Source organism: Tachypleus tridentatus, chromosome 7 (genome assembly GCF_004210375.1).
Source record: "Tachypleus tridentatus isolate NWPU-2018 chromosome 7, ASM421037v1, whole genome shotgun sequence".
NCBI classification, from domain to species: Eukaryota; Metazoa; Arthropoda; class Merostomata; order Xiphosura; family Limulidae; genus Tachypleus; species Tachypleus tridentatus.
This window is the reverse complement of record NC_134831.1, coordinates 183,200,011-183,272,099: the sequence shown is the minus strand read 5'-3', so window position 1 is coordinate 183,272,099 and position 72,089 is coordinate 183,200,011. Positions and strand designations below refer to the sequence as shown.

Here is a 72,089-nt window from a genome sequence, read left to right as displayed (position 1 = left end):
AACCTAACTCTATACAAGGTTAGTCAATTTCACTGACCTGAAAAATACCAAAAAACAAATTAAAATAAATTTAAATTACTTTTCTTCTCTTTAGAATGACTTTAAATTGTAATAAATTACGTTTACTTATCCCAAATAGCTCTAAACCCTTAAACAATATAAATATCTATGTTTCTACTTAAATTCTATTGTTTTATTGTCCTTTCAACCATGCCTCACTCATGTTCCCACCACCTAAATTGTAACTCATATGACAAACATGTAAGTTCACATTACCTTATCAAATTACATAAATCATTGGCTACTTGCAAGTTGCTTGCGAGTATACTTAGTAAAAATTTATTATTCTTTATTTTACCTAATCTGACCTAATAAAGTTCCAAATTTTTATATTTAAGTTACTTTTATAATAACAAATAAAGAATACAAGTGAAAAACAAGGAATATTGTACTTACTTGGATCTTTACTTTGCTGTAGACTGTTGAAGAAACTTAACCCTAACTTCTAGTACTACTGCAGTAAATTAATTTATTTAAATAACGTACCAATAAACAAATAATAAAAACACACATGAAGCAGGCACTGTTCTATAACTATTACAATTTTCTGGCTTTCTAACTATGTGGAAAGAACCCTTAAAAATTCAGCCAAGCTCTTCAATATAATTTCAATAGGAACAAAGTTTAAACTGGAAGTAAAATATACAATTCTCTGTACAGAAAATAATGTAAAATAATACATCATTTGACAGATTACAACCTTGACTTTCTATTGGTTATAAATAATATATTATTAAATGTTAGAGAAAACCATTGGCAATTTGTGAAAGAGAGAATGTGACAGGTGGGTGTGGGAAGTGGGGTCCAAATTTCTAGTTTATGGCTCTACAATCAAATAAGATTGATGGTTATAAAAATTGTGCTTTAACTGAGCAATGACAACATTATTATGAGAAATTTACATTAAATTTTATATTTCTCAAATAGATGGTAGATAAGTTAGAGAAAAAAGGATACCAAGTGAATAAATGTCAATTCTTAAACTTGGGGAAACAGAGAAATTTTTAAAATAGTCTTAAAAAATTAAAGCTTAAAACTAGTACAATATCAAAAATTGGATTATTAGCTACATTATGACACCAATTTTATTTGTATGTCATGATAATAAAGTACTTTATTATATTTTGGATGTAACTCAGTAAAATCTTCTGACAAGTACACGTGAGGATGGTTGTAAAAAGAGGGTTCAGTTCACAACCTTTTCATTATCCAGACTAACATCCTGACAAAATAAACTTTAACAGCTTTTATAAACCAAAACATTTTTTATGATATGTTTCTCTAAATAGTTTTGTGAAGTTCTTTTTTTCACTCCAAACTCTTAAGTTTTTCCACTACAGATGTAAGACTAATAAACCTGACTATATACATAAATGACTTTGTAGTGCAATTTCTTTGTTTTTTTTATAAGTATGTTTGTAATGTTAAATAGAAAAAGGTGGTTGTGTGTGTTTTATGTCCTTACCATGGCTTATCTGATTCACAGGTAAAATTCATTCCTCTTTAAAATGTAATAAATGTTTCCAGTACCCTACCTGGTCCTCTATGTATTCCTTCTACTGGACTGAGGTCAGTGACCCTGAGGTTCAAATTTGGAGGGTTTTGATTTCTTACAGCAAGTGGTCCAGCTGTCTCTTTACTGTGAAACACAAAAGATATCTCGTATCTATGATGAACCTATATATAAAAAAACCAACAGAATATCAATCTATTATATAAAAATAAATCTGGTAAAAATATTCATCACATACTCTATTACTGACATTTTCTATTATTTTCACAATATTTTATAACAATGTCTTGTGGTCTTGTGCAAACAGAATAAAGTAGTGTTAGATTAAAAATGAAAAACCAATTTAGAAATGTCACAAAACAGCTGTATGTATTTTAATAACTCAAACTGTATCATATCTTACAAAAAAATGTGAAAGTTACTTAGGTGAGTCACATAACTATAAACCTATTTACACCCCAGTAATTCAAACTTTTTATCTCACAACAAATGGAGATTTTTAATAACACATGTGGTTTATCATAAACACCTTTTGATTAATCACTTGCAAGTTATCAAACAGAAGTTTCTTTTATCAGTGGCCATCAAAATAATCACAGCAGATAGATGAAATAAGAAAAGTTCTATAAACAGGCTGTTTTATATGTTATTGTCACATAGAGAAATTTGTTGATATAAACATAGGGCAGCAAGATGCAAACATGCTACTGAGCAACTGTGGAAAAAAAAACCTGAAAAAATATAAACAAAAATGTGCATACACAAGAGGTGAACACCATCATTTTTGTAATCTATATCCCATATCACACATCATGTATGACCAGTCATGGAATAAATACTTCCAAAAGGTTTAATTAAACTAATAACTAATAGTTTAATAACCAATAATTTATGTTCCTATTTTTGTGCTCTAAAAAAATATTTCAAATGGGTGATCTTTATATACCCCCCCCATTATGCTCTTTATGAACAGAAATAGGCACGTTAGAAAGAGTACAGAACAATGTGAATCTTATCAAACCCAATCTATGTTTTCTTTGCTTTTCCAAAGCCCATGTTTAGATATCCTCAGTCTGTATTTCTATTTATGTAACTTATTAAGACTATCTGTACAATATATAAATTTGAACAACTATCCAGGAGGAAGGCAGCCAATAATAGGTAACACCATAACAACTACTCCTAAATAATTGACTGTCACTCTCTTAACACATTCACAGCTTAAAGTACAGGGAAAATTTGGTGGTACTGCACTAACTTAATCTTAACTCTACATCTACAGCTACACTACTATATGTTATGGTGATGCACAGGTCTGACTCTAACTCACCAACTTTGAAACCTAGAACTGCAATCCAGGGTCAAACACCACCTGGGTGCTCTGCATTGTACAGTATCACCCAGAATTAGGCTAACCATCTCTGAAATATACATCTCTACTGTAGTGTAAACTCCAATACTGATTTTTTTTTGTCTGTGATTTATTCATTTGTCTTGGATGATCTAATGATCTGGATTTTAAGTTTTTAATCCTTCTTTATTGTATAATCAGCAACAACATAATTCATAAAAATTAGAAATCAATTTCAAACTAATTTTTTTCTGTTTAAAACAGTATTATAACATTCTGTGTGAAAAATACATAAATGCAGATGTTTCCTTTTTCATTACAAACAAGACAAACATCTATTTGACTTGAGAAAATTACATCAAGTCTTAATAAAGTTTGCAAAGAACAACTGTGAATAGATCTACTTGCCTGTAAAAAACCCAGATGAACATTAATATGTGTATCATTCAATGGATGAACAATAATATCTGCATCATGGCCAAAAGTATCTGAATCCTCGTTGAAATGGACACGATGATGATCTATGGTGAGAAATTTACAAAGTTTCAAACTATTCTTAAAAAGTTAATTGACTATCTCAACAATCACAAATACACAAACATACCTATATTTCATTTAATCAACATGATCATAGCTTAGAGCTTTCTTTAAAAGCAAGTTAAATATAAAGTTTAACTTCTAAACAATCTTCATAATGGAGATAAGTTACTTACTACCAACTAAATCAAACTAAGTGGTCAGTTAGCCTGCAAGATTCAATGCCAGTAAATACATCCATTTCAGCTTTTATAGCATGTGAATCTTGCCAGACTGGGCTGAAAAGAGCACAGAATGTACAGTGCAAGTAGCAAGAGTGCTGTGTAACCAATGTCATAAAATAAAACATCTTCCTAGGTTCTTTTTTTTAACATAAAACAGAAATATGTATATAATAATATTAAGATTTTAACAAAAAATATAAGTAGTGGTTTTAAATGTCTCTATTACAAAATAAAAAATGTAAAACTTACCCCCTTCATTACAAGCTTCAATTTCCATGGTACCTGTGTTGGATGTAAAATCTTTATCTTAAATTTGCTTGAAGGTATTTTTTTTTATTTAAAGAATTATAACTTAACAAACATTTTGTTTTTTTTTGAAGTATTTGCATTAATAAGTTTTAAACAGTATTTTAATAGCCAAATCTGTGCTTTTATCTTTCAAACTATGACAAACACTAAATCATCCAATAGAAGAAATAATTAAAGCATTATTTTATTTATCGCACATGCCTTATTCAATGGACGTTAAAACGTTGCGTACCAATGACAAACAACGAAAGGAAAATTCTTAAACCGTTTGTAAATAATTATGCACTATGATAGATCTCCTTCATTGATTTGGTTACACTTTTTTGATAAACAGAACTAAAAGATAAAACATAATTCATTTCATTTCTCCAATACAGAATGTAGTTATGTAACCAATCAATTCTCTAGAACCACCACACTATAAACTGCAGATAAACTTTTCTTCTTTCCAGGAATAGCTTAATCCTCGGGTTTAGATGTTACATACAATAACCAAAAATAAAAGCGGTAATGAGTGTGGGTAGTGAAATACACTTTTGTTACGTTCTCACTTATAAGAAATTAGAATCCACTGTTTCACAAGTTGGATAGCCTCGCTGTTAAGTGTTAAAGACTTAAAATGTTAAATTATTAAAATTATTTCAATTAACAATATTTCCGACGTAAACCCCATCTCTGTGGCACTAGGTTCAGCAAGAATAGGAAATTTAATTAGTCTTAGATCCGAATTCTAAACTAGCAACACCTTATCTATAATAAAAATACAATAATAAAAAATGATGAGACATATTGAACATTTTAAACCATTACTGTTTAAATTACAGAAAGCGTAAAATTTACTTTACTTTTTACGCGCGAAAGTGACTCTTGCAAAAAATATGCTCCAGTGCTTTTCTTGATCAGCACGTCCCCTATATGAGAAAATTGAGGTGATATTTTTCTTTTGTTATTCAGCTTGTAAGGGAAAATTTATTATAAATTGGAAATAAAATACCTACACGATAACATTATGAAACGTACATATTCAAATGTCTTGGATTAATTGATAAGTTGCATAATATTTGATAAATGAATGACATTTACTTATTTTAAGCATAAGACAATGGATTTGGGTTTTTGTAATTTGGACCGCATATTTGTTATGAATGGTAATCAATTTAGTAGCATGATTAATAAAATGACTCCTCTTTTACTGTAAGATAAGTGATTCTTAAAGCCATCGAAGTAGTCTTTTGTTGCATGTAAAATTAACGGAATGTTTCTAGTGTTTATAGATGTATTTGCTGGAGTACCTGTCCTCTGAACGTAAATCATGTAAATTCAAGATTAATGAAAAGTTGCTTCCTTTATTTGTAATTGTGAAAAAAATACACGCAAAAATATTCATAAAAACTGCAAAACATAAAATGTAAGACTGCCAATTTACATTACTAGAGGAAAGACTGCTAATCAACACAACATACCGCCAGTTGTACCGTTTATTGTTGTACATATATATAAGTATGTATACAACATATGTATGTTTTGTGTGAAAATTGTATATCATTGATGACGGAACACATGAATTCCGAAGATTATCCATTTCGTTTTATCATACCGTGGTGCTTTTGTTGTTAATTAAACTAATAAATGTTTGAGTTTAAAACTGGTGATACATTTAGGTTTGTTTTTGAATCTTCCACAAAGCTAAGCAAGGGCTACCTGCACCAGCCGTCTCTATTTTAGCAGTGTAAGACAAGAACGAAGTCATCATCGCCCACCGCCAAATCTTAGGGTACTCTTTTACCAACAAACAGTGGAATTTATCATAACATTATAACGCGTGTGTTTTCTTATAGCAAAGCCACATCGGCTATCTTCTGAGCCCACGGAGGGGAATCGAACCCCTGAGTTTAGCGTTGTAAACCCGTAGACGTACCGCTGGACTATCGAGGGGCACATTAAAACGCTCCCCATGGCTGAAAGGGCTGTTTGGTTTGACGGGAATTCTGACCCGCGACCCTCATATGACGAGTAGTGTTCTAACCACCTGGCCATGCTGAGCCACAATGTATCCAGTTAAGATTTGTAACAAACATGTATGGTTGTAGAGAATAGCGTGTTACACTGCATAATATGTAATTCTGTCTTGGTCTTTTCAATCAGTTTTGTTTGTATAATTGGAGTGGATTAGATTTTGGGTAGTAAGTCTGTATGACTGCTCTATTCAGTTTTTGATTCTATACTAAATTTACAGTCATACACTGGACCTGTTTTGATCCTTAAGATGAATGAAAGTCCTCTTTAATAAGTGTCTTTATTTATGGTATTTAGTTTATACTAAATCTTCCTATATCCTTGTGATGGATAAATTTCAAGGTAACTAGGGTATATCTTTTGCAGTTCTTCTAATGGACATGTTTTCTACTCAGTTCACCACAGTTTTTGTAATGGATGAAAAGTGTGGTTTCTAATACTTAAGTCTCCAAGACTCTTGTAATAGATAAAACACACATTTCTTGTTTCTTTTGGTAGAAAATTTTTAGAATTTTATTATTTAAGTAAAAGGAAAATTACAATGAATTATGTCCTGAAAGGATAAAGCAGGATTAAAAACAAATAATCCACAGGTAACAGAAAACTTTATTATGTCACAAGATGAATTACATAGTTTAACACATGGGTAAAATTTAATCACAACTTTCTATTTTTTCAACATAATATATCACCCAAATACTCTTAAAGACAAAGAAAATTTTGCACATAGATCTCAAGCATCATGGGTAACTTTCACTTAACATTTCCAGAAATTCTTATAATTTTACAACTTAATTGATGTGAGAATGAACTTGGATAAGAGGGAACAAATGGGGAAAAATATTACTTGTAATATTGATAATTAAAAAAAAACAAACTACTATAGCACATATCTATGTGAGATAATATTAAACTCTAATTCAGGAATGAAAACAATTAGAAATGTTCTATCCAGCCCAAACTGAAATTCTACTATATCAAATGGGCATGGATGACGTCTGTAATAGTCCTCAAGGCATTGTAGCTCTAGATGACTTGGGTTCAAATACTGCAAAATATTCTCTGCACTTTAAGCTGTGAGTAAGAGGGATGCTGTTATCTAGTAGCTTCCTTCTGGTTCACAACTTTCACAGAAATCCAAGTTCAAATTTTTGTAGCTCCTAACACCCAGTTGCTGGATTTTTTTTTTTTACAATACTGTTAATCTACTTTAATGCTTAACAAACAATAAAGCCAAAAAACAACAAAACTGTGCAACTCAATAACCAGTATGACTTGTTCACTAATGGTCTAAAGAAAATTAAACATACATCTTGTACAAATGTGTGAAAATACCACAAAATTAGGAGCAAGTTAATAAGAAAAAAATACTGATTTTAATGGTCAAGATGGTCAAAACATTACACATATACATTAAACCATAAATATATATACGTTTATAATCTGCAACATTATCTCACATATTACACATCTGTTACAACTGATTCAACACTGTCCTTTTGTTAGAAAACATTTACAATTAATGAAATATCAAAAAAGATTCTTATAAATATGAGATCCTGTGTAGATATAAGCACAGTCACTAGTTCCGTAGGATTGAGTTGAAACATGGAAGGAGCAATACAAACAAAATAAAACAATACTAATGATTATATCCTCTCTCTAGGAACTCACATTACATTTGGATATCCTAGTCACTAGAACTTATTACCAGTTCCATTTGCAATGTCAATTGTGTCACAGTTTTTGTTTTGGAAACTGGTACAAGAACTATTACTTTTTTGTACTTTTTAGGCATGAACCATGAACTTACACAAAACTTGAAACTCCACAAAATGTAACTCCAGGTTCTGAACATCCTTAACTATGATTTCACCACTAATTTTATTATAATGGAAAGTCATTATCCATTTCACTAAAGAAAAAGCCCAGGCATTACAAATGCACTGAGTTAGATCAAGTTTTTATATACAAAATCTATTTCAATAAACATTTAAAAATAAAAATAAAATTAAACAACTGACCATTTAAACATATTTATTATGGCAACTGCACCTACTTCTGTATAAAAAGATTAAAATAAAGTCTCTGGACATTGCAGCATTTTTGGAGTCTCTACTTCTTCCAATAATCAAGCTTTATTTTCCATTTTCCTTTCATTACCACCTTCTAGTGATCCATTGGTAACATTTCATACTCACATTTCTTTGAATAGAATAATTTAACTATCTATTGCAAACATGGTTTGTTGTCTACTAAATAAAACTTAAATCAGTAGCTCGATGGATTAAATGATTTAACTTTTGAAAAAAACTCAAGTTTACTGTGAAATATTGTTCACTATTTCATTTAATTTGTATTATAGTTCAAATGTGACATAGAAAAAGAAGTTTTAGTAAAAACAGTCTAGAAAAAATTTGTAAGAATTACAATATAAGTATTATCAAACCATACAAAATTGCAGAAAAAATGAGATGGCTAATTTTGGAAAAAACAAGCAGAGATATTTTCCAAGTACTTCTTATTAGCATTAAAATACCTCAGAAAAACTATAAGAATTTTTAATAAAAATTTATCTTTCTGTAATATATGTTCTCATGTTTTTAAAACCAAAACAAATTATAGTGAATATGGCATTAATAAAAAATCCAATATGTTAAAGTACAGTGATAACAACTTGTCAAATCTGTTAATGTATAAACCTTCAAAAACATCTTTGGTAACTGGTAACACCCATCTCAAATATTACTTCCACATTGATTAATTTCAGCTCGTTAACTAAACAGGTAAATCTGCATCAGATATTCATAACAAAGTTATCAACTGTTCCTCTTTCCTTTACACCTTAACTAGCACAACTCAATCTATCAAGGTTTAACAGTATTTTCATGATAAGAATAATAATATCATATCATTTCTGTGAAGCAGTGCACCACATATTTTGTTAATTACTACAAACATATATATATATATATATATATACACTTATAATGTGTGTGTTAAGTACTCATTATTCTACTAATACCTATAATATAAAATTTGCTTATCTCATAAAGCACACTTTCATGTTCATAAGAAAACTTTCTCTATTGAATACTCTCCAGTGACTCAGAGTTAAGTCTGTGGGCCTTTCATTTTGAAATTCAATTTGTTATCCCCAGTGGGAACAGCACTGATAGCTCACTGTGTTGCTTTGTGTTTAACAATAAACAAACATTTTTAAACAATAATTCTGACACTGTAACAAGGTAACAAACACAAATCTAATATTATTACCTGCATTTGCACAAACTTCAAATGAAAATTACTTCAGGTCAATATACAGATTTCTTTTTCATTACAATGTGAAACATTGTTTATAATTACATTGAAAATAAAATCTTTTAGAATTACTAATTTGTTAAAAATTCTGACAGTAAATTCACTGTTTTCATAAACATGCTGCTTCTAAGTTATTTATAAAGATAAAAATTAAAACAGTAACCATCTAAATAGTCTCCAAATCATCACCCAAAGCATTTACAGAGTGCAATGGTTGCTTTTTACCTTGAAAATGGTTTTCAATGTCTTCCAGGGTTTTGCCTTTGGTTTCTGGTACCAAAATGGCCACAAATACACAACTCAAAAGGCACAGGCTACCAAAGGTCCAGTAGGCCCCATAGTCATGAATAAGGTCTATCAAATAATAAAACTCCTTGGTAACTAAAAACACAAATGTCCAATTAACAAACGTTGCAATGCCACTTGACCAACCTCTAACCTTCACAGAAAATAGCTCACTCATCATTAGCCATGGAATTGGACCATATCCAACAGAAAATGCTGCTATATACACAATCATACTTGTCAGAGGAAGCCAATTATAGGAGTCACGAACAGCTGCATCAAGGTAATAGTAGGTACCAAGACCGGCCAGACTGAATGCCATTACCAACCCAGACACAAGTAACAGTATGCGTCGTCCCGCTAGATCCATAAGCAAGCTCCCAGCAAGTGTTGCAAGAAACAATACTACTCCAATGATAATTGTTTCATCATTGGGATCCATAGTTGAACCAGTTGACTGGAATATGCTGACAGTGTAGAACATGACATTGTTGATTCCGGAAAGCTGTTGGAAAATCATCAAACCTGAACTGAGAAAAAGTGGTCTTAAAACATGAGGAAGAAGAAGAACTTGCCACGAGAATCGCTCTGAAGTTTGTTGAGATATATTAGTTTCCAATAGTTGACATTCAGATTCTGGGTTAAGTGAACTACCATAAAGAAAATCTATGGCTTTGATTGCATCTCCTCGTTTACCATTGATTAATAACCACCGAGGAGTTTCGGGTACAAAAGTCATCAAGACAGTCAAGATGGAAGGAAAAGTCATCGAGAAAAGAGCTAGCCACTTCCATTCTATAAACTTACCAACAACATAAGTGAGTAAAATACCTAACGTTATCATCAACTGAACACATGACCCTAGAATACCTCGAGATTCTGGGGCAGAGGTCTCAGCAATGTATACAGGTACGGCCAAAGATACTAAGCCACAGGCAAAACCAGTCACTATCCTTCCAAATAATAGCAAGCTGGTACCATGTGATAAAATTATACACAACCAACCAGCTGTAAATACCACTGGTATCAGCATCAAGGTCAGCTTCCTACCAAAGTAGTCAACTGCAAATCCTGGAGAAAAAAAAAGAAGAGAAAACTGTGATTGGTTAAGTTTTCTTCAACATAGCCAATACCACTACAAAAATTACATAAATTACAAATAGACTTATACAACCACTATAAATTGAATATAACAAAATCACAACTGTATGCAAAGTTTGCATTTATAACAAAACTATCACAGAAAAAAAAAGATTGAAACAGAGTTGAACATGAAACACTGTTATTTTAAGTTGTTTTTTTAAGGCATGCCTCACACAATCACTGACATTATACAATTGTAAATTAATTTGTTTTTTGTATACATACCAAAAACGTTTAAATCCTAAGGAAGGGGTCAAAGCATGTATGTCATGATCTTTTAAAAGTGCCATTCAATACAGTATTATTTATTTTATCCTACACTGCTGTTTTAGCACAGTTCATATTAGAGAAGACTAAGCACTACAGACTGAAAATAACTGCAGATATATATTTCAGACATTCTATGGTTTATGCAAATGCAGTATGCAAAATGTATTTAAAAAAAAAAATTTTTTCTATTCTTCTCAAGAACAATACCTTACATTCCAAATTGTTGGAGCCTGCATCAAATTAACATTATTAATTCACAAATACAGTTACAGTACGAATACCTTTATAACACACACTGTACATTTTAGTCAAAGCTTGCCATACTTTGTGTAGTTGCACATGGTAATTTTGGAATTATGGCCAGTATTCCTTCTTTAAAATGGTCCAATATATCAACCCTATGTAACTTTGAATAATATTGTAATATAATGAATAGAGTTTAAAAACCTATAGCTATTGAAATTATTCTATTTTCTTAAAACTTTGTCATTAAAATTCAGAAGAAGCTGAATGCATTTAGTTAAATGGTATATTCAAAATAAAAATATGAAAAGATTCCTTTATATCCCTGCTACTGCTCAATGTTGGAGATGACAGAAAACACATCTATTTGCTAAAACTTTCATGCCCTGAATAATATAGTGTACTTCCACTTCTGTGGTAATTCTGTCTCTGATTCACTAGTTTTGCAAGTTTGTACTCTTTTATTTCATTTTCATTCTTTAATGAAACTATTTGAGTCTATTTTCTTAGATATATGTACATCATTATTTTGAAGCATTGAAATGTGAGTTCAACATGATGAACCAATTTATCAACAAGTTCCTTCTAACAATCACAATAGAGCCCAGAAAAGCCCCAAGAACAACATCCCATCTACCAAACAAATTCTCATTAATTATCAACTTTTGCTTTGGACTAAAAATGAAAAAAAGAAAGCATTTGAGTTACATAAACTTTTTTGGATAAATATAAAATGAAAGGCTGTATTTAAATTAGAATAAAATAGACAAACTTTTTTTGACTTAAGGAGGACCTAGATGGACTTTGCCTCTTTATAGTATTATGCAACCATCAAAAGCTTTTCCTAATGTCCACTGTATAGTTTGTAAGGTAATGAATAAAGCTAACACCATAACCTTACGACATTTCTTTAAAATTTTAGGATAAGTATGTAAGGTCCAGAAATTTTACTTTAAGAAAGAATCTGTAACTTTAGAAAAATAAAGTTATTTAACAGCCTTGTCAACTCTCAAAAACCTAAACAAAAACAATCAATTCTCACATCTTGAAGTTTTGTGCCAACTTTCATGGAACCTTTCTGCATTAAAAATACATGGTATATTCTATTTAAACATCCAGAAACATACTTGATGAATACCAGAATTACTATTAACTAAAAAAAAACACCACACTATGGACAGTCATTTGTGTTAATAATTACAAAACACAGTATTCATATCTCCTTAAAAAAAATTTAGAAAAAGGATTTTCTGGAAACTACTGCACAGGATAAGTGTTTGGATTCTGTTCTTATAAACTGTAATGTTTTTATACATTAGAAGTGATAGCCTTTATTGAAAAATAACAGTTTTTGTTAAGAATTCCATCTTTTTTGATACTATATTCACAAATTACATCAATACAGTGTGATGGGAATTTGAACCCATGGCCCTCAGATTTTGAGTGCTTTAACTACCTAGCTACATGGGCCTCACACTTGAATTGTCTCAAATCGATTCAACATCAATCCCTTGGTTCTTCTGAGTAAATGACATTCTTGTGAGTAATATTTTAATAAACTAAAATATGTATCTGTGTGTGTGTGTGGGGGGGGGGGACATTATCAGAAGATCTCCTAGTCAATCTAGCAGACCTAAATACATTTTTAATTTGTGACATTGCTGCAAGTAAAAATTTGTTGTGAATTTAATCATGTATTCCTACTACATAAATATAACTGACAATGAAAATTTAGATTCATACCAGCAATAGGTCCTCCAATTAATGCTCCTATAGCTAACAGACTTCCAAACCAGGGAACATATTCATCATCGAGATGCACATCACTGTTGACCGACTGCAAACTTGGTATAGCAGGAGAAGAATATCCCAAGCCAGTTCCCATAGAAATTGAGCCAAACAATGCTGCTACTGCTGCTAGGTGAAACTTTCGAATTTTTCTATTGTCTACTTGGGTCAAAAGAGTGATTGTGTCACTTTCCATTTTATTTCTTTGAGGAAACTAGACAAATAGTGCAAAAGAGAAAAGGTAATAAACCAATAAAAACTAATTCTGATAACTTGTAATGAAGAAAAAAAAATTTAATTTACTAAAGAAAAGAGATATAAATGTTGCAAATCAAAAAAGTGTAAATTCATAGATATGTTACAGGATTTACAGAATGAGAAAAGTGAGGGATTTGACTTAGAAGGATACCTGAAAGAACTGATTATATTAAAACAGCAATTTTGTTACTTGTGTTAAAGGTGGGAAAAATGTTAAAATGAAGGTTAAGTGCCTGAAGTTGCTAATGACAGGGATTTTATTGAGAACTAGGTAATGACAAGGTTTTTTCACATATTCCCTAACTTGGAGCTTCTATGGGAAATACTTTAATTGTCTGTTTGTCTGCCTGTTGTTGTTTTTTAGCTAAACAAGGGCTATCTTTACAAGCCATCTCTAATTCAGCAGTGTAAGACTATAAGGATGGCAACTAGTCATCACCACCCACCACCAACTCTTAGGCTACTCTTTTACTAACAAATACTGAGATTGATCATAACACTATAACTCCCCCATGGCTGGAACTGTGAGCATGTCTGGTGTGATGGGAATTTGAACCTATGGCCCTCAGATTATGAGTACCCTAACCACCCAGCCATGTGGGCCTCACACCTGAATTGTCTCAAATCCATTCAACATCAATCCCTTGCTAGAAAGACATGATTATAAATAGTTAACACAATGGTATCTGACCAAGTTTGCTCCAGTGTAATTTATATTGAAAGTGATTAGAGGGATATAACCTATCAGTTCAATCTACTATGACTAATGTTAAACACACAAGAAGGAAGTTTGTAATTCTGTTTCCTTCAATCAATAGCAAAGATTTTAAGATGAGAGTTTCAAAAATTGAAATTTGCCAATGAGAATCTATTTTCATCATATTTTGTATTGATCTAACACAAGTTGAAATATATATTTTGTCTCCTACATGTCACTGCAAAATAAACTTTTTTCTTCAATACCAGATGTTGCCAGTTAGACTGGGCAATGAGAGAGAAAAGATTCTCTCAAATACTATATATATATATATATATATACAAGTGGAAATTAATACATTTCAATAAAGTAAACAAAATTACAAGGAAGGACTGTGTTAAAAACAACAAATTCAAATCTCTGACTAACCATATTAGTTTGTTATAATTAAAACATAAGCCAAAACAAAAATGAATTAAACAAAGAGGCTGCACTATTGAAAAGATCCCAGGGTACAAACTTTAATGTTATATATAAAATGTACCCTAGATTTTGGAAGCAACTGTGGAAGTAGGACCCACATTGCAGTGGGGATACACCATCAATCAGTGTTAACCTTCATTCACCAGTCTCACATAAGAAATAAAGAGTAGCAGTAAATATAGAAATAGAAATTAGGAGAGTGAGATGTGGGTGCTCAAGCCTAAAACATCCCTAAGTGCATATAAAGGATTGTCTAGAGCATGATAGTTACAGTAGATGTAATACATGGGTGATTGGAAGCTGTACTAGTTTATTTATATAACTGGATGGGATTCTTCATACTAGTATAATTTGTTTACTGTGCTATCTGTTAGTGGTTTTTTACCATATTGGGGTCTGGAATGCTTACTTCGAGAGATAAGTTTTCAATTTACTTACCCAGAAATGGTAGCACCTTATTTTGTCATTCTTATTTCAATTAATTTTTCTTTACTTTGGAGAGCAGTCACCTTCCCACAACTGTCTGCAGGCAGTGAAGGGTGATATAGATGTGGGATGTTGTGGGCTTGAGCACCCACGTTTTACTCTCCTAATTTCTATCTCTATATCTATTGCTACTCTTATTTCTTATGCGAGACTGTAGAATGAAGGTTAATACTGATAGACGATGTATCCCCACAGCAATGTGGGTCCTACTTCTGCAGTTGCTTCCAAATCCTAGGGTACATTTTATAATCCCACATTATAGCTTGTACCCTGGGATGTTTTCAATTAATGCAGCATTTTTTGTTTATTTTTGTTTTGGCTTGTTTTTAAGTTATAACAAACTAACATCTAATGTTGATCTTGATATTAAATGTATATTCATCAAAGGTCACAAAATGTTAAGATAGAAGTAGGGTTTTTGACAGATGGTAAAGAAAAGGCTCTTATAGGATAATCATTAGATGGGTTGATTATCAAATTCTACTGTTTCTTCAACTTTAACAAATTAAAATTTAAGCAATATCTTCCTCATCCTGAATTAGTAGTGGGACAAGCAGTTCAGAGAGCTCAGAGCATTGTCCTGCACTAGTTTCACTTCTGTCTTTAACAGTTACTAAATGAAAACAGAATCAAACAAGATGATCACTTTGATTCTGAGCTTGTTAAGCAAAAACTGGGAAGTTTAATAAAAAATGATAAGGCTCCTGGGCCAGATAATATTTCCCCAAGGGTTTTAATGAATATTATGAAACAATTATATCATCCACTTTCTACTGTTTTTTGTTTTTTTGTAAGTATTTGAAGAGTGGACAGGTGTAAGATGATAAAAAATGTCCCAGTGGCGAGAAAAGGTTCTTAGTGTGATAATAGATTGTTGGAACAATCATTTAAAAACATTCAAATTTTTGTTGGATAGTCCGCATAATTTCCCTGCAGGAAAACCTTCCCATACTAATATTTTGACGATCTTTGAAGAGGTTACCACTGAGGTATTTGAGGGTATGTGGTGGATTTGGTGTATCTGGATTTTCCAAAAGCATCTGACATTTTTTTATTTTTATCAGTAACAAAGAAATGGTCAACAAAACGTCAGCATGGCCAGGTGGGTTAAGGCGTTCGACTCGTAATCTAAGGGTCACGGGTTCGAATCCCCGTCGCACCAAATATGCTCGCCCTTTCAGCCGTTTGGGCGTTATTATTTACGGTCAATCCCACAATTCGTTGGTAAAAAAGTAGCCCAAAAGCTGGCGGTCGGTGGTGATGACTAGCTGCCTTCCCTCTAGTCTTACACTGCAAAATTAAGGACGGCTAGTGCAGATATCTCTCGTGTAGTTTTACGCGAGATTAAAAACAAAACAAAAAACGCAGGCCATGAATTTTTTAAGTTTATTTTACTTGATAAGATAGCTCAGATGGGCCAATTGGTCCCTAGTTGTCTTTAAATATTACGTTAAACTGTATTATACTCCCACTAGAATTAGGTAGCGGTACTAATACAGCTGATTTTGATAAGTTATCATTCCTGGTACAAGTACTACTATTAGTAGTAGAGCTAAGAACTAAGACTTAAACAATTTAGTACTAATCTTACTAGCGTTAATAGTACTACTTTATCGTAATTAGCACTTCAACTTATTTAGACGTTGAAACTACTTACTCAACTGTGTTTAAATATATCGAATGCAAAATAACATGTCCGACTTAAGACGATGCTCCACGGAATTGTTACGCCCTCAGTGTCACTGAACTGAGTGAAGTTGGCTTATCTTTCTCTGACAAGTTTCAAATAATGAACAATACCACCACATAATTGACGAATTACAACATTATAAACTGAACGTTTTGTATCACACAAAACCTATTTTCAATAAATTTCTAGAGTAAACACAAATTTGTAATCACCTGAATGTTATTTAAAAGCTTGTGTACTGCGATAAACGTTTATAAAAGCATTGCTAAAGCGTAAAGGTCCTCTTCTTATAACGCTAAAATCCACGGCTCGATTCCTCATGATATACATAGCGGATAGTCAAATGCTCATTAAATTAATTACTACATATATTTATATTGTATAGCTAATAACAAAAATTATAACAAGCTTAAATAATAAGTTGATTTGTTACTCAAGCTTGGGAGAATTTTGCAAATAAGTAGAATTTCTTTAAAGAGAACTTCCAAGCCTGTGCAGCTGCTAGTTAAAACTTTAATGTCAGTTGAGGAAATTTTGTGTTCAATAGCTTAACTGTGTACATACAAAGAAGATGAAAGGATATGATAAAGGATGACTGGTTCTATTGTCGATGTAGGTAACTTTAACACATATTATACAAATAAGAATCAACGATTAATAAACGAAGTTAGGTAGAAATAAATCCTTTAACAAGTAAAAAAACAACAACAACAAAGTGTTTTATTTAAAATGTTGGTCTAAAGACAATTCTAGGTTCAATATGTGCGTAGTACTTTTATAACAGGTATAGTGTGTTGAATATTAAGTATTATATATACTAAGGGGCTTAATACTTCATTTTAGTTCTAGCTGCCTAAGTAAACACATAGATCTATCTAATTTTATCAAGAATGGCATCAAGAAGCTGCAAGCATTCTTCAGACGCATTCTGTTATGTATGTGGCCAATTTGTCAAGACAAGAGCGAAAAAGTACTCTGTGACAGCATCTGCTAAAATGTGTGAAGCCTACAAGGTATATTTCGACTTCCCTGTTGGGGATCAAGACAAACCCTGGGTACCTCATTTTACCTGCGAGCACTGCAAAAAAACTGTAGAAGAAAAGACGGACAATTTTTGCTTGCTTGAATAGTAAGATTTTATAATATACAAATTTTAGACCTTTAAAAATTTAAATATATTTTAATTAATTTAAATAGTATATTTATATTCTAATTTCCAAAAGTATAAAAAACATCACATATAAAATATTTTGCATGAACACATTAGTATTGGATGAAATAAATTTATTTTGCTCTTTTGCAGGATGGTACAGAGGGGAAGAGATAGCCATGAAGTTCGCTATTCCAAGAATTTGGCGTGAACCCACTGACCATTCAAGCAATTGCTACTTCTGCATGGTGGACCTTTCCAAACGTCGGGCCGACAAGAATGCATCTGCTATCATGTATCTGGACCTTCCATCATCCATCGCCCCAGTGCCACATTTCTCTATGTTCCCTGTACTTACTCCGTCAGAAAGAAAGCAGCTATCCTTAGAAGAGAGCAGCAAATCAAAAGAGGAGGTAAATGTTAAGGATCCAGATTACAATTTCATTCTTGACGGGTCTCCAAGGAGGGTTTACCAAGTTTCCCTGTTATCCTTGCCTTTGGGACAGTAGGGACACCATAGCGTACTACAACAGGAAGAATTAGCCACAACGGACCGAGTTCTCTGTGGGGAGGCACAATGTCAAGTGTGAGCCACTAGTGGACCTCCAGAAGGTGTTGTTCCCACAATTGCACATAAAATTGGGTCTTATGAAACAAAGCTGGTGTTTTCGTTGGACCACAAATAAAGAAGATCCTGGAGTGCACAGAATTCCCCAAGAAGCTCAGTAGGAAGGAAAAAAGCTTGGAGCAGCTTTGTCGCAGTGGTTTGGGGCTTTTTGGGCAATCACAAGGCCGAAAATTATGTAAAACTGGTTGAGGCTCTGGTAAGGAACTATGGCAAAACTGGCTGCAGAATGTCCCTGAAAGTCCATATTCTTGACGCTCATCTTGATAAATTTAAGGGGAACATGGGAGCATACTCAGAGGAGCAAGGCGAGCGCTTTCACCAAGATATACTGGATTTTGAACGCCGCTACCAAGTAGCGTATAACAAGAACATGATTGGAGACTATATTTGGGGGCTGATACGTGAAAGTGGTTTACATTACAGTCGAAAATCTCAAAAACTACTCACTTCTAAACATTTTTGTATAACTTTAGTATAAATACATGTAAATATTGATTCATATGTTGTTTTATTCAGACCTTATGTAAATGAAAATTTGCTCGTTTTTACATAGAAAATAGGTTAATTTCTAAATTTCATTATCCAGGTCACAAAAGCAAAGTTTGAAGAAAATAATGACCATTTTTTATACTTTTACAACGTAAGCAATTAAGAAATAACACATACCATCCAGGAACAAAATTTATGTTACATAGTGTAATAGATGGATCGTTTTATGTCCACGTTGTTCTTTATATGATGTTGTATAATCAGTTGCAGTACCTATAGCTTTATTTATTTTGTCGTCATTAAACGAATTATTTGGCATTTCAAGTCTGTCACCAGTCTTGTCATTTATACTTTACCATTGTGTGAATCATCTGTGTGTTTTGAATGCTTCTTTTTAAGAACGAACTTTTCATTGGCTTCATGTATCTCAAGACGACTTGTATGGGTATTAAAACTTTAATTAAAATAAATTACAGAATAACGTTTCGACCTTCTTATGTCATCTTCAGGTTAAGAGAGTTTGCAACTGCCCGTTGCCGGGAACATGTCTTTGGGACGAGAGTATAAACGGGTACGGGACTGTAGGGAGCGTTGCAGGTGGATGTTAGGTTATTAATTAGTATAGGTATAAATCTGTTTATTTATAATAGTTTAATTATGGTTTTAGTTCTTGTATAAGTAGGGCTTCTTTGATTTTACGTTTGTTTCTATTTGTTTCCCTACTTTATATCCAGGTGTTTTCTATGGTAAGGTTGTGTTTATTTGATTTGAGTGTTCAAAAACGCGTGAAAGTATTTTTTTTTTTGTTCTTTGAATCTAGTTTCCATTTTTCTGCTTCAATCTCCAACATAGAAGTGGTGGCAGTTGTTGCTTTGTATTTTATAAATAATATTGGTGTTGTGTTTATCAGTGTAGTTTTTACATAGTATAGACCTCAGTTTTGTACCTAGTTTTTGAATAAATTTGGTGTTTATTGGAATGTTGTGTTTTGTTACAAGTTTTCTCCAAATGTTGGTTATTTTTTCGCTGATGAACATATGGTATGCAGTAGTATAAGAATTTGTAGTTTGTTGTATCTTGGGATTTATTGTTGTTTGTTTGTTGTTGGTCTAGGTGTGTGCGTATAATTTTTTCCACTGTTTTTTGAGGAAATTTGTTAATGTTGATGAAGTGTTGTTTTATTTTGTTGATTTCATCGTTAATTTTATCAGGTGAACATAGTTGTGTGGTTGTGTTTATTTGGTTTCTTAGTATTTTTTTAGTTTTTGTTTTGTTTCATGTGCTGAGTCCCAGGGAATGTATAATCCAGTATGGGTGATGTTTTGTGGCTTCCTATTTTGAATTATTTATCATTTCTAGTGATCTTGAGATTACGAAATGCTATTTGGTTAGTTTATCCTGTTCACAGGTGAACATAATGTTGGGGTGTATCGAGTTAACGTGATTGAAAAAACTAAGTGAATCCAGCAATTGTATCATCAACATACCTGTACCAGTGTAGTGGTGGTTGTAAGGCTGAATTGATCGTTTGAGATTCAATCTGTGCCATAAAAATGTTGGCTAGAACTGTTGACACGGGACTGCTCGTATTTAAGCCATTTATTTGCGGGTAGCTTTGATCATTGAACATAAAGTTAGTTTCATTGGCTTCACCTTGGTTTTTAGCCTCTGTTTTTTTTTTTTTTTTTGCAGTTTTACTAGTTATTTTCCTTCTACTACTCTTACATTTCCAACCAATTTTTTTGACATTTTGACAATAACAGTAATTAATAATGAATACATATTATTGACATTAAACATTAATGTACAGTTCAAATATAACAAGTGGTACAAAATACGTGTGAATGCCTCATTTTTTGACTTACGAATGAACCCTTGTGTAACGATAATGTACGCGTGTCATCTACCACCAATAAAGGATGGCCTCCTGGCTCGTTCCACTTCAACTTACACCTTCAACTGATAAAATCCTGTGTTTTAAAAAGTGAGTACACATCACCTATGTTAAGAATATGCTTACACATTTTTCAAAAAATATCTTAAAAAACGCTTCACAATACAAGTAACGGTGAAATAAAATATTTCAACACGCCTGTAAGACGAAAGTGATATTTCAGTTTCAAGGTATTTTACAACGAAATTACTGGTTTTTAAACTTTAAACGTGGGACCCAAAACGATTGCTTTAGTTTTGTTTTGTTTTTGCTTTTACCAGTTCATTTACTGTAGATTTGTATAATTTCCAGGTTCTCTCATTGGTTTTACAGTTTCCCTCTAGTTTGAGTCTTAACATTGCTTTTAGAAATATTTTTATTAATACGTAAGCTTTTACTCAATATACAGGTGATTCATTCTAATTATAGTTTTGAGTTTACTCTGGGATTTACTGAGGATAGATTGTGTATATTCGAGAAACTTCAATAAATAAGTTATTTGTCACTTCTGTGGCTATACTGTTCATATTCAGACTACTTTTCCCCTCTATGAGGTTTTGATATTTTTCCAAGCTTGTGAGGAAGTCGATTTCAAATTTCAAAACAGTTAACTTAACCATCACGTTTCTTATGGAATAATAAACCTCGTGCGATTATGCTCAAGTTCCTGCAATAATCCAGATTATTGAAAGAAGAATACTTAGTGTTTCAAGTGATACTAGTAATTGTACTTCTGATAAAGTCTTATTTTAATTGTAGCTCCATTTCATTAGCAAGGCGTGTAAACAAGCTTTTGCTTAAGGTCCTGTCTTTTCTGCTTACCTCCGATCAAATTATCAGATTGTGTTTGGTATTTTGCTCCTTTTGAAAAAGTTTACAATGCTTTCGAGAACTTTTCTATCCACAGTCCTTCCAGCCTTTGACATAAGATGAAAAACTCGGTCTTATAATCATTCTACAACTTTATCTCTTGGAATCCTTCATCTGTTCTTTTCTCTAATGATCTTTAAACAAACTTGGACGTCATTGTTATCCGTAGAGAAGAAAGTAATAGAACTGTTCATACGGAAGGTAGAGATTACATAAACAGGATGGATTCCATCTTCTTTGATAATCTGACTAAAACAACAAATTTAGACCACTTAATGCGTATATACTTCGTCTCACCCTTCAACGGACTGGAAAAGTTTAACGTATCCTTAGAAACCTTAAAAGTCACATATTATTTTTCAAACAATTTTATCGCTATGGTTGCTATATTAAAAGGCTATCCTAAACTACACAAACCAGATCTATTAAACCTATACTGTCTTCTGTCCACAGCTGGCTAAATTTTCAGTTCAGTTACTTCAAACCCTTTCCACCAAATACTTCTACTGTAAACGACTCATTCCGTTTCGTTAATGAAATCATCTCACTTCAGGTCCAGAAAGACTACTTTATAGCGAGCTTTGACATAACCTTATTACTAACCTTCCTGAAACTACTAACATATGCCTTTATAACCTTTTGAAAATTGATTTACAGTAATAACATTTAGTTGAATGGAAGGCAACTTCGTGTTATAGAAACACAAGTGTATAACACGACGTTTCGGTAGTTTTCTGTTATCTTTCGTCTTCCACCAATCAATCGTACAAAGACTAGCAGTTAGTTAACGGTTTTAACCTTCAATAACTAACCGAAATCTCTTACACCAATGTTAACGGTTTTAACCTTCAACAACTAACCGAAATCTCTTTCACCAATGTTTATTTTTTACTCAGTAACTACTTTGGCTAGATGCCAATGATATGGAGTCACTTTTCTATCTGACCTTTTTCTATCACAACGAACATCCATCGTCTGACAAATGTCGTTGATGTTACTTTTGTGATACTCCATTCTAAAGATCATGAACCCAATTTTCAAAAGTATTTAAGCTATTTTCAACCACAACATAAATTTTACTTGTAAAACGTAGACTAACAGTAATCTTTCTTACAATAAACTGTAATGTTAATGTTGTTTTTTATGTCTACTCATCTCAAACAACAAAAAGAAAACAAAAATTGCGTTGGCCAATATACCCGCTCTGACACTTTTCACTCTTTCTTAACTACAATTGTTTACTTAATAGTCTTGACACTTTTTATGTTGTTTTTTCTAATAAATAAAACAAAAGTTTACATCTTTCTTTCTTCAGAAAGATTAATATTCCAGACTTCATCATTCTGAGTGTCTGAATCAGAAATTCGATATGCTTAGCAATTCTGGACAAACTAATATACTTAAATGCCATGTATATTTATTTATTCCTTACTCAGGCAAACTCGGCTTGATTCTTAAATATTAATCCAATAAAACTGTTACATAAATACCACACTCATATTCAATCGAGAATTTTCTTTAAATCAGTATAACAGATAAGCAATTTTGTTTAATATGGTACATGCCATTTCGACCCTACTTCGTTCATGAATCATTTAGTCTTAAATGTGTAATAGGTGTAAATTTATCTACATTGGTAAAACCAAATGCCATTTAGCTTTACATATCAACGGAGACACGCAGATTTCCTGTAGAACAAATCGCACTTTATCATGCTCCTCAGGGGCGTAGATTTTTTACACCCGATGGGGGGGGGTGATTTTAACAGACCAAACTGCAGGGGGGATGATTGTATGCACAATACCCCCACCTAAAATGAAGGGGGATGTATCCCTCCAGGATCTACGCCCCTGATGCCCCTGCACCTATTCTATTCACACGCAGTTAAACTACTGTGTACAAACTATCCTCAACTGAAGTTTTAGCTAGGGGTCGCACAACTCAGAACTTCTAATTAAAAAAATCTACTTATGAAACAAAAATCTCTCTAGTTGGAAAAATAACTCAAATTCTGTTGACTCAGGTTAGTTTTAATTATTTTCTGCTAGTTATAGAAACTTTTAGTAATTTATTTCGTGTGGGTCTCTATTATATTCAAGTATCACAATCCTCCTACTATTTGTGCCTCAACATTTCCCTTACAAACGTTATTTGTAGTGCACGAGGGGTTTTATTTTAAACTTTGGTGATAATTTCTAATTATAGTTTTATTTTCTGTAGCAGTTTGTTGAAGATAGAATGTATATATTTCAAAATTCTCAATAAATATATCTGTTACTTGCCAATTCAGTGCTATACCACTTTTTACACCTTATGAATCTGGACCACATTCCTCAGGAACTTTCTTGTTCGAGAATAGTTTGTTTGTTTGTTTTGAATTTTGCGCAAAGCTACTCGAGGGCTATCTGCGCTCGCCATCCCTAAGTTAGCAGTATAAGACTAGAGGGAAGGCAACTAGTCATCACCACCCAACGCCAACTCTTGGGCTACTCTTTTACCAACGAATTGTGCGATTGACCGTAACATTATAACGCCCTTACGGCTGAAAGTGCGAGCATGTTTGGTGCGACCGGTATTCGAACCCGTGACCCTCAGATTACGAGTCGAACGCCTTAACGCGTTTGGCCATGCCGGGCCCCGGTCGAGAATATGAAATTTAAAATATTCAGATAACTCATTATTTATAAAAGCCAAACATCAAAACATTAATTAGAATTTTTTTCAATTACCGAAGAGCGCGAACGAATCAGGTTTATATTCTGACTTAATTGGTAGCTTTGGCCCTAAACCAAATTTGTTAACCGGCGTCTAAAACAACAACAACAACAACAACAAACAACTAGTTCATTGAATAATTAGCCATGTATTCTGGGTGAATAAATTAAGTTGGACATTTGTCTAGAATATAGGATTGTGAAAAGAAAGGGAGGTAAAACTTCTAAATAATTGTAATGATGCTTGGTTTTTGATATTAATTGGTCCCACTGAAATCTAAGTTTATTGTGTCCTCTGGTGGGCCAGCAATAAGCTTACGACTGCAAAATAATACACAGATTTAAATAATACCAACGATAGAAACTTAAAATCAGAGTATTTTCCCTTTAGCTTGTCAGTTAATGGGAACTCTTGGTAAGTCAGAATGTCTTTCTTGAGGGGGCATGATGATTAGGGTGCTGGACTCGCAATCATCTAGGCCCGGCATGAGCAGGTGAGTTAAGGCAATCGACTCGTAATCCGAGGGTCGCAGGTTCGAATCCACGTCGGACCAAACATGATCGCCCTTTCAGCAATGGGGGCGTTATAATGTTACTGTCAATCCAACTATTCGTTAGTAAAAGAGTAGTGGGTGATGTTGACCAGTATATCACTGCTAAATCAAGGACGGTTAAAGCATATATCCCTCCAGTAGCTTTGCGCGAAATTCAAACCAAACAAACTTTGTATTATTTTATTAACATATCTGAGAAATATGGAAAGAAATAATAATCATTTTTAATCAATTATATAAAGCTTTGAACTAAAAACATGGCTTTGTCAGTAAAGAAGGTATCCGAAATGAGGATTTTTAACGCCCAAACCGTAGGTGGTTATGAGTGTTAAAAAAATCAAGGTTCCTTACTGGACACTTGAAAAACGTATGTTTTTCTTATAGCAAAGCCACATCGGGGTATCTGCTCAGCCCACCGAGGGGAATCGATCCGCTGATTTTAGCGTTGTAAATCCGGAGACATACCGCTGTACTTGGGGGGGGGGTGCACTTAAAAAACACGATATTTTTATCTTTCCGCGACGATAAACTCGTTAAGTATAGAGTTGACTGATTTTAGATTTAAGATTAAAAAAGTACACTTTAAGACATATTAAGTTATCCGACTCTAACAGAATTTGATCTTTTCTCGTAAACGAACTTTCATCACTTATACCCTTTTTTGAGCTTGCCGTTGCAAAAACATTTCATCTTTAACCGTCGGTTTTTACATTCCAATACAAAGTTCGCTTACGTCATATTATGACGTCACATACATTCCACTATATAAACTTACAATAATATACGGGTCTAGTGCCTATTACAAGAACTTCAAAGGTAAAGGAGACTTCCTTATTGGTTTGATTCATTTTGTACTATTACAAATGTTTAATATATGATCTTAGGATTTATATATATGTATATTTTATAAATTCTAAAAGTTGATAGTGTAAGAGGCAAATTAAAAGCGGGAGGGGAACAAGATTTTTTCGAACAAACGAAATTAGGTAATGTATGCCACAGGCCCTGGTGCAGATCTCTGAATGTGGATGTTCTTGGGTTTTCTATTAAATAGTATGTATTACGCTGCTTTTCCTGGGCGAAAATATCCTCATTTTGATGCATTTTTATTGAAACAGATTGAAATGTGAGGTTTAAGACCCACACTTCCTTTGCAACTTGAACAAGTAGAATGATAAGACAAAAATAAGATATAAAAGTTACTACGAAAGTGGAAAAAAATGTGCCCTTACATTTTTACAGATTGCTTTTGAGAAACGTGTTTAATAACTGCAGTTTGTAGTGTAAATAATGCATTTCTATATGGAAAATTTCAAATTAAAATTAATAGGTTGTTTACTGCTCTCCCGCTAGTACAGCGGTAAGTATACGGAATTACAACGCTAAAATCAGGGGTTCGATTCCCCTCGGTGGGCTCCGCTGATTGCCTAATGTGGCTTTGGTATAAAAGCACACACTTGTTTACTGGAAATTAACGGCTTTTGTTTGCGTTTTTACATATATATTTGTTTGAATTTTGTTCGTTTTGAATTTCGCGCAGAGCTACACGAGGGCTATCTGCGCTAGCCGTCCTTAATTTGGCAGTGTAAGACTAGTCATCACCACCCGCCGTCAACTCTGGGCTACTCTTTTACCAACGAATAGTGGGATTGACCGTAATATTATAACGTTCCCTTGGCTGAAAGGGCGAGCATGTTTGGTGCGACGGGGATTCGAACCCGCGGCCCTCATATTACCAGTCAAGATTAACAGTTCCAAGGTTGTTTTATTTATAATATAATGTTACACACTTCATTCTAACATTAAACAATAAGTCCTCTTGTGGGATAGTTCTAAGGTTATTGACTTGAAAAGCTAACATCCGGGCTTCGATTTCTCGTGGTGGATACAGTAGATAGGTCCATATGTCTTTATTCTGAAACAAACATGCAATTATTAACCGATAACGTGAAATACGTTATATCTCTGGTCTCTAAAGTGGGTTTAGACGAATACAAGAATGCTGGAGAAAAAAGTTTTGTATGATACTAGTTTAAAAGTGTAGTATATAACTATATATCTAATGTATTGATTCAAATGTTTACCAGCAAATGGTTTACATGGATGCTTTGTGTGTGGCATTTTAAAACTTTTGTTCCATTTTAAAACCTGTATTTGAATTTATATATACAGGATTTTTTGTCCTCAGTTACTTTTTGTTTCTTTTTGGGGCAATGAAGTTGAAATATAAGGTTAATAATCCTCAAATATTTTGAATTATTGAAATTTCAAACATCCTGCTCAGAAAACAACGCATTTATTGTCGTTGCTGTTTGTCCTTCTACGAGTGAACTTACTACTATAACTACTCCCTGTAACTAAAAATCAAATATGAAAAAATGTTTTAATACAGGTAAGTTATAAATATGCTTAAACTGTGTAATCAGGGTAAAAAATAAGATCTTATCTGACAAAATGAAGATACAACACAATATACATATTCTAGGCTAAATTATCCTAGTGAGATATGTTAGTAAGCCTATGAAAAGGAAGTTTTCAGAGCAGCAACCAAAGCGCTACATACGTTCTGATTTTAAACTACCTTTTTGTAATTGCTCTATTACTCGTAGTAAGAAGACCTTGCTACTGTTGCAATTGTTATCACGTTGGCAATCAAACCTATTTTACCGATACGTTCCAGGGACCCACTAGTCATTTTACAATTACGTTTTTTTTTTTTTCAAAGGTGTATATGTAGTCGTCGTGTCTCCCAGCCAATAAGTGACCCTTTAAAAAGAAAACAGAGCATGACTCACCGGTGGGGTCGTGTGGGAGCCGAGTGTTAAGATAGCAACCCATAACCGCATTTTAGGGCAGCGGGGTTCTTGTGAAAGTGACGTTGAGTTCATTCATGTCATACATCAGAAATATGAGACCTATAGCACAAGCCTTGTACTGAATGCTATTAATATATATTGTTATGACACACCTTAAATTATAATTTATCAAAAATATTCTTGTTTGTTTTGTTTGAATTTCGCGCAAAGCTACTCGAGGGCTATCTGCGCTAGCCGTCCCGAATTTAGCAAGGAATACAATGTGTTTTTTTACCAAAAACATTGGTAACAATATTGCCAACGAATATTGGGATTGACCGTCACATTATAACGCTCCCACGGCTGAAAGGGCGAGCATGTTTGGTGCGACCGGGATTCGATATATATATATATATATGCTTGTATAGTTATTTAAACATTCTGCATACAGGCCTGTTCCACCTACATTAATATAAACATTATTATGGAAAATTATTGGAGAGTAAGCAAGGACTAAATTAATTGTTAAATGTTAATTATACATTTATAATACTTATTATGAGCGTAATTTAAGCTTGTTTGTATCTAAGAGCAAGGCTGTACAATGGACTCCCTCAAATTTACTATTTAAAGTGGCAGTATTAAAGTTTGGTTTCAATAAGTTTTTATTCGTGTTAAAAGTAACAGTATTTTAGACTGCCAAGAACAGAATTAAAGTATTACACTAGAAGTTGCACAATAATTTGTTTGTTTGTTTTGAATTTCGCTCAAAGCTACACGAGGGCTATCTGCGTTTGCCGTCCCTAATTTAGCAGTGTAAGACTAGAGGGAAGGCAGCTAGTCATCACCACCCACCGCCAACTTTTGGGCTACTCTTTTACCAACGAATAGTGAGATTGACCGAACATTATAACACCCCCGCGGTTGAAAGGGCAAGAATGTTTGGTGCGATGAGGATTCGAACCTGCAATCTTCGGATTACGAGTCGAACGCCTTAACCCACTTGGCCATGCCGGCCCGTTGTACAGGAGAGATTGATTAAATGATATTGCATAACGTTGAAATACTTTGACGAGGAGTATTATATTATGAAGTCACGCAAAAAAGGCCATTTTGAAACAACCAGTGACTCTTAGTATGACCAGTATGCATAGTTTTTAATAAATTTTACGACTGTAAAGATACTGGTTAGGTGTTATTTCACTGTACTATGTAGGACTGTTAATATGAAACATTTTGTTGACATTTTCCACATGGATTTCAGAAAAAAGTGAGATTGTCGACATATGTGTATGTTAATGACGTCACTGACCACGAAAATCATGGAATATTAGTCACCAGTACACTGTCGTCATAATTTTTACAAGAAAAATTAAATTTAAGAAACCAAGCAAGATAAATATAAAAAAATTTGGGAATTTAAAAACCTGTAAATAGCGATCGTAAAAAAAAAAAAAAAAAAAATGTAAGGAAACAAAGCTAGGGATACTATAGACAGTGTTTACTCAAATCTAGATCCGTGATAACAAGAAAGCCCGCTTATAGAGAAAATATATATATATATATATATATATATATATATATATATATGTAAAACAGCTGGTATGGATAAGGAAAGCTCTATGTAGAGGAGCGAACAACGTCAGGTTCACAAAGAAAGAGGTAACTGACCACATGTTTGAAGGCAGTTGTGTAATTGAGTGTAGGAATGTAGAGGGCGTACTTAATCAAGCCCAAAATAAACCAATACAAAGGAACACCTTTATACCTATATTAATAAATATAATCCAACATCTAAGCACGCCCTCTACATTCCTACACTCAATTACACAACTGCCTTCAAACATGTGGTCAGTTACCTCTTTCTTTCTTTGTGAACCTGACGTTGTTCGCTCCTCTACATAGAGCTTTCCCTATCCATACCAGCTGTTTTTTTACGTATATAATTTCCTGTTTCTAGAATTAAATTTAGTAGAGTCAAAATAGGAATTTGAAGTTTGAGTAAATAATACCCACAATATCTACAACCTCTTTTTTTTTTTTTTAACTATTCCTATTTGCAGGTTTTAAATACTTTGTTTCTGTTAATCTTGTTTGCTGGCTTTTTTAAAATACTAACTACGAACAAAGGATTACTTGATATGGTAACTAGATTACTAGTAGCTAGCTGATACCAGTCGTGATGATTTACCGTAGTTATTGTCTATTTGATTGCATTAGTTCGAGATTCAAAATATTAGGTTGCAGTAGCAAAAAGGTAAACAAAAGTTTTAAGTTTGAGATATAGTGTTGATATTATTTTTTTAAGCTACAAATTTGTATTTTAATTCTCCTAAGTATTACAGCTTCAGAGAAACAGGACTGGTAAAAACGATCATATCCACCAGAGCCCACATCCACAATTCACGCACATAGTGAAAACACCAACCACAGCAGATAGTCCGATGTGGCTTTGCTATAAGAAAACACATACACAAACACCTTTTAATTACGAATTTCAAAATCATCTCTTCTGGATAATCCTGTATTGAACTCTTAATTAAAGGAGTTTATCTGTTTGTTGTAGGTAAAGTCTCAACTTTAAATAACGATAAAATCACTGTGATTGAGTCTGTTCTGAATGCTTGTATAATATTGTTTCTTTGGTCATCTTTTAATTTGCTTCATTCTTTTATACTGTATTTTAATTACATTTTATCAAATGTTTACATTTATAAATTTTGGTACCTAATAATTTATCATGTTCAATATAGCTAGCTTGCTGAATGGGGTATATGTATATTCCGAAAAGTTCAAGAATAAATGTTTGTTGCTGCTGCCGTCGTTCTGTTGTTCATCATAAACTAAAACGAGATTTAGCATTAGGTAAGCTGTTAATTAAATGATAATATTTTCACAAAAGGATAGCGAAAAATCTGACACCCTCTCTCTAATTGACTTTAATGGTAGCTTTGCCTAATGCTTTTATGCACTGCTAAAGCGCACAATAAATATGATCGCCCCCAGTATGATTGATTTTACCTAAATTCATTTTATAATAAGGGAATTACGGGTTCAGGAAAACTTTCACGAATGTACTTTGAGGTGTGAAGGAAAAAAAAAAAAAAAGATATCGTTAAGAAAAAAGAAAGAAAGAAAAGATGTTCTTGGGTAAATTAGATAGAATATAAGAAAAGGGTTTTAATTAATTTCTGAAAGCTTGTAACCTAATTTTTATACGTTATAATTACTTTTATCTATAACTTTAGCTGTCTGTCTGTTCTAGGTTTTTATTTACAACAGCCTTGAGCACCAGGCTGTGCTAACTGACATATTCATATATTTTAATTGGTTACTTTTTCGAGTTTAGAATTCGCTGTGATTGAGGTAGGTTGGAGGTAATAAGACAATTTTTCTTAGTATTAGAATAAAATTATAATATTCGAGATGAAGTATAAAACGTATTATTGTTTGAATAATATATCTTTATATTGTTGTTATAAGTAACTAGTAAACGTTTATATATTAGTCTTGCTCTCTATGTGCTGTTAGTATTAAAAATATTATTATTATTATTAGCAAGCATATGTTCCACACAAACTACCCACATATTTGTGTATGAGGAAATGTCCACGTGGTTGTGTATTAACTGCATTCTGCACAACTTGGTGAGAAGGTACTGCTTATAGTAAGATTATCGTTACTGATTATTGTTTGTAAATTTTAATTGGAAATTGTTACATCTTTCAGATCACCAGATGATACCAAAAGATTTAATGAGAAACCTAACAGTGAGATTAGTATTTTAGCTGTAAATTAATAAGGCCATAATTATGGGGTATCTTAAGAGAATAAATGTTTACAAGTGAGCATTGCTTAATTACGTTTAATGTTTTATTGCATATTTAAGTGAGGAATGATCAGGGGCGTATATCCTGGGGGGGATGTATCGCATCCATCCCCCCCCTTCATTTTAGGTGGGGGGTATGGTGCATACAATCATCCCCTCCCATACAGTTTGGTCTGTTGAATTGTTTCATTGCATCAGAAGCCTACAAACTGTGTGTTTGTTCTTGTGACTCTTGTGTTCTTATCAATCGAATTACATAATTAGGCCTAGATGTAGGCTTTTTCAGTAGCCGAAATGTACATCTTTAATATAGGCGTGCTTCTAAGCTTTTCGATCTAAGCGATAGTTCGTATCAGTCAGTAGGCCTAAGTATACACGCAAAGCTTGCAAGCACTATCACAGAATCTACCTACGTCTTATATGTAGTGTAAAATTAAGTAAAATTTTCATCACAACAGATTGAACAGTCCACATAAGTCCACAGCAAAAATCATCCCCCCCCCATCGGGTGTAAAAAAATCTACGCCCCTGGGAATGATGAAACTTTAATTACAAATTTTTAAAAAAATCAGATATTGAAAGGATGCAGCAAGAATTATCTGTCGTTAAATGGGCAACTGAATTAATTAAAGATGCAAACTAAATATGGAAAACTTATTAATATTCAAAATACACACACACACACACACACACACACACACACACACACCACCACCACCACCACCACCACCACCACCACCACCACCACACAACAACAACAAAAAAAAAAAAGGTGGTTGCTAACAGAATACCAAGTTGGCTCACAAAAGAGTATAAGAGATAATATTCAAGAAATGCATTATAAATTCAAGAAGTTAAGTTGATTGCTATAAATGGGGGATTAGAAAAGATCAAGGAAGTTGTCCAAAGAGGAAGTTATGAAATTAAAATGGATATAAGTGTGTGTGTGTATAATATAAAAGGTACAAATTAACACTAAGGGTTTCTTTAAATACATTTAAGTGCAAACAAAATGTTAAGATGAGAATAAGGTCTTTTGAGAGATAATAAATAATGGCTCATTTCTGTGGATTAAGGAATGACTGGGTAATTAATTTTTTTTTTTCAGTGTTTATTAATGAAGGTTTAAGCAACATTCCTTATCCTGAATAGTTGGTAGATGTAATGGTCAAGTAAGATGATCGTATTAGTTATAAGTTTGTTGATAAAAGGTTTTTAGAAGCTTTAAGGACAGTAATGCATGACCAGATAATATTTCTGGAAGGGTTTTAGGAGGTCAAGGATTGGATATGAATGAGCCAATTGCTAATGAATTTTAAAGATCCTTGAATAGTGTAAAGGTGCCAGGAGATTGAAGGTTAGCTTGATATGAGTGTAGGATTAATCTGAATATTATAAATTGGCAGAACACTGAGATATTACTGAGATTATAGCTAAAATACTATTAACAGCAAGCAAGTCTGACAAGACAGGGATCAGGGAGGCTATAGTCCTGGGGCCTGGGGATATATGGGATAAAGAATAATGTATTCTCATTTTTATAATATAGTTAAGGAAAAATCACAGTACTGTGGAAAATTGCTTTGCCCCCAAAAATACCTTTTTTATTCAAAAAATGTAAGTTTTCAACACATTTGGCTTCTGCCCACCAGAAAAGAAACATTCTTCATACACCCATGAATGTACCATGAATTTATAAAGACTTCAGAAAGGGGCCCAGTGACATAACTGTCCCCTGGGCCTGACCTGCCTCTCAATGCTCCTGACAGCAAGAATGCCCATCTGATGAAACAGTACTTTCTAATCCTTATAAACAATAACTTAGGAAAAGAGTTTGATTAGCTATACTCATTAATAGGTTGATTTTATTTTTCCTTTAAGTAGGTAGCTTTTCCTTATTGGAAGTTAACTCTGATTATTTCTCTTTTTGAAATGAATGGTCAAATTGACCAAGTAATTTGAGCAGTGCTAGGAAATATTTTTGAAAGTATGATAAAAAATGCTTTGCAAATTTATTTTAAAAATTTAAAATCTTGTTGAAATGTTAATAACTTGGCTTCACAGGTGGGAAAAATCTTGCATTACTTTTCCTTGACATTCTTCGAGGAAGGTAGTGCTCATGTAGGTGATCTTCCTCATGCCATCCAGTGTAACTGTATCAAGTTGGACTGATGTGGTAGTTTTTCTGCAGCTGAATATGAAATTAGATTGGAAATCCTCCCCTCACATCATCTTGTTTCACTGTGTCAAGTTTTGTCCTGATTGCTAAAGAAATGTGGAAACATACAAAGAAGATGTACCCCCCCCCACATATATATATATATATATGAACATTTATTTGTATAGGTAATGTACAGTTAATGGAAAAAGCATTAATTTATAAAAAGTGAATGTGGAAATATTTATAACAAAATATAAAAATGTAAGCTTGCATAGTCATGTGTATTTATTTATTTTTTGCAGAAGTAAAATTATCTTGTCAGCATGTTCTCTTCAAAGGCTCTGTCTTTGCTAAGATGTTTCCATAAATCTCTTCCTGTGATGGTTAGATCATCTTCAACAGCTGCATTGTATCATATGAACTCCCAAGCCATATTTGAAAGAGAGTCTAAATATGGGGCTCACAATTACCACCCCATACCTGTAGCAATTCACAAAGGACAAGGTATGGAATTCACAAACCCTAAATTTTATTTGTACTTGCAAAAATGTTTTTGCTTTCATAAGCAATGAAAATAAACAGTGTGTTGTATAAAAACAAATTTCACAACTTTATAATTTATCATAATTGGAATTTACATAGAAAGCATAAATTAATTAAAGACAAGTATCTTGAACTCCCTTATAAAGTAGCCTTTTCTTTTATATTGTTACTTTCACAAGAGGTTGGATCTGACATTTTTAGGGAGGCTTTATCTCTATGTGCTTAGCTATGACTGCTATACATCTTTGTTTAATTTGCTGAAAATATCTCTGCTCCAAGTCAAAATTAGATTGCAGATAACAATGGAGAGAGATTTTCTCCTGCATCTTGTGTAGAAAACTGTGTAATTTACTTAAGGTTCATAAATGTTTGTTTCTTAACTGTTCAAACAAAATCTTTGTAAAATACTACAGGTTGACTTACAGTCGAGGATTACGTAACACTTGAAATAAGCTTCTTAAAGCATCATCTATGGTCAATAAAATCTGAAAAGAGAATGTTAGAATTGTTTTTTTTGAACAGGAACATCAAAAAAGAACATTCCTGACAGTATTTTTCTAGGCTTTTGTTAAACAAAGCTTGTGTATCAAGGAGTGTCTTGTAATCATGATCCTATATCTGGCTATTAATATTCAGTAATATTTACTGAGATTAAAAAAAAAAAAAAATTGCTCTTTTGTTTAAATGAGGTGTATCAGACTATTGTTGGCTCTTCTGAATTTTTATTTTGTAAAGCTAGTTGCTCAATTATTTTTATGTATGGTTGCAGAAATAAACTTTAGTTTTGAACAGTCCTAAAAGATGCGTAGTTTTTGTAATATGCCAGTAAATAGTAAATTACAATTTCCAATGAAGTTTTATGAATATATTTTTATTTATACTTCCTTATGGCTGTTTGTTTATATTCTTTCCTTGATAATTTCTTGAAATGGATGCCAGTAAAAAGTTTAAGTAAATTTGTTGGTTGATACTCATTATATTTTACAAATTCCTTGTTATAACGTAACCAAAATTTTACAAGAGGCACATTGAGGATCAGGAGTTTTATTAAGGAAAGCTTGGACATTGTACTTCATAATGTTCCTTTTCTTGCAAGCTAGCACTTGTTTTTCTTCATTCCGTCTGTCCTGGTTTGGCACAGCCAGGTGGTTAAGGCCCTCAACTCATAATCCGAGGGTTTCGGACTGAAATCCCCATCACGCCAAACTTGCTCACCCTTTCAGCTGTGGGTACATTATAATGTGATGGTCAGTCCCACTATTTGTTGGCAAAAGAGTAGCCCAAGATATGGCAGTGGGTGGTATTGACTAGCTGTCTTTCCTCTAGTCTTGCACTGCTAAATTAGGAATGGCTGGCGCAGACAGCCCTTGTGTAACTTTGCATGAAATTCAAAAACCAAATAAACAAACCACTCGCATTCACGATTCTCCTGCTGTATTATATATGTGACACCAAATTATTAGTAAAACAAATTACTTGGCAGTGCACTTATTTGAGTTTAATTTTATTGTAAAAATATAAAATTGCTGATATTTATATCTTTTGTGACGCTCCGAAATCACCAAGCTGCCTTCTCTCTAGTCTTACACTGCTAAATTAGGGATGGCTAGTGCAGGTAGCTCTCGTGTAGCTTTGCGTAAAATTAAAAAACAAGCAAATAAACCTTCTGTCCTCTAAGAATAGAAGAGTAAAATGAGTTTCCATGTTGAGGATATTGAGAGGACCACTGAATATTGTCCAGAATGGATAATTCTTGCTATAGCTTTATTTCTGAATGAGTTTGTTATGATAATTAAAAATAATGGATGTTATATTTAACAACCCATATGTTAAGAGTTCTTGAAACATGGGCCAGATGTTCTTTAATAAGATCCGATATTATCAATATGCTTCTGGTAAAATTTGACTTCTTTAAAACAAATAGTTTTTAAAATATACTTAATGTAATATGAGGTTGTATTGGTAATCACTCATGCTTTATGTACAAAGTGAAGCTAGCACTCCTCTGCTCTCTCTGTTGGTTTCAGAATTTTTTTTATATTTACATGTTTTTTTAGTTTTTAAAAACAGAAGTATAACTGAAACATTGAAATACTTTTGATTAGAAATGAAATGTTTTAATGAAAGGTCTGAAAATTTAAGTATTTTAATTACAGAGATATTCACATCTTGTTTATTCATTCAGTCTGTATACATGTCCAATAATATGTATATGAAAACACATTTTAAACTAATAAACAAAGGTTATTTTGATCACATTAAATGTATTTCTCAGAAATAAAACGTTACAAAGTTATTCAGGTAAGTACTTTTCTATCTGTGTGTGACAAATCTCATCTTTTTAAAAAAATTTACTTCCATTATTTACTAATATGGCAGTTTAATAATCTATGTAAATGTCCTTGGTAATTCTGTAGATGAACATTATGTTGTTTGCAGGTGTGTTTGTGTGGGATGTTGAAGGGAAGAGATACTATGATTTCCTCAGTGCATACGGTGCTGTTAACCAGGGACATTGCCACCCAAAGATTCTGAAAGTGTTAAGAGAGCAAGCAAGTATTGTGACATTGACTTCGAGAGCCTTCTACAACTCTGCTTTAGGAGAGTTTGAAGAGTTTATTACGAACTTGTTTGGATATGATAAAGTTTTACCAATGAATACAGGTAGTGTGTTGGTTAACTTGAATATGACCATTTTACATATGAATACAGTTAGCTGCATTCACATACATGTTAGATGATTCAAGAGTAAATAAAAACCCAAAACTAAGAATATTTCTTGCTTTTGAAGTTCCTACATCATGCCGTGTTTGTAGATTACAGAGTGCACAATTCTTTGTGTGATTCGTGGCATGTCACAACAGTACAAATATCAACACTACTGTTTAGTGGTGAGAGTGGTTAAGACAGATGACTACTCCAGGCAGCCTTTGGCCCACTTTTGAGGGAATTAACATGGACCCACCAAAATGATGGCTAGACCATCGATGAATGGTCTTTGCTTGCATCACAGTGTTATAGGACTGCATTAAAACATCACTTTCCAAGTTTTTTTGTTGTTGTACTATTCATTGTACTTAGTTTTAACATCAAGTTTGTCAAATCATAATTCACTCATCAAATGTAAGAAAACAATTGCCCCAGACGTAATTGCCATTGTCCAGTCAATTGATATCTTACTGTTTATTACATTATAATACATATTGTGAATACACCTGTGAAAACTGTAATTGTTTTTTTATTATCTGAAGCTGTTCTACTATATTAGGATTTTTTTTTTAGTTCATTAATATCATATAGGATCTTGGGTACATAACTGTTTATTTAATGTCTCAGGAAAGGGAGGGAGGGAATGACAATTCAACTTGTTGATTGTGGGGACATGGTTTATGTTCCACTGAATTACTCTGAAATACTTGTGTATTTTTATAATTTATTTAAAAAAAACCAACACTATCTTAATATTTATTTTATTTGCTTTGATCTAAATAGTATTTTAAAATATTTTAGAAAACCCAAGTAACTGTTTTTTTTAATGATTTTGGCTGGCATAACATTACAAAAGGTTTAACCCTCTCACCCTGGTAGGTTAAAGTGCACATGAACAAATATTATTAAAAAATACTTCATTAAAAAATGTGACTTTTTGTGTGCAAAAGCTTTGTAATGTTTACTAAAAGTCTACCAAATATTATGAAGATAACTTATAATATATTAAGTGTACTAGTATGTAAACTGTAATGAGTGCAAATGGTAACAAGCTTGGTCTGATGGGCCTAGGCAGTATCGGTAAAGTTAATATGATACATAACCATATCCTACAAATTGCTGAAATGTACAAGTTATCTGTAGGTTTTATTAAAAAACATTTTATTAACCACTTTATGAAATTGTATACATGGTAGAATTATTTTAAGCTATTTGTTTTGATCAATTGATAGGAGTGGAGGCAGGAGAGACTTCTTGTAAACTGGCTAGAAAGTGGGGCTATGAAGTTAAAGGAATCTCTAAAAATTCGGCAAAGATTGTGTTTGCAGAAGGAAATTTCTGGGGACGTACTCTAGGAGCTATATCTAGTTCAACTGACCCTGACAGTCATGAGGGGTTTGGTCCTTTTATGCCTGGCTATGTTATCATTCCCTATAATGACCTGACTGCTCTTGATGTAAGTTTAACATAATTACTAATTTATATCAAACTTATTTCAGGTTCTGAAATGTCTGTGTGATGAATTTTATAATTTCACGAAAATGGTGGCTCAGGTGGCAATAACACTTTGGTTTCCAATTATGTGTTGCTACTCTGGTGGGTAATCTTATTTAAATAATTAAAGAAGGAAACTACAATAACATTTCTATACTGTTTAATTACATATCATACTTTAAAGTAGTTTATTTTCTTGAATCAACATCAGTTATCAAGATTTTTACTTTGCTTTACAGAGGGCTTTGCAGGATCCAGATGTTTGTGCTTTCATGGTCGAACCTATCCAAGCTGAAGCAGGAGTCATAGTTCCTGATGCTGGCTACTTGACGGGTATACGAGAACTGTGTACTAAACATAACGTTCTGTGGATAGCTGATGAAGTACAAACTGGACTCGCAAGGACAGGCAGGTATGAAATATCAAAATTCTGCATCATCGTAGATGAAATATGTTTAGGCTGTATCTGTTAGTTTTTATGTGGTTTATTTAAGCTTCTAGTAACGTATCGTACTGTACCAATAACTGTTTGGTTTTCTTTGCATAATTGGTATCGTATAGATATGGCAGTTTGTTTTTAGTTGTCATCTTAATGGTACTGTCTAATAAAATGCTTGTAAGAAACTATCTTAAAAACTAAATGTGCACTAGTGTGAGTATTAAAGTGTCTTACCAGCAAGTTGTGGATTAAACCTTTATCTTGGTTAGTAGGACAGTTGGCTAATGTCCAAGTGGTCTTGGATTTTTATCTGAGGGAGAAACTAAAATTTAAGTTATCATACTTGTAACTAGACATTTTTTTTTTATAAGAAAAGATAATTTCAAAAAACTAAATCCTAAATTGTAAATCTAAGAACAATTTTCTTACTATAATTTACTTACTGTTAATCCAGTTTTTTTTGCTGTATCTTATTAAAATAAATTCAGTTAATTTTTACTGGTTTTCTTATTATACATCACCTTGTAGTTCAATGATAGTCTTTAAGCTTACAGCATTAAAATTTAGGATTTTGTTCATGTTTGAAATTTTGTATACAGCAACAAAAATATTTATAGATATGTTTTAAACTTTAAAATTCTCAAATATAAAATTGTCAGGGATAATTTTTTTTTTTTTTGGGGAGTTCAATTTAACTATTAAACCTGTTATTGTATTTGTATATTTATTGTTTTTATTTACACACATTTGCCAATACTATTTAAAAAATGACATTTTAAATTATGCCTTCTGTTACTTGTCAATATTTTAATTTTACATACATTTAATTTTTATTGCTTCTAGGCATTGCAATTAAAAATATCTTAAATATTTGTTTCAAAAGAATTGAATTTGCTGTACAATTCAGAAGTTTTTTTGTTTTTTTTTGTGGGGAAGAGAATGTTTCTTGTGTTGTAGCTGAAATAATTTGGAGACCTTTTTTGAAAAAAGTTTTGGTCACTTCCAGTTGTTTTTGTTCCTACTCTCTTCAGAATGAAGAACAAACAAGGTTAAAGGCCCACTCTTCAGGGATGTTGTCTGTCAGTCAGTCAATAGACATTAAAATGATCTTATATAAGGGAGGCTTGACATTGCAATTTCACGTTTGTAAAACTTGCATGTACCATGAATCACGAGAAGAGTTATGCACTCTGTAGGTTCCAACATAGCATGATATTTGAATTTTAAAATCAAGAAATAAAAAATATTCAATACTCTTTCTTTTGGTTTTTATTCACTTTTGAAACAGAACACTTTTAGAAACCCTGCAGAAGTGCATTTAATTTTTAGTACATGTTTTAATTTGTTTTATTCATTAAATGGAAACAGTAATTTTGTATTGTTCAAAATATATTTATTAACTAAACATTTTTAATGTTTAATTATGCCAGTCAGAGCAAAAGAAAAAGTCAAAATGGTAATATTTGATTAAAAAAAAGAAAGAGAGAAGTAAGAACCAGAAGTCTATTCCCACTGTATCTGGAGTAGAGATGATATCTACATCATATGATAATGGAATTCTTGCTCATATGATACTGGAAAAACGTTTTTATTACGTGATGAGCAACCCTGAGTTTTGTGAAATTTTTATCCTGTGAGCATGTAGTTTTGCAGTAGGATTCACGATTTTCCTGTTTTGCTTCTCCCTGACAGGAAACGGAACTTTATTTTTTTTTCATTCTCAGGGTGCAGATATGATGCCACGAATACGTTGCACACAGAATTAATGCATGTGTAATTGGCTAGTGTTTATAATTATTCTGTGTATTAAGGGTGATTTACTATCCAAATACAACTGTAATGCATTGTGGTTTTATTTAAATATATAATGATTATAAATCTGTCAAGAGTAGCCTTGAGCTATAAATGAAGAATTGAAATGCTTCTTTCAAAAATGAGTTTTTTAAGTTATGTCAACACAACTGCTTATATTTGTTCAGTATGTTTGTCAGTATGACTATGCACCTACATAACCTAAATTCTGTTAATCTTGTAAGTAAATAGGCTAATTGAAAATCTCTGACTATTTGGTGACAAGAAACTGATTTCTATTAGCCAAGGCAATTGTTGAAGCTTATTTACATAATGTAGCATGTATCCAAAGGTAGCTTATATATTTTATTGCCACTAAGAATTGTGAATTACTCAAGAAATAGTATTCTTCTTGGCTTTTCATCTTGTGAGATTGGTACCTTTGATTCAGAAAATTTTCAAAGTGTTTCATCTTTTTGTGATAAATAAAAGTGCAGACAATATATATAGTTTTTTCTTCTTTAGGTTTTTGTGTGTAAGCCACGAAAATGTACGACCAGATATATTAATGCTAGGCAAAGCTCTTTCTGGTGGGTTTTATCCAGTAAGTATAAATATTCTGGTGATAAATTATTATTTAAAACGTGGATTTTATATGCTAAAAGTTGCAGTGTATGCATAGTTTCAAATCTAGATTTCATTCTGTATTTGTCTTCAGTTATTAGTTTTAAGGGCAGCATTTCTTGTAGAACAAGAAATAACAGATTTAAAGTTAACTAAATGATAAATTGTATATATATTTTTTTCAGGTATCTGCTGTTTTAGCAGATGATTCTGTTATGCATGTGATCAAACCAGGACAACATGGTTCAACTTATGGTGGGAATCCTCTTGCTTCTAAAGTAGCCATCACTGCTCTACAGGTATAAATACAAACTAAAATATTCCAAAACTTCAATATAAAAATAAATATTGCAACTTTTATTCGTTTTTTTTTTACTTTTTTTCATTTTTATTTTATCGATTTTTAAAATTCCAGTCACTATTTAGACAGCTAATAACAAAGTACAATTTTCAATATCAATACTGTTTTTAACCTTTCAGCTAATTTTACTTTTCCACTCAAATTATTTTCAAGTGTTATCACTACATATGAAACTCTTCAGAAGTTATGAAGAATTAAACAAACCCAAAAGTTGTCAAAGAAAATTCTTGGTTCCTAAAACCTACAAGTTTATAGGAAATGAAATTTATATTTTCTGAAGGTTTTAGATGAAGAAAAATTGGCTGAAAATGCTGATAAAATGGGACAGATCCTGAGGAGTGAGTTACAAAAACTTCCAAAAGAAATTGTAAAGACAGTCAGAGGAAAGGGTTTACTGAATGCTATTGTTATTACTGAAAGTAAGTTTCTTTCTTTTTGTAGTGTGATAAAATAACAAGTTTGCTTAAACAAAATCAGCACACCATTTTTCAAAGTTATATTATGCATACAAAGTTGTCCAAAAGTTAGTAGCCTTTCTTGAATTCTGTGTGAATAACTTATGATTTACAGCAACACATTTGACTGGTTCTTCGTTAGTCTATATTCCATGCTTATTTATGGTACAAGAAATTGCATTATATTTGTATTGAAATGTTTGTTACTAGGATGTTTTGTTTTTTTCTTAATCTATGAAAACATTCAAATTCCTCAACCTTTTCCTTTTTTGTTATTTGTAATATTCAAAGCTACATACTAACCCATATCATGATAAATCATTTACTGGCTTAAGCTTTGAAATGTAAGATATATGGTAGCTTTTGAAAATATTTATATATAGTTCTTATACTAGTTTCAAATTAAAAGTATGTACAGTTATGTATGTATAAGCATTAGGGTGTATTTTATGTATCTCAAGCACATTTAGGTTTATCTTATAGTTTAAGCCTAAATTGTTGGTATTGAACTACTTTTTGTTTTTCTGTTTTGTCGGTGTCTATTATGCAAGATTCTGCCGTTTAGGCTCTTGGATGGATGTATTACTAAACCTATAACGTAAACAGTAAATTCTTACGTACCAAATGCAACATATATTTTGAAGAAACCAAATTGCACTAAGTTTTATATTTAACGTTGAAGTGATTTCTGTAACATTACACGTGGTCTTGTACTTGTAATGCACATTGAAGCCATTATTATATATCTCCATAGAATACAGAACTTAAGGTTAAAATTATTATACTTGGGTAGGATCAAGTAATTGTACACCTGTGTATGTAATTTATTGTATTACCCTTTTTGCTAAAGCTTAAATGAACAAATGATCTTCTTTCTGTAATAGAAAGCTTAAGGAATTAATAAGTAACCAAATTATGCTAATAATCGGGTTTTAATACTCTTCTCTAACTTACATTTTGCATTTGAACTTAACATTGGTAAAAGTTGCTTTTCTAAAGATTTTATTTTCCAAATAGAAGCTATATTTTTGACAAGATTTTTGAATGCTTTATTTGGAAATGTTATAGTTTTAATAAAGTCAGTGTTATATAGAGATTAATGAGAAAAACTGCAAGGTGTTTAGAAACGGAAACATTTTTCTGTTCTTGTTTTCTGTTATTTGTATGATAATGTAGCATTTTATTGAAAGCTAGTCTGGGAACATTCAAACAATGTGTGATGGTAATAATAATTAATTTAATTACAGTACAAAGAGAAATGTGTTTTTTAGCTTCAGAAAATATTAACTAAATGCAGTAGCAAAGTTAATGTTTGTCTGAAAACATTGATAAAATAATCATGTCAGTAAAAGTGTGTGGCATAGAGGGAATCAAACTGCTATAAATAACATAAAAAATTTGCTTCTAATTTCTGTAAAATTTCCTGATATACAAGGAAGTGTTGTATGTGTTTGAATAACTATTAAACTTTTAACAGGCTAGAACTACCAATGCTCTGACCTTATTTTTACCTATGTTTACATTTCAAAAGGCAACTTACTGGCTAATTCATCATGTGATAATTAAGTTGATAGGTAATAGTTTAAAATTATCATTGTTATTTTATAAAAATCTGAATACAATTTTATAATGAAGTATATGCTGAATCAGTACTTGTATCATCCTTCAGTAATAGTAAATTTAGGCCAAGTATATGTGTGGTGTTGTTCAATAATAATTTGTATCGATACATCTTTCATATCCTACTTTTTTCTGTACTTTGTTAGGAATTAAGACGTATTTCATACACTATTTTTAACATTTAATACAAGGTATTAATTATAAAATTGTATGATATAAAATATTTTTAGCTAGATTGTTTTTATCAGATAATTTTAATGAAATTTTTTAATTGACCAGTTACACCCTAGTTTGTTTTGTTTCTTGCAACTTATGTAGTTCCGTTCTGAGAATAGTGTTCCTTGTAATACATCTAATTATCTATATGCTGAAAATATAAAACTGCCTTTTGTTTATTTTTAATTTGTATTTTATGTTTTGAGAATATGGATCATGAACTTCCTCTTACATAACTCCTGCTTAAGTTAATAGATTATGTATTTGTTTTATTTAGTAGTATAATTTGTTAGAAGACTATTTCATATCTTTGTAACCTAGAATATGATGCATGGGACATATGTCTGAAGTTCAGAGATAGAGGCCTTCTGGCAAAACCAACACATGGTGACAAGATCAGATTTTCACCTCCATTGATCATCACAGAAGAACAGATACAAGAGTGTGTCCATATAGTGAGGGAGACAATTGAATCACTGTTATGAATAATAAGGTTTTTGTCGTGTTTGCTAAAATAACAAGAAAAATACTCTTCGTGCTCTACTGAAATATTCTGTATTTTGTACTTTTCTCATGGTTTTACATATTGTGGTTTCCAAGAATGATTGTCCCCCCCCCCCCACTTTACTGAAGCAGCAGTCCATATTCCTAATAATGACCAGCTTTAGCTGTATTTCTAAGTTTTATTTGTTTTCTATATTTTCCATCATATTTGGTACAGTTCTCAACGTTAACATTTGTCTTCTTCAACTGCAGCTTATGACTTAAGCTTCATGTGTGTGTGCAGCTTTGGATTAACAATTCAGCCCATTTTTCTTAATATACAAACATCTACAAGTGCAACAAAAAAGGATATCTTAAAGGCTATTGTATAATACTTGGCAGTTTCAGATGAAAAATTATGGACAGTATTTCATGGTTTGTTTTAGTCTGTGTGATCTTTTAGATTATTATTATTAATGTTTTCACACATATTAACATTCAATAAATAATTTATTGATATGGTTTACATGATTGTAAAAATTATAACTATGTATAATATTTAGTAAAAGACTGCAACTTTTCCATTTTTTTTACACATTCTTCTGAGTGTTGGTGAAGAAATTCTACAGAAGTTTTAAAAAGATAAAGGTTAAAACTGCATAAAAACATTAATATTTACATTTTAATACGTGACTATTAATTTAGTACTGAAAGTTTGTGTGTGGGAGAATATCATTCATCACTAAAAAATGGCAGGAAGGGTAAATGAAATCTCTTGTAACAAAAAAATGTACATATGTTAGTTTTAATCAATGTATTTTAAAATACAAGTTCACATTCAAACGTGAAATACTACATAATCCATTTTCTCTCTTCAAAACTGTAGAATGTCTAACATTTAATTTTTATATAATGACTGTAGAAGGCCTAACAGTATTGAACTAGAGTTGATACCATTTTTTATATTCAACTTCTGTATTATATTAATTCTTCTCTTTTTGTGGTTATTATTCTAAAGGTTATGACTTTATGATATTTACCATATTGGTAGTAGAATTGCAGAATCTTGTATTGTTTCATTTTTAAATTGTCTGACAGAAAGCTCTGCCAAGAAAAACTTGCTAACAATAGTTCAATGAGAAAATGACTTTAAATAAGACTTCTGTTAAATTAGTTATTTGATTTTAATTTTAAAGTATCCTTTCATAAAATGATTTTCCTAACTCCTTGGATTATGGATGATACACTTAAAAACTACATAACCTGTTTTTGAGAATTATTTCTATTCTAAAAATAAGTTTTTACAGAAAAATTAGACATTAATTGCAAATGCTTGTATATCACAGTTAACTTGAAGTTTTGATAGCTTATTTTCAACTTCTCTATTTGTTTTTGTTTAAAAAATTGTTTATTAGATCAAATTTAAAATGATGAACAAAAGTAAAAAAAAATGTGGTTTTAAAGAGATATCAAATTGTGAATACAGTTAAGTCTTTCTTTTTAAAACTTTAAAACCCATTTACTGTTGTGTGTAACCTTCAAAAAACGTTTTCATATATGCTTTACTGTAAATATTTCAGGAGTGTAAAATTCTCATTTGGTTAATACTTGGTCACAGGTGATTACAATATAATAGCTCAAGCTATGTGAAAGATGTGAAATCATTGTTTATCTTGATTACCAAGCAAGTCAAAAAACGTAAATTTACATTTTACTTGTGTCTTCCAAATGAATATACCTTTCATTCTCTTCAGCAGTTTTTGGTTTGCTTCAAATTCAACATTTTTCTATGTTTTTTACAAGTAAAGATGTAGTGTGAACATGCTCAGATTTTGATCTGGAATCTGGATTTTGTTGTTGTTTTTGAATTAAGCACAAAGCTACACAATGGGCTATCTGTGCTCTGCCCACCACAGGTATCGAAACCTAGTTTTTAGTGTGAAAAGTCCACAGACATACTGCTGAGCCACTGGGGGCTGGATTTTGTAATTTAATGGCAAGATATTCTAGCATCCTAAGGTAGAATTCTTACTGAGAGCAAAGTGAAATAAAGTGGAGGTGAATGCAACATCACATTTGTTTAGGCAATGGTTGTTTTACACTACTGTTATGTGTTTTGTTTGTTTTAATGCAGGGCCTTCTAGTGGGTGAAAATGTAAAGAAAAGAATGAAATATCAAATTTGATCATTAATTCAAAATGTTTGAAAACAATTTTCTCCCCTATCTTTTTAAAATATCTTTGAAATCCAAGAAATGTGTTATGGGTTATCTTAATATTACCTTTTGAAGGAAAAGCAGTTGTAAAAAAAAAAAAAAAAAAAAAAGTTGTACGATAGGCTATCTGCTACTGGAATCAAACCCTAGAGGTTTTCATTACAAGTCCTTAAACGTATTGTTGACCCACCAGTGGACAGTATAAGATATTACACTTGTAAAGTTTAAGAGCTGTTGAGAGTTAGGAAGTTCCATATGATAAATGTGATAAAAAGATCTGTTTCATATACTTTAAGTTTTGTTCTTGTTACACCACAATAGGTATTGCTGATAGTGTTTATCAAATGTAGTGGAATCTTTTGTTAAAATATTATAAAAGCTTGTTAATTTTTGTTTATTAGTGGAATGTTTTACCAAGATGGTTATTTACATGTAGAACTAACCTCTTTTTGTTTTTTATTGGTTTGAGGTTTCTTTACACTGAAAATAAATGTTTGTTTTACATACCAATGTTTGTTAATATTTTATTCACTTAATAGAAAACAAATGTTTCCATAAATTTTATTTTTAGGTCATCAAGTGAACTGATTATTATTATTATTATTATCATTATTATTATTTTTACTGTCAAAACATTATTATTTTTTCTTTGACAGCCATTTTAACTAAGACCTATCACACTGCAATAATACAGCCATACAAACTGTGTTGCATGTTAGATTAAGATACAGAGGAGTCACTGTACAGAAATTTACCATGATTTGATTGCTGAAAGAAACTGCAATTAAAAAAAATTTTTTCCCCTTCTTCTGCATGGATAATTTGGAGTTGAATGTATATGCTTTCTAAAAATGGAATCTATAAAGGCTACCAATTTTGGAAGTACCTCAAGGTAAATATGGTAATCAACGTAATCAAATCTCATCACTTGGTTCAATAACATAAGTGAAATTTCTATGGAAAACTCATTCTATAACTACGTTGTACAGATTTCATATTTATTAGAGACAATTATTCCTGTACTTGGCATATAGCCTGGTGAGGCTTTGCTATAAGAAAACGCACATTCCCCAACCACAAGTGGCAAAAAGACAACTAAATTGCATAGTTTATGAACAACTACAGAAATTTATTGACAAAGATCTCAACATTTTAGAATGTTTTTAGAACCATTTAAACAGTTTTACCAATTTATTTACAGAAATTTTTCTTTTTAAATATATGTAGTTAAGACAAAACTTCAACGTTTATCCACAAGTTCTGGTGCAGTTGTCAATTTCATTGATTTTCAAAAGGTTTATTGCTGACAAAGTTTTTCATACAGTAAAACAAGAACACACTTTATGAAAATGTATGAACTGCACTTACAGATAAATCTGAAAAAGAAAATCTCAACTTAGATACATTGATTACTTTTGTAGTTTTAACCATTACTTGTGTTGACTTTTGAATGCTGTTTAATATAGAACTAAACTTTTGTTTGTATGTAATGGTTTCACTTCTCTAAAAGTTAATTTATTAACCTAACTTTCAGGTGTTTCTTTCTTCCAAATTTTAACAAAATTCACAAACTAATTGAAAATTATTTAAAGAATACTAAACTTTCTCTAAAACCTTTGATACACTAAGCCAGTGTCAATCCATGACATTAATGTACTTGTTTCACTAAAACCTTTATCTAGTTCAAGAAAATGTATATAACATCTTGTGCAAAGTTTTCTTGATTCAGCATATACTATACGTAACATATTAGACAGTGTATCCCAACCGCAATGTGGGTCCTACTTCTTCAGTCACCTCCAAAATCTAAGATACATTCTATAATCCCACATTGTAGCTTGTATCCTAAGATCCATTTAAAAAAAAAAAAGTGAAATATATTTAAAAAAAATTTGTTAATGTGTTTTGGTTTATGGCTTGAATATTTTATGTTTATAACTTATTAGATATACACAGATTACAAGTTAACAAATATTGTTTCCAAAACTAGAAGCTGATGAATAACTTTGCATATTACTTACAGATGTTTATTATTATTCTTACTGTAAATAATAAAAAAACAAACTAGTCTGTTATACTGATAAATTATTTTCCATTTAGTTTACTGAACATTATATACACCACCATTCTGTAAGATAAGCAAGGAAACTTACAAAACATATACCTGTTAGTTTTTCAGTCACTGTTAGTTAGAGGTTCATATTTATCAAAACTGTCTTCTATGTCTTCAAGTGAGCGACATTTAGTTTCAGGTAGAATAGTCTTCACAAAAATACAACTCCAAAAACACACAATGCTATAAAACCAGAAAACTCCATATTCCTGCATAAGATCGATCATGTTTTGAAAAAACTTTGTCACCAAAAAACTACAGGTCCAGCCAAAACATGTCAAGAATCCACCCACTAATCCTCGGACTTGAAATGGAAGAAGTTCACTGGCCATAAGGGCAGGTATCGGTCCATATCCAAATGAAAATGCCACTGTATATGATACAAGAGTGGTGAGAGACAGCCACCCATAATTCTGTGAAAAAGAACTGTCTCCTTCAGTATTGAAGTAAAAATATATCCCTAAGAAACACAGAGTATCTGACATCAGAGACCCTGAAGAGATAAGAAGTGTTCTTCTTTCAAGTCTGTCCATAACCAAACTTGCAGTGGCTGTTGAAATGACACTAACAAAAGACATAATAATAGCAGAATGATAACCACCAATTGCAGATGAAGCTGACTGGAAGATTGATACAGAGTAAAACCCAATTGAAGTCATACCACAAAACTGTTGAAAAAGTACTAAAGTAAGGCTCATAAACACAGGCTTCACCACAGATGCCTGACACAAATCTCTAAATGTCATATTCATTCTTGGTCTGATATGCAAGTTATGTTCAATGGCAATGAGCTCTTTTTCTACTGTCACATTATTGTGGTGAAGAAACTTCAAGGCTTCAAGAGCATCAGTGGAGCGCTTCTTGGCTAATAGCCAACGTGGACTCTCTGGTAGGAACAAGGACAAAAAAAGAAGTGTTGTTGGGAAAACTGTACAAAAAAAAAGCTAACCTCCTCCACGAAATGGTCATTCCCACAGCTACAGTAATCAAGTCTCCAATAGTTAAACTAACCTGAATACAAGTACCCAAAACCCACGAACATCTGGAGTAGAAATCTCTATCACATACAAGGGTGAACAAAGCAACATTAAGCCACAGGAAAAGCCTGTTACAAACCTTCCAGTCATTAACATAGCAACAGAAGAAGCATATGTAATGAGCAACCACCCTACAAGAAAACAAATGGAAGTTATTACTAAGGTCCCTTTTCTTCCAAATATTTGAACACTGGTACCTGAAAATAAAAATTCATCATATATACACACACACAAAAATACTGAATGTTTCAAAATTACTTACACAATTTTTTTACCTGGCTCAAAAATGTTCTTTTATAGTTCTATCTAGCCTGTTTTGGTTGTAAGAGCTAAAAGCTATGATCAGCTAATCACAGAATCATAAAAAAAAATGTTATTTAGCAAAATTTGTAAATCGGTTGTAGTAACTAAAAGCTATGATTTGATTATTTCAGAATATTTGAAGGCCTTTATTATTCAGGTCAAATCATTAGTATTTTTGAAGTATCTTGGGTTGAAAGATATTTTTATAATAAATATATATATAGAAATTGTGAAATGATATCCAAACATTACAAATTTATTCCACTAAAAGTAACTTTTAAGTAAAATTTACTTGGTTAACTTCTAGCCTCAGATTATGCAAACTATTTTATATAAGCATTCTGACAGTTATTCATCCTTGTTATGTCCTTAAAGTAATTTGAATGGAGGGCTACATCACTCATCTAAGGCATACTCCAGTTATGTCACTTCAATAAAAAGTACTTGGATATAACTGTTCATAACTTTTTATAAGAACCCTTTCATTTAAAATGTTAAGAGAATTCATAGTACTGAGGATTTTTTGTTTTTTGTAGTTAATAGTGAGAAATGTAAGGCTAGAGAACACAAGTACAAGATAGAAGTCATCTTAAATTAAAAGTTTAGCTTTTTTAACACAGTAGTTTCTCTCTGAAACAGTTTGTCTTCAGATATACTAGATGTAGTTAATTTAAAGGAAAACATAATAAGTATGTCCATGAAAAGGGCTGGCTTTGAGGTTTTTTTTATTAAATATTAAATTTAGTGGATAGAATGGCCTAAACTGACCAAAAATAGTCTCTTGCTGCCCCTTAAATGTTATTTTTCAGAAGTGGGTTTATTTTTTTAAAAATTTATATTAGCCATATTACTACATGCTAATGTTGAATTTTGAATAGACTGAATCTGCTTAGAGTATTGCCATTAAAATACTTTGGTATACCGTTCACAGTGGAGTCTTCAGCATACAAACGAAAGCTAATATAGCACAAGGTCTGTGACAGATGCAGTTCTAATATTCCACATTAGTGTTACCAGCTCTGCCACAATCGCATTTAAAACAAGACAATGGCATACAAATTACCAAACATTACCATAACTCAAAAATATAATTAATGGCTTTGTATTAAACTTTTGTACAGTCTCATAATAATAACTAAAAAGAACTGGTTTAAGAAAATAAATAAACTAGTAGAATATTAAAACAACCAAAATGTCTTACATGGCAGTATATCAATAAATCTGATTTTCCAGTATAAAATAGGCAAGTATTTTATAAAACATTTACAAAAAAGGCATTTTTAAAGGCATAAAAACATTTATTTTATTTTTAATAGTTTCTCCCCTTCTTTTCCCAAATACAATATCTTAGAAACACCCCTGCATCCCATCCAAATATTTGAGTAATTGAAAATCAATTAACTAGTAATTAAACCTTTAACAAAAAAGATAAAAAGAAATATAAAATGGTCAACCTAAATTTCACTTCAAGACGTATAATTAATAAATTATTTCTAAACTGAACTGATGAATACCGAACTCATTAACATTTAACTTACCTAAATGTACATGCAAATTATGAACGAACATTTAATCAGCTTCTATCGTGTGAAGTGATACATAGACAGAAACTGGTATCACTATCATTAAGTTGCTAAGCTTACGTATGTTCTCTATCTTTTACCTTCTTAACAAAGTTAAAGTACTTCTAACAATTCTCAATGTCCTAAAAATCATACTAACCACCAACAAATCCACTGACTAAAGCTCCAACTGGCAGTAAACTAGCAAACCAAGATACGTCTTCTTTGGTTAACGAAATGTCTGTACCGTTTTCTAGCTTTGGAATCACTGGTGATGAAAACCCAAGCGCTGTCCCTTAAGCCATTGAACCAATCCATGAAACCAATGCAGCAACATGAGTTTCCTCACTTTACACTTTGTAAAACGCGTTTTATTTACCTCTGCTTGCGCTACCTGCTCATCTAAAACTACTGGTTCCACAGAATAATCTAATAATGGCGTGCGACTATTGTCATCCATAGCTTGTGTAATTATCATCACCTTCACCAGGATATATTATTATAACGTAGCAGCGTACACACTACTAACAACGATATCAAACTCACAGTCGCATAAAGTTGTGACATATCTAAAACCACTACTATAAAATTGGACAATTGATTATCATAACAGTTTGAAGAATCAAAAACATCATGTGATAATTCGAATAATGATAAAGCCAACCGTAGACTAAATAGGTTTATCAAACCTGATATAAAAAAACTGAGAGAAGTCAATTTTAGTTTTAATTACGCATGACTTTACTACACAATCTGCTAATACATGTATAAAAAGCATGGTGACTATAAAAACTTTGTTATAACTATTTGGAACTTTGCGTTTCGTTACCTCTTTTCAACTGAAAACACATTCGTACCAAACGATAATTGCTATACTTTAACAACTACATTTTGATTTCTATTCTCTAAACCAAAACCAAGAAAATTAAAAAAACAAACTAACTGATGCACCGCCTAGTGACATAATAAGTAACTTTTAAACGTAATGTTCTATTTAATTTCTTTTCAGCAAAATTATATATTTATCTCCGAAAATGTCTCAGTCCCTAAAGTTACTTTCTTTATTCAAAATTTTAAAATATCATAAAAACAAACAAATATATAACACAATTAATCCTATGGATGTGAACTCTTAGCCTAGAACAAATCGAACTCTACGATTTGTGACGAAAATTTGACTCTAAATCAAGATTGGAATGCAGCCCCCACTTTCATTAAACTATTATTTTTAACCTTTTTTCTATTTCCAGAATTGGTAGAACTGCTAAATATTCAAAGTTAACTGGTAAAATACTTATTTATATGTATATAAAAGGATGTTATTGAGAGTTTCATTTTAATTAGCATAAGTTTCTTTTAGTGGAGAATTTGTTGTTTTATAACATTATGTGCTTTTAATTTCGTTGCTCTTTGAGGCATCGCCATATATCTAGCTGCATCAAATAATTATTTTAATGAACAGGATATAATGAAATATAAGAAAATATATTTATGAAGCAACGATGTTTATAGAACAATGACAATTCCAAGAACACACCAAGAAAAATGGCTCGGAATGGCCAGGTAGTTAAGGCACTCGACTCGTAATCCGAGGGTTGCAGGTTCAATCCACGTCACACCAAACATGCTCGCCCTTTCAGCCGTGGAAGTGTTATAATGTCACGAACAATCTCACTATTTGTTGGTAAAAGAGTAGCCCAAGAGTTGGCGGTGGATAGTGATGACCAACTGCCTTCCCTCTAGTCTTACACAACTAAATTAGGGACGAACTAGCGCAGATAGTCCTTGCGCGAAAATTCAAAAGAGACAAACAAACCAAGGAAGCTGTTGCCGTATGATCAAATGATATCTAGTTTAAGAAAAACTGACACCATCAAAGACAACAGAAGATTTATTTAAGATGGAGATTCAGAGAAAGCCGCTGATAAACTTCCGCTATGTGTTTAGAATGGAAGAAATAAACATTATCAAGGTTAAAAGATGGCATAAAACTTGGATGATGAACCAGGAAGAACCTTGAATAGTGAACCGACGGTACAGTATGGGCTTTTGTTTCAAGTGAATGGTTAACTAACAAACGTAGAAGTTCGTAAACAGGAAAGAAATGTTGACCATTTGAAGATGTATCCTAACGAGCTTAGGAATTCATAAATAGGAAGAATTTTGTAAACAGGAAAGAAATGTTGACCATTTGAAGATGTATCCTAACGAGTTTAGGAATTCATAAATAGGAAGCAAGCTGGTATTTTGCATAAGGAATAGGCCAACAAATCATTTCCCCACTAGTATAAAAGGTTCTATAACAGACACCAGAATACATAAAATCTTCAAAAATCTATCAAACACTCCAAACCGATCTGATCGTTCAAGAGGAAGGAGATAAGATGTCTCTTAGCGTTAGTAGAAACGCCATTTCTCGCTCAAGCTCTTTGTAAGTATTATAATGCCATTCTTTCTTAAACATTAGTTATCATGTTAATGGTGTTAAAATGATTGCCTATGATAAACATAAATAAACATAAATTGTATATATATATGTAATTATTAAGTGTTTGATGACTTAAATAAAAAGTGTTATTGGAAGTTTCAGTCTCGAGTCCCTTTGTTTTAACTGTAAAGCCTCGAGTTAATCCCTGTGTACTCTATTCACCCACTGTATCCTCACCTCAAATAAACATTTCATGCAACAGCAGGTAGTATTAGTCAAAACTCCAACTGCTAAGTTGAAACAACCCACTCGGCCTGCATGCAAGTCAGCCTACAACCACGTTACATCTTAAAGGAAAGGCGACAAGTCAACAGTACCCAACACATACACTTGGGTACTCATGGATGAGTAGGATTTGACCATTACTCTTATTTATAACATACCTTCGTCCTCAAACTGCAGAGTGTATTTTTGCAGCAATGTCGTTTACTAACAACACGGTCGTTGTTGTTTTACCAGAAGTCATACAAAGGGATATCTACGCTTCGTCTATTGCGTGGAATTGAATTCCAAATTTTAGGTTGGGGAGCACTAAACTGACCAATGACCTATCGGAGAACATTATGTATATCTAGTGCTGTTTTATACTCATAAAAAGGTGGGTGATGGAGAGAAGGCCAGGTGGTTTATGCGTGGTTTAGGTTCTATTTACGAGATAGACAACATTGCAAAGCTCCTACATTCAAGATAGTATAATTTTGAGATAAATTCTCATGACTTCTCTTGGCATTTATAATCTTTCATTATAAACTTACTCGCTGGTTAAGATTCCTAAGTAAATCGTAACGTTTATTCAACGTGAAGATATTAAGAATTAACATTAGGATTGTCCCATATTTAAAAACACTCCAAACTGTTCACACGAACATCCTTATCTTGTTAATTGATTAAACGTTTGAGGCAGATAATTTTAAACTACTATTAAAAGCAAAAATCCATCAGATTTATCATCGTACGCATATTAAGTCTCTAAAATTAGTTCTAACACTTTGACGAGGCACCAATAACGAAGTATCAAAGCATTAAATAATCCATAACCTTTTGTCAAAACATTTGGCGTTAAGATAAACGACAGAAAGCTTGTTGTGTAATAATAAATGTATATCATTACTGCCGTTTTAAATACTGATAGTGTACAACATTCAATCTTATCAGGAGACAGGTGGTTAGGGTGCTGGACTCGCAATCTGTGGGTTGTGGATTCAAATCCCTATCTTAACGAACATTCTCGTCTTTTCACTCGCAGGAGCATTATAGTGTAAGGTCAATCCCACTATTTGTTGGTATAAGAGTAGCCCAAGAATTGGCGGTGGGTAGTGACGACTAGCGCAGCCATTTTAAAACAAATGGAATACGTTTCTTTTCCAAAAAAAGTCAATAGATACATGTTTGACTAGAAAGGACTTCATACAAACGTTAATAATCAATACAACATAAATGTCAATGTTACTAATTTAAATAATAGTAATAAATTATGAAAAATAACCAGAAGAAAAAAATTCCGAAAACATAATATACAAAAATTAAAATATTTATAATATAATTAAGAATCAGCAATAATTCGTTTTCATCAACTCTCGTAAACTAACTCGTTTCATCATTATCATCAACTGGTAGGAGTTTTCTGAGGGAAAAGTTAAAAAGGTAAAAAGGTACTTGGAAACTGCTGTTCCTCTTCGCCCCCTTGAACTTAAAATTTACTATTTTAGGGCCTGAAGTAGTTTTACCTTCGACGATTTGTTTTCTGGTCTGATTTTCTCTTCTAACAAATGGCCGACACTGGACTTATGGTTCTTCAGGGCAGTAGAGATGTATTAAATCCAATGCCAAAATAATTAGATTGGCGAGGTGATGAAAACACACTTTCACTGGTTGGGTGTCGAATAGTCTACATAACTAGTGCCCGAGTAAACTTGTAAGTAGTTAAAACAAATTGGTGGAGAAGGGTAGCGTGAAAGGAAAGTTTCAGCCGTAGGGAATTTAACTTCCTCCATATCGCTCTAACGAACAGCAAAATGAAATGTCCGAGTATGGTCTTCTTTGTCACAAGATTAGGAGCGATGGAAAGAAAGAAGAACTGGGTGTAGGACTTGTCAGTCTAAGTGTTCGAGCTAAAAACAGAAGGGACAAAATCGTCGAAGAGAGATTGGCAGCTTAGCGTTGTTGTCGGTGGACTTGGGTGGCTTTTTCTCTTATATGGTTTTATTTCGGGAAACTGGGTAATAATGGTAGCGTTGTCTGTGACGTTAGAAATATCTCCTGTTTTAGGCAATCATATTTGAGTGATCTGGCTCTTGATTGAGGCTCTGGACGTATAAGAGGGTAGTGCACGAAGGTGAAGGCTGGGGGATCTGTGTGGTTTCTTGGCTCTGCAGTGGAAACATTGTAATGAAAGTCCTACGGTAATTAGGTGATTGGACATTAGTTGTGATGCTGCAACAATTTAATGAAGTGAGACATCTTTCCTGTTGTACCAGATCGTATTCAATGAACTGCAAGTAGTCTGATATTTAGTGGACACCGATAGAAGTTTGAATGTCGACGTGATTTACTACGAGATCAATACATCTTAAAAACACTGAGAAAAAGAGTACAATTGGTGCGTTGAATGTCACAAGAAACTTGTAGACTAGAGGTCCATAGGCTGCATAGATAATTCAGGTTGTTAAGGTTTCACGATAGAAGCTCGTTTAAGCTCAAGGCAGGGTTTTTATTTAGTGGTTAGACCACGAGGTTACATACCATGAAACTAGCTAATTTACCTTATCTTTCACGACATTAATATCTGTACGATAACACTTGGGGAAGCTTTATCAGTTTCAGAATATAAACAAACACAAACATATTAAAATTCAATGTGCTACAGTTAGAAGGTGAGATAGCGCTTCAATATAACTAAAAATTTCATGGTTGAATGAAACGATAGAAGAAATAATAAAAGAACCATATTAAGTAGAACTCGCCATCTCACATGAGAAGTAGTGTTTAACTTGTTACCCGCCATCTCACATAAGAAGGTAGTGTTTAACGTGTTACTCGTCATCTCACATGAGAAGGTAGTGTTTAACTTGTTACTCGCCATCTCACATGAGAAGGTAGTGTTTAAATTCTAATTCGTCGTCTCACATAAGAAGGTAGTGTTTAACTTGTTTCTCGTCATCTCACATGAGAAAATAGTGTTTAACTTGTTACTCGCCATCTCACATGAGAAGGTAGTGTTTAACTTGTTACTCGCCACCTCACATGAAAAGATAGTGTTTAACTTGTTACTCGCCATCTCACATGAGAAAATAGTGTTTAACTTGTTACTCGTCATCTCACAAGAGAAAGTAGTGTTTAACTTGTTACTAGTCATCTCACATGAGAAAGTAGTGTTTAAATTGTAACTTGTCATCTCACATGAGAAAGTAGTGTTTAACTTGATACTCGCCATCTCACATGAGAAAGTAGTGTTTAACTTGTTACTCGTCATCTCACAAGAGAAAGTAGTGTTTAACTTGTTACTCGCCATCTCACATGAGAAAGTAGTGTTTAACTTGATACTCGCCATATCACATGAGAAGGTAGTGTTTAACTTTTAATTCGTCGTCTCACATGAGAAGGTAGTGTTTAACTTGTTTCTCGTCGTCTCACATAAGAAGGTAGTGTTTAACTTGTTACTCGCCATCTCACATGAGAAAGTAGTGTTTAACTTGTTACTCGCCATCTCACATGAGAAGGTAGTGTTTAACTTGTTACTCGCCATCTCACATGAGAAGGTAGTGTTTAACTTGTTACTCGCCATCTCACATGAGAAGGTAGTGTTTAACTTGTTACTCGTCATCTCACATAAGAAGGTAGTGTTTAACTTGTTTCTCGTTGTCTCACATAAGAAGGTAGTGTTTAACTTGTTACTCGCCATCTCACATGAGAAAGTAGTGTTTAACTTGTTACTCGCCATCTCACATGAGAAGGTAGTGTTTAACTTGTTACTCGCCATCTCACATGAGAAATTAGTGTTTAACTTGTTACTCGCCATCTCACATGAGAAGGTAGTGTTTAACTTGTTACTCGCCATCTCACATAAGAAGGTAGTGTTTAACTTGTTACTCGCCATCTCACATGAGAAAATAGTGTTTAACTTGTTACTCGTTATTTCACATGAGAAAGTAGTGTTTAACTTGTTACTCGTCATCTCACATGAGAAAGTAGTGTTTAACTTGTTACTCGCCATCTCACATGAGAAGGTAGTGTTTAACTTGTTACTCGCCATCTCACATGAGAAAATAGTGTTTAACTTGTTACTCGTCATCTCACAAGAGAAAGTAGTGTTTAACTTGTTACTCGCCATCTCACATGAGAAAGTAGTGTTTAACTTGTTACTCGTCATCTCACATAAGAAGGTAGTGTTTAACTTGTTACTCGTCGTCTCACATGAGAAGGTAGTGTTTAACTTGTTACTCGCCATCTCACATGAGAAGGTAGTGTTTAACTTGTTACTCGCCATCTCACATGAGAAGGTAGTGTTTAACTTGTTACTCGTCATCTCACATGAGAAGGTAGTGTTTAACTTGTTACTCGCCATCTCACATGAGAAGGTAGTGTTTAACTTGTTACTCGCCATCTCACATGAGAAGGTAGTGTTTAACTTGTTACTCGCCATCTCACATGAGAAAGGTAGTGTTTAACTTGTTACTCGTCATCTCACATGAGAAAGTAGTGTTTAACTTGTTACTCGCCATCTCACATGAGAAAATAGTGTTTAACTTGTTACTCGTCATCTCACATGAAAAAATAGTGTTTAACTTGTTACTCGCCATCTCACATGAGAAGGTAGTGTTTAACTTGTTACTCGTCATCTCACATGAGAAAATAGTGTTTAACTTGTTACTCGCCATCTCACATGAGAAGGTAGTGTTTAACTTGTTACTCGCCATCTCACATGAGAAAATAGTGTTTAACTTGTTACTCGCCATCTCACATGAGAAAGTAGTGTTTAACTTGTTACTCGCCATCTCACATGAGAAGGTAGTGTTTAACTTCTAATTCGTCGTCTCACATGAGAAAATAGTGTTTAACTTGTTACTCGTCATCTCACATGAAAGGTAGTGTTTAACTTGTTACTCGCCATCTCACATGAGAAGGTAGTGTTTAACTTGTTACTCGCCATCTCACATGAGAAGGTAGTGTTTAACTTGTTACTCGCCATCTCACATGAGAAAGTAGTGTTTAACTTGTTACTCGCCATCTCACATGAGAAGGTAGTGTTTAACTTGTTACTCGTCATCTCACATGAGAAGGTAGTGTTTAACTTGTTACTCGCCATCTCACATGAGAAGGTAGTGTTTAACTTGTTACTCGTCATCTCACATGAGAAGGTAGTGTTTAACTTGTTACTCGTCATCTCACATGAGAAAGTAGTGTTTAACTTGTTACTCGCCATCTCACATGAGAAAGTAGTGTTTAACTTGTTACTCGCCATCTCACATGAGAAATTAGTGTTTAACTTGTTACTCGTCATCTCACATGAGAAAGGTAGTGTTTAACTTGTTACTCGCCATCTCACATGAGAAGGTAGTGTTTAACTTGTTACTCGCCATCTCACATGAGAAGGTAGTGTTTAACTTGTTACTCGTCATCTCACATGAGAAGGTAGTGTTTAACTTGTTACTCGCCATCTCACATGAGAAGTTAGTGTTTAACTTGTTACTCGCCATCTCACATGAGAAGGTAGTGTTTAACTTGTTACTCGCCATCTCACATGAGAAAATAGTGTTTAACTTGTTACTCGCCATCTCACATGAGAAGGTAGTGTTTAACTTGTTACTCGTCATCTCACATGAGAAGGTAGTGTTTAACTTGTTACTCGTCATCTCACATGAGAAGGTAGTGTTTAACTTGTTACTCGCCATCTCACATGAGAAAGTAGTGTTTAACTTGTTACTCGCCATCTCACATGAGAAAGTAGTGTTTAACTTGTTACTCGCCATCTCACATGAGAAGGTAGTGTTTAACTTGTTACTCGAAGGTAGTGTTTAACATCTCACATGAGAAGGTAGTGTTTAACTTGTTACTCGCCATCTCACATGAGAAGGTAGTGTTTAACTTGTTACTCGCCATCTCACATGAGAAGGTAGTGTTTAACTTGTTACTCGCCATCTCACATGAGAAGGTAGTGTTTAACTTGTTACTCGCCATCTCACATGAGAAGGTAGTGTTTAACTTGTTACTCGCCATCTCACATGAGAAGGTAGTGTTTAACTTGTTACTCGCCATCTCACATGAGAAGGTAGTGTTTAACTTGTTACTCGCCATCTCACATGAGAAGGTAGTGTTTAACTTGTTACTCGCCATCTCACATAAAAAGGTAGTGTTTAACTTGTTACTCGCCATCTCACATGAGAAAATAGTGTTTAACTTGTTACTCGTCATCTCACATGAGAAAGTAGTGTTTAACTTGTTACTCGCCATCTCACATGAGAAAGTAGTGTTTAACTTGTTACTCGCCATCTCACATGAGAAGGTAGTGTTTAACTTGTTACTCGCCATCTCACATGAGAAATTAGTGTTTAATTTGTTACTCGCCATCTCACATGAGAAAGTAGTGTTTAACTTGTTACTCGTCATCTCACATGAGAAGGTAGTGTTTAACTTGTTACTCGCCATCTCACATGAGAAGGTAGTGTTTAACTTGTTACTCGCCATCTCACATGAGAAAGTAGTGTTTAACTTGTTACTCGCCATCTCACATGAGAAGGTAGTGTTTAACTTGTTACTCGCCATCTCACATGAGAAGGTAGTGTTTAACTTGTTACTCGCCATCTCACATGAGAAAGTAGTGTTTAACTTGTTACTCGTCATCTCACATGAGAAGGTAGTGTTTAACTTGTTACTCGCCATCTCACATGAGAAGGTAGTGTTTAACTTGTTACTCGCCATCTCACATGAGAAAGTAGTGTTTAAATTGTTACTCGCCATCTCACATGAGAAGGTAGTGTTTAACTTGTTACTCGCCATCTCACATGAGAAGGTAGTGTTTAACTTGTTACTCGTCATCTCACATGAGAAGGTAGTGTTTAACTTGTTACTCGCCATCTCACATGAGAAGGTAGTGTTTAACTTGTTACTCGCCATCTCACATAAGAAGGTAGTGTTTAACTTGTTACTCGTCATCTCACATGAGAAGGTAGTGTTTAACTTGTTACTCGCCATCTCACATGAGAAGGTAGTGTTTAACTTGTTACTCGTCATCTCACATGAGAAAGTAGTGTTTAACTTGTTACTCGCCATCTCACATGATAAGGTAGTGTTTAACTTGTTACTCGCCATCTCACATGAGAAGGTAGTGTTTAACTTGTTACTCGTCATCTCACATGAGAAGGTAGTGTTTAACTTGTTACTCGTCATCTCACATGAGAAGGTAGTGTTTAACTTGTTACTCGCCATCTCACATGAGAAGGTAGTGTTTAACTTGTTACTCGTCATCTCACATGAAAGGTAGTGTTTAACTTCTAACTCGTCATCTCACATGAGAAGGGAGTGGTTAACTTGTTACTCGCTATATCACATAAGAAATTAGTGTTTAACTTGTTTCTCGTAGTCTCATATAAGAAGGTAGTGTTTAACTTGTTACTCGTGATCTCACATGAGAAGGTAGTGTTTAACTTGTTACTCGCCATCTCACATGAGAAGGTAGTGTTTAACTTGTTACTCGTCATCTCACATGAGAAGGTAGTGTTTAACTTGTTACTCGTCATCTCACATGAGAAAGTAGTGTTTAACTTGTTACTCGCCATCTCACATGAGAAAATAATTTTTAACTTGTTACTCGCCATCTCACATGAGAAGGTAGTGTTTAACTTGTTACTCGTCATCTCACATGAGAAAGTAGTGTTTAACTTGTTTCTCGTCGTCTCACATAAGAAGATAGTGTTTAACTTGTTACTCGCCATCTCACATGAGAAGGTAGTGTTTAACTTGTTACTCGCCATCTCACATGAGAAAGTAGTGTTTAACTTGTTACTCGCCATCTCACATGAGAAGGTAGTGTTTAACTTGTTACTCGCCATCTCACATGAGAAGGTAGTGTTTAACTTGTTACTCGTCATCTCACATGAGAAGGTAGTGTTTAACTTGTTACTCGCCATCTCACATGAGAAGGTAGTGTTTAACTTGTTACTCGCCATCTCACATGAGAAGGTAGTGTTTAACTTGTTACTCGCCATCTCACATGAGAAAGTAGTGTTTAACTTGTTACTCGCCATCTCACATGAGAAGGTAGTGTTTAACTTGTTACTCGCCATCTCACATGAGAAAGTAGTGTTTAACTTGTTACTCGCCATCTCACATGAGAAGGTAGTGTTTAACTTGTTACTCGCCATCTCACATGAGAAGGTAGTGTTTAACTTGTTACTCGCCATCTCACATGAGAAGGTAGTGTTTAACTTGTTACTCGCCATCTCACATGAGAAGGTAGTGTTTAACTTGTTACTCGCCATCTCACATGAGAAAGTAGTGTTTAACTTGTTACTCGTCATCTCACATGAGAAGGTAGTGTTTAACTTGTTACTCGTCTTCTCACATGAGAAGGTAGTGTTTAACTTGTTACTCGCCATCTCACATGAGAAAGTAGTGTTTAACTTGTTACTCGCCATCTCACATGAGAAGGTAGTGTTTAACTTGTTACTCGCCATCTCACATGAGAAGGTAGTGTTTAACTTGTTACTCGCCATCTCACATGAGAAAGTAGTGTTTAACTTGTTACTCGCCATCTCACATGAGAAAGTAGTGTTTAACTTGTTACTCGCCATCTCACATGAGAAGGTAGTGTTTAACTTGTTACTCGCCATCTCACATGAGAAGGTAGTGTTTAACTTGTTACTCGCCATCTCACATGAGAAGTAGTGTTTAACTTGTTAGTGTTTAACTTGTTACTCGCCATCTCACATGAGAAGGTAGTAGTTTAACTTCAAACTCGCCATCTCACATGAGAAGGTACTGTTTAACTTGTTACTCGCCATCTCACATGAGAAGGTAGTGTTTAACTTGTTACTCGCCATCTCACATGAGAAGGTAGTGTTTAACTTGTTACTCGCCATCTCACATGAGAAGGTAGTGTTTAACTTGTTACTCGTCATCTCACATGAGAAGGTAGTGTTTAACTTGTTACTCGCCATCTCACATGAGAAGGTAGTGTTTAACTTGTTACTCGCCATCTCACATGAGAAGGTAGTGTTTAACTTGTTACTCGTAGTCTCACATGAGAAGGTAGTGTTTAACTTGTTACTCGCCATCTCACATGAGAAGGTAGTGTTTAACTTGTTACTCGTCATCTCACATGAGAAGGTAGTGTTTAACTTGTTACTCGCCATCTCACATGAGAAGGTAGTGTTTAACTTGTTACTCGCCATCTCACATGAGAAGGTAGTGTTTAACTTGTTACTCGCCATCTCACATGAGAAGGTAGTGTTTAACTTGTTACTCGCCATCTCACATGAGAAGGTAGTGTTTAACTTGTTACTCGCCATCTCACATGAGAAGGTAGTGTTTAACTTGTTACTCGTCATCTCACATGAGAAAGTAGTGTTTAACTTGTTACTCGCCATCTCACATGAGAAAGTAGTGTTTAACTTGTTACTCGCCATCTCACATGAGAAGGTAGTGTTTAACTTGTTACTCGCCATCTCACATGAGAAGGTAGTGTTTAACTTGTTACTCGCCATCTCACATGAGAAGGTAGTGTTTAACTTGTTACTCGCCATCTCACATGAGAAGGTAGTGTTTAACTTGTTACTCGCCATCTCACATGAGAAGGTAGTGTTTAACTTGTTACTCGCCATCTCACATGAGAAGGTAGTGTTTAACTTGTTACTCGCCATCTCACATGAGAAAGGTAGTGTTTAACTTGTTACTCGCCATCTCACATGAGAAGGTAGTGTTTAACTTGTTACTCGCCATCTCACATGAGAAGGTAGTGTTTAACTTGTTACTCGCCATCTCACATGAGAAGGTAGTGTTTAACTTGTTACTCGCCATCTCACATGAGAAAGTAGTGTTTAACTTGTTACTCGCCATCTCACATGAGAAGGTAGTGTTTAACTTGTTACTCGCCATCTCACATGAGAAGGTAGTGTTTAACTTGTTACTCGCCATCTCACATGAGAAGGTAGTGTTTAACTTGTTACTCGCCATCTCACATGAGAAGGTAGTGTTTAACTTGTTACTCGCCATCTCACATGAGAAGGTAGTGTTTAACTTGTTACTCGCCATCTCACATGAGAAGGTAGTGTTTAACTTGTTACTCGCCATCTCACATGAGAAAGTAGTGTTTAACTTGTTACTCGCCATCTCACATGAGAAGGTAGTGTTTAACTTGTTACTCGCCATCTCACATGAGAAGGTAGTGTTTAACTTGTTACTCGCCATCTCACAGTGAACTTGTTAAGGTAGTGTTTAACTTGTTACTCGCCATCTCACATGAGAAGGTAGTGTTTAACTTGTTACTCGTCATCTCACATGAGAAGGTAGTGTTTAACTTGTTACTCGCCATCTCACATGAGAAGGTAGTGTTTAACTTGTTACTCGTCATCTCACATGAGAAGGTAGTGTTTAACTTGTTACTCGCCATCTCACATGAGAAGGTAGTGTTTAACTTGTTACTCGCCATCTCACATGAGAAAGTAGTGTTTAACTTGTTACTCGCCATCTCACATGAGAAGGTAGTGTTTAACTTGTTACTCGCCATCTCACATGAGAAGGTAGTGTTTAACTTGTTACTCGCCATCTCACATGAGAAGGTAGTGTTTAACTTGTTACTCGCCATCTCACATGAGAAGGTAGTGTTTAACTTGTTACTCGCCATCTCACATGAGAAGGTAGTGTTTAACTTGTTACTCGCCATCTCACATGAGAAAGTAGTGTTTAACTTGTTACTCGCCATCTCACATGAGAAAGTAGTGTTTAACTTGTTACTCGCCATCTCACATGAGAAGGTAGTGTTTAACTTGTTACTCGCCATCTCACATGAGAAAGTAGTGTTTAACTTGTTACTCGCCATCTCACATGAGAAGGTAGTGTTTAACTTGTTACTCGCCATCTCACATGAGAAGGTAGTGTTTAACTTGTTACTCGCCATCTCACATGAGAAGGTAGTGTTTAACTTGTTACTCGTCATCTCACATGAGAAGGTAGTGTTTAACTTGTTACTCTCACATCTCAACTTGTTACTCGATCTCACATGAGAAGGTAGTGTTTAACTTGTTACTCGCCATCTCACATGAGAAGGTAGTGTTTAACTTGTTACTCGCCATCTCACATGAGAAGGTAGTGTTTAACTTGTTACTCGCCATCTCACATGAGAAGGTAGTGTTTAACTTGTTACTCGCCATCTCACATGAGAAGGTAGTGTTTAACTTGTTACTCGCCATCTCACATGAGAAGGTAGTGTTTAACTTGTTACTCGCCATCTCACATGAGAAGGTAGTGTTTAACTTGTTACTCGTCATCTCACATGAGAAGGTAGTGTTTAACTTGTTACTCGTCATCTCACATGAGAAGGTAGTGTTTAACTTGTTACTCGCCATCTCACATGAGAAGGTAGTGTTTAACTTGTTACTCGCCATCTCACATGAGAAAGTAGTGTTTAACTTGTTACTCGCCATCTCACATGAGAAGGTAGTGTTTAACTTGTTATCCGCCACCTCACATGAGAAGGTAGTATTTAACTTGTTACTCGCCATCTCACATGAGAAGGTAGTGTTTAACTTGTTACTCGCCATCTCACATGAGAAGGTAGTGTTTAACTTGTTACTCGCCATCTCACATGAGAAGGTAGTGTTTAACTTGTTACTCGCCATCTCACATGAGAAGGTAGTGTTTAACTTGTTACTCGCCATCTCACATGAGAAGGTAGTGTTTAACTTGTTACTCGCCATCTCACATGAGAAGGTAGTGTTTAACTTGTTACTCGCCATCTCACATGAGAAGGTAGTGTTTAACTTGTTACTCGCCATCTCACATAAGAAGGTAGTGTTTAACTTGTTTCTCGTCGTCTCACATGAGAAGGTAGTGTTTAATTTGTTACTCGCCATAACACATGAAAAGGTAGTGTTTAACTTGTTACTCGCCATCTCACATGAGAAGGTAGTGTTTAACTTGTTACTCGCCATCTCACATGAGAAAGTAGTGTTTAACTTGTTACTCGCCATCTCACATGAGAAGGTAGTGTTTAACTTGTTACTCGCCATCTCACATGAGAAAGTAGTGTTTAACTTGTTACTCGCCATCTCACATGAGAAGGTAGTGTTTAACTTGTTACTCGCCATCTCACATGAGAAGGTAGTGTTTAACTTGTTACTCGCCATCTCACATGAGAAGGTAGTGTTTAACTTGTTACTCGCCATCTCACATGAGAAGGTAGTGTTTAACTTGTTACTCGTCATCTCACATGAGAAGGTAGTGTTTAACTTGTTACTCGCCATCTCACATGAGAAGGTAGTGTTTAACTTGTTACTCGTCATCTCACATGAGAAGGTAGTGTTTAACTTGTTACTCGCCATCTCACATGAGAAGGTAGTGTTTAACTTGTTACTCGCCATCTCACATGAGAAAGTAGTGTTTAACTTGTTACTCGCCATCTCACATGAGAAGGTAGTGTTTAACTTGTTACTCGCCATCTCACATGAGAAGGTAGTGTTTAACTTGTTACTCGCCATCTCACATGAGAAGGTAGTGTTAAACTTGTTACTCGCCATCTCAATTGAGCAGGTAGTGTTTAACTTGTTACTCGCCATCTCACATGAGAAGGTAGTGTTGAACTTGTTACTCGCCATCTCACATGAGAAGGTAGTGTTTAACTTGAGAAGGTAGTGTTTAACTTGTTACTCGCCATCTCACATGAGAAGGTAGTGTTTAACTTGTTACTCGTCATCTCACATGAGAAGGTAGTGTTTAACTTGTTACTCGCCATCTCACATGAGAAGGTAGTGTTTAACTTGTTACTCGCCATCTCACATGAGAAGGTAGTGTTTAACTTGTTACTCGCCATCTCACATGAGAAGGTAGTGTTTAACTTGTTACTCGCCATCTCACATGAGAAGGTAGTGTTTAACTTGTTACTCGCCATCTCACATGAGAAGGTAGTGTTTAACTTGTTACTCGCCATCTCACATGAGAAAGTAGTGTTTAACTTGTTACTCGCCATCTCACATGAGAAGTAGTGTTTAACTTGTTACTCGCCATCTCACATGAGAAAGTAGTGTTTAACTTGTTACTCGCCATCTCACATGAGAAAGTAGTGTTTAACTTGTTACTCGCCATCTCACATGAGAAGGTAGTGTTTAACTTGTTACTCGCCATCTCACATGAGAAGGTAGTGTTTAACTTCTTACTCGCCGTCTCACATGAGAAGGTAGTGTTTAACTTGTTACTCGTCATCTCACATGAGAAGGTAGTGTTTAACTTGTTACTCGCCATCTCACATGAGAAGGTAGTGTTTAACTTGTTACTCGCCATCTCACATGAGAAAGTAGTGTTTAACTTGTTACTCGCCATCTCACATGAGAAGGTAGTGTTTAACTTGTTACTCGCCATCTCACATGAGAAGGTAGTGTTTAACTTGTTACTCGCCATCTCACATGAGAAAGTACTGTTTAACTTGTTACTCGCCATCTCATATGAGAAGGTAATGTTTAAGTTGTTACTCGCCATCTCACATGAGAAGGTAGTGTTTAACTTGTTACTCGCCATCTCACATGAGAAGAGTAGTGTTTAACTTGTTACTCGCCATCTCACATGAGAAGGTAGTGTTTAACTTGTTACTCGCCATCTCACATGAGAAGGTAGTGTTTAACTTGTTACTCGCCATCTCACATGAGAAGGTAGTGTTTAACTTGTTACTCGCCATCTCACATGAGAAGGTAGTGTTTAACTTGTTACTCGCCATCTCACATGAGAAAGTAGTGTTTAACTTGTTACTCGCCATCTCACATGAGAAGGTAGTGTTTAACTTGTTAACTTGTTACTCGTCATCTCACATGAGAAGGTAGTGTTTAACTTGTTACTCGCCATCTCACATGAGAAGGTAGTGTTTAACTTGTTACTCGCCATCTCACATGAGAAGGTAGTGTTTAACTTGTTACTCGCCATCTCACATGAGAAGGTAGTGTTTAACTTGTTACTCGCCATCTCACATGAGAAGGTAGTGTTTAACTTGTTACTCGCCATCTCACATGAGAAGGTAGTGTTTAACTTGTTACTCGCCATCTCACATGAGAAAGGTAGTGTTTAACTTGTTACTCGCCATCTCACATGAGAAGGTAGTGTTTAACTTGTTACTCGCCATCTCACATGAGAAGGTAGTGTTTAACTTGTTACTCGCCATCTCACATGAGAAGGTAGTGTTTAACTTGTTACTCGCCATCTCACATGAGAAAGTAGTGTTTAACTTGTTACTCGCCATCTCACATGAGAAAGTAGTGTTTAACTTGTTACTCGCCATCTCACATGAGAAGGTAGTGTTTAACTTGTTACTCGCCATCTCACATGAGAAGGTAGTGTTTAACTTGTTACTCGCCATCTCACATGAGAAAGTAGTGTTTAACTTGTTACTCGCCATCTCACATGAGAAGGTAGTGTTTAACTTGTTACTCGCCATCTCACATGAGAAAGTAGTGTTTAACTTGTTACTCGCCATCTCACATGAGAAGGTAGTGTTTAACTTGTTACTCGCCATCTCACATGAGAAGGTAGTGTTTAACTTGTTACTCGCCATCTCACATGAGAAGGTAGTGTTTAACTTGTTACTCGCCATCTCACATGAGAAGGTAGTGTTTAACTTGTTACTCGCCATCTCACATGAGAAGGTAGTGTTTAACTTGTTACTCGCCATCTCACATGAGAAGGTAGTGTTTAACTTGTTACTCGCCATCTCACATGAGAAGGTAGTGTTTAACTTGTTACTCGCCATCTCACATGAGAAGGTAGTGTTTAACTTGTTACTCGCCATCTCACATGAGAAGGTAGTGTTTAACTTGTTACTCGCCATCTCACATGAGAAGGTAGTGTTTAACTTGTTACTCGCCATCTCACATGAGAAGGTAGTGTTTAACTTGTTACTCGCCATCTCACATGAGAAGGTAGTGTTTAACTTGTTACTCGTCATCTCACATGAGAAGGTAGTGTTTAACTTGTTACTCGCCATCTCACATGAGAAGGTAGTGTTTAACTTGTTACTCGCCATCTCACATGAGAAGGTAGTGTTTAACTTGTTACTCGCCATCTCACATGAGAAGGTAGTGTTTAACTTGTTACTCGCCATCTCACATGAGAAGGTAGTGTTTAACTTGTTACTCGCCATCTCACATGAGAAGGTAGTGTTTAACTTGTTACTCGCCATCTCACATGAGAAGGTAGTGTTTAACTTGTTACTCGCCATCTCACATGAGAAGGTAGTGTTTAACTTGTTACTCGCCATCTCACATGAGAAGGTAGTGTTTAACTTGTTACTCGCCATCTCACATGAGAAGTAGTGTTTAACTTGTTACTCGCCATCTCACATGAGAAGGTAGTGTTTAACTTGTTACTCGTAGTGTTTACTTGTTACATCTCACATGAGAAGGTAGTGTTTAACTTGTTACTCGCCATCTCACATGAGAAGGTAGTGTTTAACTTGTTACTCGCCATCTCACATGAGAAGGTAGTGTTTAACTTGTTACTCGCCATCTCACATGAGAAGGTAGTGTTTAACTTGTTACTCGTCATCTCACATGAGAAGGTAGTGTTTAACTTGTTACTCGCCATCTCACATGAGAAGGTAGTGTTTAACTTGTTACTCGCCATCTCACATGAGAAGGTAGTGTTTAACTTGTTACTCGCCATCTCACATGAGAAGGTAGTGTTTAACTTGTTACTCGCCATCTCACATGAGAAGGTAGTGTTTAACTTGTTACTCGCCATCTCACATGAGAAGGTAGTGTTTAACTTGTTACTCGTCATCTCACATGAGAAGGTAGTGTTTAACTTGTTACTCGCCATCTCACATGAGAAGGTAGTGTTTAACTTGTTACTCGCCATCTCACATGAGAAGGTAGTGTTTAACTTGTTACTCGCCATCTCACATGAGAAAGTAGTGTTTAACTTGTTACTCGCCATCTCACATGAGAAGGTAGTGTTTAACTTGTTACTCGCCATCTCACATGAGAAAGTAGTGTTTAACTTGTTACTCGCCATCTCACATGAGAAAGTAGTGTTTAACTTGTTACTCGCCATCTCACATGAGAAAGTAGTGTTTAACTTGTTACTCGCCATCTCACATGAGAAGGTAGTGTTTAACTTGTTACTCGCCATCTCACATGAGAAGGTAGTGTTTAACTTGTTACTCGCCATCTCACATGAGAAGGTAGTGTTTAACTTGTTACTCGCCATCTCACATGAGAAGGTAGTGTTTAACTTGTTACTCGCCATCTCACATGAGAAGGTAGTGTTTAACTTGTTACTCGCCATCTCACATGAGAAGGTAGTGTTTAACTTGTTACTCGCCATCTCACATGAGAAGGTAGTGTTTAACTTGTTACTCGCCATCTCACATGAAAAGGTAGTGTTTAACTTGTTACTCGCCATCTCACATGAGAAGGTAGTGTTTAACTTGTTACTCGTCATCTCACATGAGAAGGTAGTGTTTAACTTGTTACTCGCCATCTCACATGAGAAGGTAGTGTTTAACTTGTTACTCGCCATCTCACATGAGAAGGTAGTGTTTAACTTGTTACTCGTCATCTCACATGAGAAGGTAGTGTTTAACTTGTTACTCGCCATCTCACATGAGAAGGTAGTGTTTAACTTGTTACTCGCCATCTCACATGAGAAGGTAGTGTTTAACTTGTTACTCGCCATCTCACATGAGAAGGTAGTGTTTAACTTGTTACTCGCCATCTCACATGAGAAGGTAGTGTTTAACTTGTTACTCGCCATCTCACATGAGAAGGTAGTGTTTAACTTGTTACTCGTCATCTCACATGAGAAGGTAGTGTTTAACTTGTTACTCGCCATCTCACATGAGAAAGTAGTGTTTAACTTGTTACTCGCCATCTCACATGAGAAGGTAGTGTTTAACTTGTTACTCGCCATCTCACATGAGAAGGTAGTGTTTAACTTGTTACTCGCCATCTCACATGAAAAGGTAGTGTTTAACTTGTTACTCGCCATCTCACATGAGAAGGTAGTGTTTAACTTGTTACTCGCCATCTCACATGAGAAGGTAGTGTTTAACTTGTTACTCGCCATCTCACATGAGAAGGTAGTGTTTAACTTGTTACTCGCCATCTCACATGAGAAGGTAGTGTTTAACTTGTTACTCGTCATCTCACATGAGAAGGTAGTGTTTAACTTGTTACTCGCCATCTCACATGAGAAGGTAGTGTTTAACTTGTTACTCGCCATCTCACATGAGAAGGTAGTGTTTAACTTGTTACTCGCCATCTCACATGAGAAGGTAGTGTTTAACTTGTTACTCGCCATCTCACATGAGAAGGTAGTGTTTAACTTGTTACTCGCTCGAGAAGGTAGTGTTTAACTTGTTACTCTCACATGAGAAGGTAGTGTTTAACTTGTTACTCGCCATCTCACATGAGAAGGTAGTGTTTAACTTGTTACTCGCCATCTCACATGAGAAGGTAGTGTTTAACTTGTTACTCGCCATCTCACATGAGAAAGTAGTGTTTAACTTGTTACTCGCCATCTCACATGAGAAGGTAGTGTTTAACTTGTTACTCGCCATCTCACATGAGAAGGTAGTGTTTAACTTGTTACTCGCCATCTCACATGAGAAGGTAGTGTTTAACTTGTTACTCGCCATCTCACATGA

The 72,089-nt window shown here is 33.8% G+C and overlaps 3 protein-coding genes and 1 pseudogene across 11 annotated transcripts in view; 1 reads left to right on the top strand and 3 right to left on the bottom strand.

Annotated features, from left to right (window-relative positions):
- The window catches only part of LOC143257431 (adipose-secreted signaling protein-like), a 14,229-nt gene extending 9,327 nt beyond the window's left edge, over positions 1 to 4,902 (bottom strand). The window contains exons 1-4 of one of the 3 annotated variants that reach the window (XM_076516093.1): positions 4,840 to 4,902; positions 3,935 to 3,967; positions 3,333 to 3,445; positions 1,596 to 1,737 (exon numbers count right to left, since the gene is read on the bottom strand). In XM_076516093.1, the coding sequence (XP_076372208.1) occupies positions 1,596 to 1,737; positions 3,333 to 3,445; positions 3,935 to 3,962 (283 nt within the window). In that variant the 5' untranslated portion in view covers positions 3,963 to 3,967; positions 4,840 to 4,902. Of the gene's footprint in view, positions 1 to 1,595; positions 1,738 to 3,332; positions 3,446 to 3,934; positions 3,968 to 4,226; positions 4,499 to 4,545; positions 4,791 to 4,839 lie in introns of those variants that run through there. The other 2 variants (XM_076516095.1, XM_076516094.1) reach the window with 2 other exon arrangements.
- Positions 4,903 to 6,598: 1,696 nt separating this feature from the next.
- LOC143257428 (solute carrier family 2, facilitated glucose transporter member 8-like) lies at positions 6,599 to 16,770 on the bottom strand. 2 transcript variants are annotated; one of them, XM_076516091.1, is made up of 3 exons: positions 16,642 to 16,770; positions 13,016 to 13,274; positions 6,599 to 10,687 (listed from the first exon to the last, which is right to left on the bottom strand). In XM_076516091.1, exons 2-3 carry the CDS (start codon positions 13,254 to 13,256, stop codon positions 9,498 to 9,500), a joined length of 1,431 nt encoding a protein of 476 aa, XP_076372206.1. In that variant the 5' UTR covers positions 13,257 to 13,274; positions 16,642 to 16,770; the 3' UTR covers positions 6,599 to 9,497. The 2 variants fall into 2 exon arrangements, with proteins under 2 accessions (XP_076372206.1, XP_076372207.1); XM_076516092.1 differs by having other exon boundaries at positions 13,016 to 13,219; positions 16,642 to 16,755.
- A 9,036-nt stretch (positions 16,771 to 25,806) lies between these two features.
- On the top strand, positions 25,807 to 47,257 carry Oat (Ornithine aminotransferase precursor). 5 transcript variants are annotated; one of them, XM_076516090.1, is made up of 9 exons: positions 25,807 to 25,828; positions 34,100 to 34,301; positions 36,780 to 37,004; positions 38,282 to 38,505; positions 38,783 to 38,955; positions 41,299 to 41,377; positions 41,583 to 41,696; positions 42,039 to 42,177; positions 44,371 to 47,257. In XM_076516090.1, exons 2-9 carry the CDS (start codon positions 34,121 to 34,123, stop codon positions 44,532 to 44,534), a joined length of 1,299 nt encoding a protein of 432 aa, XP_076372205.1. In that variant the 5' UTR covers positions 25,807 to 25,828; positions 34,100 to 34,120; the 3' UTR covers positions 44,535 to 47,257. The 5 variants fall into 5 exon arrangements, with proteins under 5 accessions (XP_076372205.1, XP_076372202.1, XP_076372201.1 ...); XM_076516087.1 differs by lacking the exon at positions 25,807 to 25,828 and adding an exon at positions 31,069 to 31,173; XM_076516086.1 differs by lacking the exon at positions 25,807 to 25,828 and adding an exon at positions 31,094 to 31,184.
- A 598-nt stretch (positions 47,258 to 47,855) lies between these two features.
- Positions 47,856 to 52,698, bottom strand: LOC143257426 (facilitated trehalose transporter Tret1-like; annotated as a pseudogene). Its single transcript, XR_013031841.1, has 2 exons — positions 51,923 to 52,698; positions 47,856 to 50,094 (listed from the first exon to the last, which is right to left on the bottom strand). The product of XR_013031841.1 is annotated as a facilitated trehalose transporter Tret1-like (transcript).
- Between the last annotated feature and the right edge of the window lie 19,391 nt (positions 52,699 to 72,089).

What these genes read in the sequence shown, in the direction of transcription:
- LOC143257428 (XM_076516091.1), bottom strand. Translation starts at nt 13,256, where the DNA reads ATGGAAAGTGACACAATCACTCTTTTGACCCAAGTAGACAATAGAAAA. An exon ending in AATTGGAGGACCTATTGCTG is followed by an intron (nt 10,688 to 13,015) that starts GTATGAATCTAA and finishes TTTTTTCTCCAG; the next exon opens with GATTTGCAGTTGACTACTTT.
- Oat (XM_076516090.1), top strand. Translation starts at nt 34,121, where the DNA reads ATGTTCTCTTCAAAGGCTCTGTCTTTGCTAAGATGTTTCCATAAATCT. An exon ending in AGTTTTACCAATGAATACAG is followed by an intron (nt 37,005 to 38,281) that starts GTAGTGTGTTGG and finishes ATCAATTGATAG; the next exon opens with GAGTGGAGGCAGGAGAGACT. An exon ending in TGCTATTGTTATTACTGAAA is followed by an intron (nt 42,178 to 44,370) that starts GTAAGTTTCTTT and finishes TTTGTAACCTAG; the next exon opens with AATATGATGCATGGGACATA.